This window comes from Physella acuta, unplaced genomic scaffold (genome assembly GCF_028476545.2).
Source record: "Physella acuta isolate Inbredline_101_S28 unplaced genomic scaffold, ASM2847654v3 ptg000616l, whole genome shotgun sequence".
Lineage (NCBI taxonomy): Eukaryota > Metazoa > Mollusca > Gastropoda > Physidae > Physella > Physella acuta.
In genome coordinates this window covers 344,090-416,178 of record NW_026732135.1, presented here as the reverse complement: position 1 = coordinate 416,178, position 72,089 = coordinate 344,090, and the positions used below count along the sequence as shown (strand labels likewise).

The window sequence follows — 72,089 nt, the reverse complement described above, 5'->3', positions numbered from 1 at the left end:
ATATGAAATTTCATCAACCTAACTGTAACGGTACTCAAGTTATCGTGTATACACACAGACACACAGACACACTGACACACAGACACACACACACACAGACATACGGACAAGATTGCAAAATTATGTTTTTCCGTATCAGTGAGGTGTAAAACGTCGAGATTTGTAAAAATCGCGATTTTTTTTTTTGCACGATTACAATACTTTCTCTATACTTCGTATATACGAGAAAGTAAAAATGCAAAAGTGTGATGTTATACAATTTGACCCTCTACCCTTTATGAAACATCGCCACATAATTACAGACCCCCCCCCCCACACACACACACACAATCTCCTACCAGCTAAAAAAAAGCACCTCTCAATCGTTTTCAAAACTGTTCAATCCTCATTCAGGCGTGGGGTACGAATACACAAACACCCTGGGGCAAACTCAACTCACACCCAAACAATCTAAGTTCTAGACTACTCTAACGGTGAAAGGGCTAATGATTTTCCCACGTTTTCTTTAACTTGCTTTCTCTGTTTGTTTGTCTTTCCAATCAAATCTTGCGATCGAAATTTCTGGCACTTCCCAGTTAGCTAGCGCGCTGAAATTTTCAGGGAAGCTTTCTTTTGGATGACCATAGAATATTCAATTGTTATTATTACTAAATTGATCAATTGAAACATTTTATTGAGCATTTTAGACCGCTATATAATCTATATATATAATTCTCCTCTGCGAGCCATTAGAAAAAAAACCAGCGACGCGTAGCTAGCCTCTCTCTTGCCGCGCGCAGTGAAGCGAACGATCCCAAGTCGCGACAGGCTTAGGGGCAGATAATTTAGTTTTAACCGACTTTAAACTTACAGGAGGTAACTATTACTACTGGTGGCCAGTTTGGGGGAGCCTATATGGTCGAGTGGTTGGGCACACGATTGCTATGGGGCTATCCCACTCGGCGCGGGTTCAAATCTATGTGTTCTAGTCAGTAATGTATTCACACAACGTGTTTTTTACGAGTTGTCTTTTTACGAGACTTTAATGCTATACAACTTTTACGAGATTTTAATGCAAACAAACAGACAAAGACTAAAAAGTAGAAAATAATAAACATTAAAAAAGTTTAAAAAAACCCACGTTTTCTGATTGAACTAAAAAGTAGAAAATAAATGCTATACATCACAATAATGCAAGCGATCACTCTACTATAAGCGATCAAAAACGTGGGGCGCCGTGATTTTCTTACAGTTTCTAATACTGTTGACTCTCTACAAGCTCCCTAATAAAAGTCAATAGTATTATCTAATCAATAGTAATATAACTTTTACTTCGGCGCCCCACGTTTTCGATCGCTTATAGTAGAGTGATCGCGTGCATTATTGTGATGTATAGCATTTATTTTCTACTTTTTAGTTCATTCAGAAAACGTGGGTTTTTTTAAACTTTTTTAATGATTATTATTAGGACAAATGATATTACGACAAAAGATCTCAGGAGAAAATATCTCAAGAAAAATTGTATCATTGACAAATAATCTCAGACAAAATATATCAGACAAAATATATCAGACAAAATATCTTACAGCTAAATACTTTGAGATAATTTGTGCTGAGCTTTTGTCCTGAAATCGTTTGTGATGGAACCTTTGTATCCTATTCTAACCCAAAGTACAAATGACCCGTAAAGTCAATTAAGGACGACTCAAAGTCAAATGTCTATTATGGTCTGTGAAAACAGTTTTCTCATCCATCTTTTCTGGGAAAATGTGGACTTAAAAATATTATACGATCGTTTTTTTCAACCACAACTCTCTTTTTTTTTCCTGATTCATATGTTTACATTTTGAAAAGCTGAAGGACTTCAGAAGAAACAAAAACATTTCATGGCTATACGGCGAAAAATGTCTTTAATCATCATTGTAAACATAAAGGTCAAAACTTAAAAGTTAATTTAAAAAAAAAAACAATTATGTTTCAGAGAGTAAAAGTAAAGTACTTGAACAAAATACTAGCAAATAAAAATAGATCAAATGGAGACTTGTCTTAGGTAAATGAGAATAAAAGTGTCTATTAAAATCACAGTCTGAGAAAAAGATGAACTCTTCGTAACATAACTAATTAACAGTCTAAATTAAAACGTTAATTGCTGTCTTTGTATTCATTTATCACTCTCACAAAATTGTCATGTGCAAAGGCTGCTCGGAGAGTATCCAATTTAAATATATATATATATTTTGATACAATATGTTCTCAATAGTTCATTACAACTTGAAAATAAATGTCCAATTAGGTATGTGCTGAAGCTAATAATCAAACGTATGAATTTGAAACAACATCAATTATTACAAAACCATATTTTAAAAAGTCTGTTACAGAGCGTTGCATAATTTTTTGTTTTATCAACAGGAAATGTAAATCTTTTTGGGAATAAGAGTGTCCGTTCTAACGTCTGCTTCCAAAATGTCAAGTCTACTGATCGTGTCAATTATTTTGTTGACATTAATGAGGTTGTCGAGTATAATATTAAATACAACAAACGTATGCTTCCAACATATCAAGTCTACAGATCGTGTAAACTATAATGTACACATCAATGAGGTTGTCGAGTATAATGTTAAATACCACGCATAAGCGATACTGAAGTGAAAACATTGTGTGTTGTAGCGAACAGGGTAATTAAATATTGATTTAAATCAACACACACCAAAACGCATTTGTTATTAATTTATACAAAGATTATGTGATAAGATAAATATATAAAGACCAGTAGATGCAAAACAATGACTCTCAATACTGGACTGGAGTTGCTAGGCATTTCTGAAATTGAAAAAAAATATAACGTGATTTTATTTTTTAAATTTTTTTTTTCTGGTAATTGCCTTTTAAAAATTGTAATTATAACAATAAACGTACAATATAAACTGTTTTTTTTAAATATGGTAAACCTATACATTTGGTAATATTCAAAACAGCTTAATTAGAAAAAAATGAAATATTCAATTAATTTAAAATATCTTTAGTTAAACACTTTTTCTAAACATCACTCAAAAAGCATAAAATTAAAAAAAAAATGTTAACCTAAAATTTTCGGTACATACATATAATCTAAGGTTATTTTACGGTTGATATCATAGTTATAGTTATAGTTAAGCTTACTTTACTCATAAGTGTTTTTTTTCGTGATAGATAAATTTAAACCAGGAAAATAGGGAAATCCTTGTCTCTGTTATATGTACTCAGTGGGTAGCGAGGTCGGGTGTCACCCGGTGCGGCATTTAATGGTGCACCCCCCTCCTCAAACTTCCGATTTGCACCCCCCCCGTCAAACTTTCGATTTGCACAACCCCCCCCCCCTCCCCCCTCGAACTTTCGATTTGCACCTCTTAAAAGACTATTTAACACTCGAGTTAATTACTTAATTAAGTGGAATTATCATTTTTCTGTATATATTTTTTGCCTTGGTGTCACCTCCCTAAATGGTGTCACCCGGTGCGGTCCGCAGCCCCGCCCCCCCCCCTCTCGCTACGGCCCCGTATGTACTACTTGTAATACATAGCCCATGCACCAGCATCTGACTTAAACATCAGAAGATGAACTTTGAACACCTGTGCATTACCTGTCTTGTAAGTGACGGTGTCTTCACACCCCTCTCTGGCACCATATCTGTTGGAAGCTGTGACTCTCAGGTTGTACACCTGCCCAGGTGCCAAATCCTGCACCGTAAAACCCAGTCCGCCACTCGTCAACTCTACTGCAGCGATCTCGGGTAGGGTTCTGATATCAACCTCTTTCAATATTGTAACTTGGAACCGTTGCTCCGATCCGCCGTCGTATCCTGGTTGCCATGACAACAGGACGAAGGTTTGATTGACATAAGATGCTTTGAGGTGAGTAACACAGCATGGCGGCCCTTTTGAGAAGCAATGCATATAATTGATATCATTTTACGATCACCGAAAAAATGTGCAAACAGAAGAATGCCCCAATACAAACTCATTAGACTAAAACAATGTTATTTGTTTGATTTTTCGAAGACATTTTTTATTACGCTACATTGCGCATGTGTTTATATTTTGCAAACATCTTCAAACGATCGATTTAAAAAAGAAATACTCCTTTGCGCATATTGTGTGCAGTGTTTCTTCCAGACTTTTTTCCTCCGGGGGGTGGGGGGCACTTGACATTTTCGAGGGAAGGGGGGGGGGGGAGAGAGAAAGACTGAAATTTCCAAGGGGGGGGGGCACTGTTAAAAGTATATATTTTCTATATAAATTCAATTTCGTTCGGGGGTGGGGGGTTCTTCGGGGAGGGGGGGGGCGCGAAGAGATGCCTGGAGGAAACTCTGAATGTGTGCATAGTTTCAGGTTGCGCAAATCTCAGTTGCGCTTTTTCGAGTCACTGATTGTACTTACACACACAGAAAATGAAAAGCTTCTTGTTCATGAATATATGATTAGGATAATTTTCAAATACTAATGTCAAAAGAAGTTTGAAGTTTGAATATGAGATTACGCCATTTCTTGTCATTTAAAAAGAATGCAAACTGTTATGAATAAAATTAAATCCATGGTTATCCTCGACAGCAATTTTCTTTCAAACATATGTACACACTATGTTATAACAAAAAAACTTTTCCCTAATTAAATTTTAAAAAAAAATATTGATTCTGAATAATAATTATAAGTATCTCTAATTTGTATATAAAATTTAAATCCATAGATTGTATACAAATGAATACGCAAATCTGAAGATTTGTGCTAATACATACAAAGCTAGACTATATTTACCTATGGGCTGAATTAAATACGTAAAATTTAGATAAGAGCCTTGATCTTTTTCATCGCCCACCAAAAATTCAGCAAGTAATTCCCCATACATAGACATCTTCATATTCCTCACATAAACAACAATGTAGAAAAACGTGACGTTTGAAAGTTGACTGGAGTTCCATCTCACACATACGTTGTCGCCACATCCTTGTGTGGAGGAGGCGATCTGGTCAGACACCTCACGAAGATCGGTGTGGTTGGATACCACATCAACATCGGTGTGGTTGGAGTTCACACGAAGGGCGGTGTGGTTAAGGGCCACATTGAGGTCAGTGTGGTTAAGACGGCCAGAAAAAACTACACACAAATGGGCACTAGCGTTGTGGTCAGCTTGGGCTGAGATCAATCTCGTAGGTTGAACGTACCCACAAACATTTGGTAGATCTATAGATAAAAGAGATGGGGAAAAATCAGAATGTGAAATACTTATTTCATAAACATAAACATCAAAACTCGATCTACCAATGTAAACGGAAAAAAAGAAAGAAAAGTATTCTTTCAGTAACTTCAAGATATACGATTATGCGATAGAGAGCTGAGAGCTGGACTCGAGTTCGAACCCGAGTTCAAGTCAGTAGACCGTCCCTGAGTCCACCCAACTCTGATGGGTACCTAACTCACGTTAGGGTAAGGAAAGGCGGCTGGGCATAGTGCTGACCACACTATCTCTTCATATGCCGAGGTCACAGAAACAAGTGAACTCTACTTCACTTGCCCAATAGACCGTCAGGTTTGAAAGGGAAATTTACTTTTAACAAAACACATCATTTGAAAAACTCTTCTAGTCGGTACTGTATCAAACTGAATTCTCTTTCAACTAGCTCATATTGGTACACATATACATAGCTGGACTCTGCAAAGATTGCTTTCTTTCGTATTATCTACACATAATTTAAAGCACACTTACATTGTATCAATTGTTATCATCAAAGACTAATAAACTGATGCTTTATAATAACAATATGTGCATATACTTTAGATTTGCCTTATCTCAAACTAAAGGCTAAAAGACTTGATATTTAAGATGATATCATTATGAACGCAAAGTTAAGCGTAGTATATGACAAGAATATAACCAGTAAATAATATTAAGTTAAGTTTGTACTACGGGGTATTATATTTTAAGTACTATTCGAATACATATGGGAAAACAACGTTTTCAAACGTTATATACGAAATCTACATTTAAATGTATGATATTTTGAAATTTTGAAATCAACTTATTCAATATGACATACTCTCCATGATTTTAAGCTGAATGTTAAACAGCAGCGCCATCGTTTCTGCTTCATCAGCGTTTAACTGTACTAAGTATGACGCGACGTCTTCGGTTTTGACTTCCGGTACCGTGAAGACCATGTGATAGTAGAGTCCGTCCCTGGTGTAGTTGACCTTTGTCCTGAGGTGGTTTCTGTACCCCGGGGTGTCGTGCAGGTAGAAGGCTCGGTGGTTGATGCGGTGGGTGTTGGTTAGGGCGGGGTAGGCCATCACGCAGATGGAGGTGCGGATTGGGGTTGATGTGTCGCGGATGTAGGTGGTGATGGTGTGTGACTGGTCGTCACATAGCACCGGGGGACCTGTTGGGTAGTTACAGTAATAATTTACATGTCAGGGCTATCAATAATGTATACAGTAATACATGTTATACTAAATGTTATTTGCTATCACTACTAAATCAATTTTTAATGTAAAACATAATTTTTGATGGTGAAAGATAAGGCAACATTAGGAATAGGCCAAAGAAATGAGAAATGTAGAACGCCTAGCTATTGGTCAAGTTAATGAAGCAGATAGGAATAATAAACAATAAAAAAAACTGACCAATTAGAAGTGATATGATGGGTTACGTGTCAAAACCAGCTGGTCATTCAAAAAAGTTTAAACTCAAAATTGTTGATAAGCTAAACCGTTTTGAAAATATTTTTAGATATGTTAAACAAAAGCAATCGTCCCAAAAAAGTTACTTAAAAATTATTTTACTTACAATTTGCAATAGTCAAATTCAGGTATGTAACTTGTGAAGAGTTACTTGTGTTGGGTGTCTTACAGTAATATTTCCCCATATCCTGACACGAGGCGTTCTTTATATCATATAGCAGTTTATCCGCTCGTACGGTAAAGTTCAAATTTTTCTTGCCGCGGTGTTTAAACATCTGTATTTGGTTGACGGCATGGTCCGTTGATTCACACACGATTTGCAAATTGTTGCCGGGGTAGTGAATGTCCACAAAGGTCGAGGTATATATGATGAGACCTCGGAAACAGACATGTGATACGTATAATATCAATAAATCAACAGTATATATACATATATATATATATATATATATATATATATATATATATATATATATATATATATATATATATATATACATGTATATATATATATACATGTATATATATATATATATATATATATATATATATATATATATATATATATATATATATATATTTATTTATTTATAAAAGGGTATTTGTATATGTGTATGTGTTAGTCTGTTACGCATTACTACACATTTCAAGCGATCGCCATGAAACTTTGGGAAGTTAGAATACTCCAGCTGATAAAACACTTAATATCGGCCCCCAAAGGCCCCCAAGGGCTCACAAGGGCCGCCGAGGGCTCCGTAACATAGATAAGGAATATATTTTAATTTTGAATAATCGCGGGAGTTAAACATGTTTAAAATATGAAAATAAAATTAACTTAGTTGTCTCCGCTTTTTCTACTAAAAACACTCAAAAACAAAAATTATAATTTTGAATTTAACTAAAAATTTTCCTGCAAAAAAATAATAAATCAGGAAGGCAACTAAGATATAAGAAATACAGCTCCAAAATTGTTTACATAAATAATGTTCTTTTAGAAAAGAAAATCATAAATCACACTTCTAAAATAAAAGAACTTTGAAACCCATATGTACATTGTCTTCAGTTTTCAAACGACGCAATCTGTGTCTACTTAAGATCAAATACGATTTTTAAGATCGCGCATCTAAAAATGCACCATTAACGAACACACTACATTAGTTACCTACGCGTTTATAAAACGTCTGGTAAGATTTGTTGACGTTTTATAGGAACATCCTATAGAGTTTATTCACTTTTTCAAAATTATCCAATCAGAAAGTGTCACCATGCTTCTAAGCATACATCTTTAGTCATGATAAATGTATTTCAACACAAACGTACATTTAATTTTATTACAAGCTTTATTTTAACTCACTTCCTCTGTCTGTCATCAGTCGTCCGTCTAGATCGAAACGCCTGAGCAAAATTACTGGCACTTCTAACTGACAGATACGGTTCGTAGTCGGCACGTGGGTCAAGACTTGTAGACAATGCAACAAAATCGTGGGTCATTTTAGTATCTATTGGATACCTTTACTAATGTTTAGGAAGAGACCCTTGCTTTTCTTTATAGTTATTTAAATAGTAGTCTATAATTTATTTTCTACTTTTTGGTGCATTATTACATAAAAGCTTGTTATTAAAACATCTTTTATGAAATTTGAACAAGCTTTTATTTAACTCACTTCCTCTGTCTGTCGTCAGTCTAGAAACCCGACCTCGCTTCGCCGCTGAATAGCGAGTTGTATAATTAGATTTAATTATTATTTAATCTCTTTTAAATTGCTTCTTAAAACGTTCATATATTTGAAGACGAATAAAATAATGCCACACGGCACAGAGGTTTTAAATTGGCTAAAATAAATTTAAATCAAGTAATATTTTTTTTTTTTTTTGTTTTTTGTTTTGTTTTTTTTTTTTCAGTGTTTACAATCATTTTTATTTGACACCCCAAACCTCTTCAAATGCATTACAAACTTTTGAACATGTGATGGCAGCAGAAAGAGGATAATTACTGCTAGAAAATGAATGTTTTCTCAGTGTAGTCAGGTTTCACACTGCCATGGGCCATGGCTCCTATAACAAAAACAGCAGGCCCATCCTTGGGTACGTAATCTCTCACATCTACAATCTCTTCAGCACTGTATGACATGGCATATTTTGGACAGCCAGTGGGGAGGTGGTCACTGACTGGGTTTTTGATCACCTTTAAGAGTTTCTGCGGGCCATCACTTGCCCTGATACTTAGCTTGTCCAACAGCTGAACCATGAGCCCACAAAATCTGTCAAATGTGCGAGGTATGCGAGTTTGAGGGTTGATTTCTATAAGTACATTCTTCTCAGTTTAAACCTGTAAAAGATTAGCCCTGTTGAGAGGTAAATCCATTAGCATAAGGAGACAATGGTGTGTGATGTCAGGCCGACATGTTGAAACATCTTTTTTTATGCGTTTTCCAACATTTTTGTGTTTATCGCAACATAAAAGTTCATACTTCTGTCCTACCTTGACTGTTTCCAGAGATGCTTGATCAAGTATTACAATTAACCGTTTTTCCTGAGAATCTTTCAATACACTTTTAATAATTTTTGGCTTTTGAACGAAAGTCTCGTCTTCACCATGCTCTTCCATTTTTAGATAGAATAAAATATTTTAAAATTGATATCTACATCAGCGAAAAAACTTAACCAATCACAACTCAGTCAGATTGACACACTTATAACTAAGCCTTTTGTGATCGTATACAGTGTTTTCAAATTTGTTTTTAAATCATGTAAATTGTATTGTATTGAAACTTTTAAAATCTAAAATTTTAAAATTTAGATAAAAGTGAATAGTGTGAAAAAAATGTGGAATATAAAGTTCGTTTTCTATTCTACAAGTTAGAATCAGTTCAAGTGGTTTGTTGAATATTGCGTGAGTTACCCCCCATGTGTGAAGCTTGTAGCGAGGTTTTCCGGACAAAACTGTCACTAAATATCTAACCCAGCTATGGACGTAGCGATAGGGGGGTGGGGCGGGGATGTGTGGACCGCACCGGGTGACACCATTTAAAGGGTGGCACCAAGGCAAACAAAATATATACAGAAAAATGATATTTCCACGTAAAATTTACTTTAGTGAAAAGCTGGGTTCAATGGCGTAGCAAGATCGGGCATCCCGGTGCGGCACTTAATGGTCCCCCCCCCGTATATATATATATATATATATATATATATATATATATATATATATATATATATATATATATATATATATATATATATACATATACTAGGCATACTAACTAACTTCGCTTTAGTTTTAAAAAAGCTTTTGAGATGTTGGATGATTAATTAACTAATGATTGGCTGTTATGTGGAGTGCTTAGGGCCTAAGCTTAAATAGTCTGAGCAATTTTAAGTTATGCAACAATAGGTGGAGTATTCGTAAACTTATTACTTGCTTAGTTATTAGCAAAGGCTTCCTTAAAAGTATAAATCAAATATTATATTATATTCACTGTTGGAATTAACTTTTACATTTCATTACAATACATAACTTAATTTATAAAAAAAATGTTTATTTAAGCAAACGCTATACTTCGTGTTGTTGTTTTTTTTTCTTTAACATAGTAAAAATATTAGTTTGAAATTATTACTTTAAAAGCTACCTACTCTGTACACTACCAAATAACGTAGTCTTTGTTTACTTTTTCACAAACAATTGTTTTGTAAGAAAGTACGGTACCTGGACAAATCTAACGACTTTAAAGGAGTTTATCCGACGGGAATAATGTTTTTTTTGTTACTCTCCAGGGTTGGTCTACGACCTCGCGAAATATCAAAGGTGGTCAAAAAAAGTTCATATAAGGCGCCGATCAGTCGTAGTCAGTTTCGACCCTCTCTTCGTGGACTTTGCGGCCAACCACAATATATATATATATATATATATATATATATATATATATATATATATATATATATATATATATATATATATATTTATAAATATATATATATATATATATATATATATATATATATATATATATATATATATATATATATATATGAAGATGTTGTTTTTAGAATTTGTTATATATATATAAAGCGATCACATACATAAAAATATGATATAAACATATATATGTAGTATAGACGACGACAATATATAATCTATTTAACTATGATATTTATATATATAAAACCTCTGAAGTACTTACCACGCTCCTTAATGTGAACTTTAAGAGCGATTTGTGATTCATTCGAGTGGGCAATAATGCTGTGACGAGTGAAATCCGTCTTCGTGACGTTCTTCATATGGAAATGCAACGAGTATCTGTCTGAGGAATTTCCCGCTTCCACGGTGACGTATTTCCGTTTAGTGACGTCATTAATGTCTACAGCCAGGCTGTCAATGAAGACTTTTGGAAGCAGGTTAAATGGAGCCGTCAGGCAGAAGCTGGAAACTGAACTTTGACCCACAGACATGTAGAGACTTTTCTCTACTGAATCACCTGGACATGACTTTAGCGCTTCTTACAAAAAGTAATACATTTACATGAATTATATATATATATATATATATATATATATATATATATATATATATATATATATATATATATATATATATATATATATATATATATATATATATATATATATATATATATATATATATATATATATACATATATATATATATATACATATATATATATATACATATATATATATATACATATATATATATATATACATATATATATATACATATATATATATATATATATATATATATATATATATATATATATATATATATATATATATATATATATATATATATTTATATATATATATAACTAGTTAACGGGTAGTTATAGTTTTAGACTAAAGGATAATTACAAGTTGAAAAATACAAATGTTTTAAATACCAACAACTCACCAACAGAAGAGGTCAAAATAAATATAATTCCGATGTATTTGTCGTATGAGTTGCACCAACAACGTTTATCTCCCATTTTAATGAATCCTCCCCTCTCCCTATTTCACACTAGTTAACACCCTTGAAACTCAGCTATAGTCGTGTGTAGTCGTAAAATATCATTGAACATCAAAAACACATGTATCTCACAACATCCACAGTGTGCAACAAAGTGGACACATTTTCTTAAGTGCTTGCTTAATTAATTAGGTCAACACACACTTGACTAAGATTTACTAAAAGTAGTTATACAATTAGATGTGTGACACGTGTGTTAGTTTCTTGTGATTAACTTCCTTCTTTAATCTATCTCAGTATACATTATAAGTCAATAATTTATGTCTATTTCTGAATGAGTCATTATGTAGGCTATGTTTGTATGTATGCATGTATGTATTTGCATGTAGGCTATCTATGGTTGCATGTCTTAATATATGTAATTATATCTAATATGTTATTATATCTAATATGTATCTATATCTAATATGTATCTATATCTAATATGTATCTATATTTATATGCAAGAATATCCATATATTCATGTGTGAATATGTATAAACACACATGTGAGTGTATGTGTTTGTCCTCTATACCTACATATGAATTGTTGTATGTCTATAATCGAGTTACATTTGCCTTTAAAATCTGATGGCTATTTTATCCCTAGGATGTGTGTAGATAGTGGTTCAGATACATGGCTAACATCTGGCTCTTATCAACGTACCGCCCAGAAGCTGCTCATCCATGCCCAAAAATCAGCTGATCTTTTAGACTATTAAGCCATTTTATTTTATTTTAAATCATGTACATCCGATAGCAGAGGGGGTGTATCAACTGTTCCGTCATGCACGCATGATTAAAGAAAGATTTCCAAACTCACCTTCATAATATGCACAGTCCAATACTACATTGGATGAAAAAAAAATATCCTGATATTTACAGTATAAGTAGACAGGTACACAAGTCGGGTTTCTTTCAGACATTTTTCAGGTGAGTGTGTTTGTTGAGATGGGGGGGGGGGGTACTTTTCAATTGGTCCAGAGCGGTGTTGGTAAGATGAACCATGCTTGACACTCTGCCCCCCCCCCCCCCCGATGAGATGCCTGTAAGAAACTTTACACACAAGTATGTTCGTATACATACACACAGTCTGCCGAAATTACAAACAGGAACAGACTCATTGTGTATGTAGGTATATTTATAAATTATTAAGTCATTTTAAACACAAATTGTTTTTGGATTGCGAATCAAGTGATATCTCCAAAAAAGGTTGAGTTAATCAATGAAAAAAATTACTTGACTTTTAAACCAATCCAAATTAAGTATTTAAACAACGTTAAATATTAGTCATATTATGTCTGCGAGTCGTATTTAAACGGTCTAAAAAACTGACGTTCACAAGTACAATGCACATTGATGTGTCCGTAAAAGGGGGCGGGAGGGGGGTTAGTTAATTCATGACGTAATGGTGTCCATATCTGAGTCAATTTGGTTAAGGGTTGGTCTGGGAAATGACTACTTGATCGTTGATTCAGTCGAGAGCACATCGTAGGTGTAGGCACATTTGATTCCGTTAGCAGCAACCTGTAGATTCACATTGTATTCATTCAGCACAATTAAGCAGAGGCGTAGCGAGGGCGGGGGGCGGGGGGACATATGTCTCCGGGCGCCGACCCTAGGGGGGGGGGGGGGCGCCAAATTGAAAGTTTGAGGGGGGAGGTGCAAATGAAAAGTTCGAGGGGGGGTGCAAATCGAAAGTTTGAGAGGGGGGATGCAATTGAAAAGTTCGAGGGGATGGTGCAAATCGAAAGTTTGAGGGAGGGGTGAAAATGAAAAGTTCGAGGGCGGGGGGTGCAAATCGAAAGTTTGTTCCCGGGCGCCGGGAAGGGTCGCTACGCCTCTGCATTAAAGTGTATTAAACTCATTTGATTTAGTCACCATCAACCTGAAAACTTAATCATATTTGATTCTGACTTCATCAACTTGTAAACGTATTCAATTCCAAATTGTAACATATTTAATACATTTAACAAATATATACATTAAAGGGTTTGAATAGTTAGATTTTTTTTTGTTAAAAAATATTTTTAGAAATAATTTTTTATTTTCTGATTTTGTTTTTAATAGTTGAAGTAATAAACTATTGTTGAGTCAAGCATGCACGAAAGGTTTCTAGTATTTTGTATCATACATTGGAGGTAAAACTTGAGTGTAGTCGCAAAACGTACCAATGTGACAAATTTGTAATAGATTTTGTATGTCGGGGAGAAGGGGGGGGGGGGTTCGCCCAGTGAAACTTACCACATAGCAACGCCTCAGTTACTCTCTCAACATTTTTAGATGTCCACAGGTAGCTTAACAAGAGCGATGTAAGAATACAGCGAGAAATAGGGTGGGGGGTTCACAGCATGCAACACACCACCCCGCGTCACAGCAGTACTCACCAAACATTTTAAGCATTCCACAACAGATACAGAAGATGACAAAGACCAGTGAAACTTACCACATAGCAACGCCTCAGTTACTCTCTCAACATTTTTAGATGTCCACAGGTAGCTTAACAAGAGCGATGTAAGAATACAGCGAGAAATAGGGGGGGGGGGGGGTTTACAGCATGCAACACACCACCCAGCGAGGCCGCGGTACTCACCAAACATTTTGAGCATTCCACAACAGATACAGAAGATGACAAAAACCACCACGAGGACGATAGAGAAGACCATCCAACTGTCTCCAAGGTCGATTTCAATGGTTAGTTGTACGTGGCCTAGTAAGGAGAGATAGAGATCTACACACTAATTGTCTTAGGTTAATTGCACGTGGCCTAATGGGGAGAGATAATCTACACAATAATTGTCTTAGGTTAATTGCATGTGAGAGATAAAGATCTACACACTAATTGTCTTAGGTTAATTACATGTGAGAGATAGAGATCTACACACTAATTGTCTTAGGTTAATTGCATGTGAGAGATAGAGATTACACACTAATTGTCTTAGGTTAATTGCATGGGTCCTAATGGAGAGAGATCTACACACTAATTGTCTTAGGTTAATTGCATGTGAGAGATCGGAAATCGGACCGGTAATTGGAATGCACGACATCCCTAGTCCAGAAGACCACCCCGTTATGATGTAAACCTGACTTTCGTGAAGCAAACGAAAATCGGTTGGGAATAGCAAAGTAAAAGTAAACAGTCATCTTGAGACATTTGGCAGATGAAGTAGAGTTCATGTTTATTCACATTGACATATTAAGTGAAGGTATGGTCAGAATTTTGCACAGCCGCCTTTACTTCCCTTAAATAGAGTTAGGTACCCATTAGAGCTGGGGGAACTCAGTGAGGGTATACTGACTTGAACTCGGATTCGAACTCGAGACTTTCTGGTTAACAACCTAGCGCTGTACCGCTTAGGTCACGTGATCGTATCGCTGGGCATTGTGCCAGTGGCGTAGGCAGGGGGTAGGGGGGGGGGGGGTTATAACCCCCTATAGACCCCTCGGTATATATATATAAGGTATAAGGGGAGGGGGTGCAAATCGAAAGTTTGAGGGGGGGGGGTTGCAAATCGAAAGTTTGTCCCCGGGTAAAAATTGGAACCCCCTCCTAGAGACGATCCTGGCTACGCCACTGCATTGTCCTAACCTTCATATACCGAGCTCAAGAAACAGGTAAACTCTACTTTTTGGATCACTTAGTCTGAAATGGGTTGCTCTACTTCACCATCGAATCAGCTCACCAAGTGTGAGGTTCTGGACGGCAGATCCAATGACGATAGACTTCGGCTCGTGAGATTCCTCATCGTGATTGACACTAATATCAGGGTGCACCTTGACGTAGAAGCAGGCGGTGCCGTGCTCGATGTTCCGGAACGGGTACCACGTCTCGCAGGTGGTGCGGTAGAGAGTCGGGTTGGTGTGGGTGATGGTGGAGTTGTATACCACGTCATCGACCCGTGTGTACTCGGACTGTGTGAGTAGAAGAAAAAACAACTGATGGATGAATGTTCTAGAACATGATGAGTGGTGTTTAGGCTTTAGAGGCGTAGTCAATGGCGGTCAGGGATAAATGGTGTCTAACATGATGAGTGGTGTTTGGGGATTAGAGGCGTTGTCAATGGAGGTCCAGGATGAATGGTGTCTAACATGATGAGTGGTGTTTGGGGATTAGAGGCGTTGTCAATAGTGGTCCAGGATGAATGGTGTCTGACATGATGAGTGGTGTTTGGGTTTGGGCATTAGAAGCGTTGTCAATGGAGGTCAGGGATGAATGGTGTCTGACCTGATGAGTGGTGTTTGGGCATTAGAGGCGTTGTCAATGGAGGTCCGGGGTAAAAGGTGTCTGACATGATGAGTGGTGTTTGGGCATTAGAGGCGTTGTCAATGGAGGTCCAGGATGAATGGTGTCTGACATGATGAGTGGTGTTTGGGGATTAGAGGCGTTGTCAATAGTGGTCCAGGATGAATGGTGTCTAACATGATGAGTGGTGTTTGGGGATTAGAGGCGTTGTTCAATGGAGGTCAGGGATAAATGGTGTCTAACATGATGAGTGGTGTTTGGAGATTAGAGGCGTTGTCAATGGAGGTCCAGGATGAATGGTGTCTGACTTGATGAGTGGTGTTTGGGGATTAAAGGCGTTGTCAATGGTGGTCCAGGATGAATGGTGTCTAACATGATGAGTGGTGTTTGGGGATTAGAGGCGTTGTCAATGAAGGTCCGGAATAAATGGTGTCTAACATGATGAATGGTGGTTGGGGATGAATGGTAACGGAGGATGGTGCTGTGTCTAACCAACCGGAAACCATTGTCACGAAAGTTATACCTTTTTTAAGGCTTTTATTTAGTTTGCTCGGTATGTTAGTGTGTGTGTGTGTGTGTGCGCGCGTGTGTGTGCATTTATGCGCGCGTGTGTATGTGTGTGTGTGTATGCGTGCGTGTGTGTGTGCGTGTGAGTATGTGTGTAGCTCCAGCAAATATTGGAATATAAATTTAATTAACTCCCACTCCCCATTTATCTATTGAGCTGAAATTATTTACAGTTGTAGATTTGGATAAAAACAAAACAAAAGTTAACATTATTATAATGACAATATTTTCTTTGGAACCTGCGCAGTTGTTTGCGACACTTAAATGCATGCTTAAACAATACCTTCAAAATAAACTGACTCTACCTCGCAATACCCAACTGTGATGGTAGTGGGACAGCAACTGTGTGACAATTGTTATATATAGCTGGTAAGTTAGTTTGATAAAGAGGTGACTCTATCGCGTGACACCCGCCTAAGATGCTACCTTGTGTTACTCACCTGTGATGCTAGTTTAATAAACAAGTTATTATCACGTGATACCCACCTTAGGTAAAGAAATAACTGATACAAAGTATATTAACTCGTGTTACCTATATGTGATATATACACAAATCTACCTTGTGTTACCCACCTAAGATGCTAGTTTAATAAAGAATTTTATTTTCTTTATATAAAGAATTTTATTTTCTTTTATATTGATACGTACCTGAGATATATACATAACTCTTTCTTGAGTTACTCATCTAAGATGCTAGTTTAATTTTTAAAAAGTGATTATCACGTGATACCTACCCGAGATAAATAAGCAACTCTACCTTGAGACGCCCACCTGAGATGCTGGTTTGATAAAGAAGTTATAATCACGTGATACCCACCTTAGATAAAGAAATAACTGATAATGAGTATATTATCACGTGGTACCTACCTGAGATTTATAAATACATCTACCTTGTGTTACTCAGATGAGATGCTAGTTTAATAAAAAAAAAAGTGATTGTCACGTGGTACCTACCTGAGATGTGAGTTTAATGAGGGAGCTATTGTCACGTGGTACCCACCTGAGATGTGAGTTTAATGAGGAGGCTATTGTCACGTGGTACCTACCTGAGATGTGAGTTTAATGAGGGAGCTATTGTCACGTGGTACCCACCTAAGATGTGAGTTTAATGAGGGAGCTATTGTCACGTGGTACCCACCTGAGATGTGAGTTTAATGAGGAAGCTATTGTCACGTGGTACCCACCTGAGATGTGAGTTTAATGAGGGAGCTATTGTCACGTGGTACCTACCTGAGATGTGAGTTTAATGAGGGAGCTATTGTCACGTGGTACCTACCTGAGATGTGAGTTTAATGAGGAAGCTATTGTCACGTGGTACCTACCTGAGATGTGAGTTTAATGAGGGAGCTATTGTCACGTGGTACCCACCTGAGATGTGAGTTTAATGAGGGAGCTATTGTCACGTGGTACATACCTGAGAAGTGAGTTTAATGAGGAAGCTATTGTCACGTGGTACCCACCTGAGATGTGAGTTTAATGAGGGAGCTATTGTCACGTGGTACCCACCTGAGATGCTAGTTTAATGAAGAAGTGACACACGGCGGGCGGGTACACGTTGGTGACCTCACACCTGGCATCCACTAAGCCGGTCTTGTCCGGGTTCATGGTCACATTGGAAATACACGTGGGCATTCGTTGGGGTAATACTGGGGGATAAAAATATACGTAGGCACATGTATGGTACACGTTTGCACATGTTTGGGTAATACTGGGAGATAAAAGTATACGTAGGCACATGTTTTGGGTAATACTGGGAGACAAAAGTATACGTATGCACTTGTTCGGTACACGTGGGGACATGTTTGGGTAATACTGGGAGATAAAAGTACATTTAGGCACATGTTTGGGTAATTCTTGGAGAAAAAATTATACGTTGACACATGTTTTGTAAATTTGGCACGTGTTTGGGTAAAATTGAGATATAAAATTAATCGTTGGCACATGTTTGTTACTTGTTGGCACATGTTTGGATCATACTGAGAGATACAATTATATGTTGACACACGTAGGCACATGTTTTATACACGTTGGCACATATTAGGGTAATATTGAGAGATAAAATTAATCGTTGGCACATGTTTGTTACTTGTTGGCACATGTTTGGTACACATTGGCAGGTGTTTTGTACACGTTGGTACATGTCTGATACACGTTGGCACATGTTTGGGTAATACTAAGAGATATAATTTGCATGTAGGCATAATATCTTGGTATGAATTTAGGAGATACAATTACCTATAGGCATACTTTGGTGTGATACTAAAATATATTATTATACGTCAGAATGTTTTGTGTTTTAGTTAGTGACTGACATATCCCATTCTGTAATATGTATTGAGTCTAGGCTGATACGTTAAGTTATTGTTTTGTTTTGTTTTCTTTGTTATCTTGATATCTGAAATTGATATGATAATATTTGAAATAATTTTGCTCATAGAGTGTACTAACGTTTAGTTATTGTTAATTTGAAAATTATGTTCTTTGCAAAAAAGTTTTAATGTGCGGCTATTTTCCAAAACATATGATAACACATTATTAAATATTGGATAATTAGTGTATTAGAATGATGGAATAAAAGATATACTACTCAATCTCGAGTGTGTTAAAATAGGCGTAGCAATAATATAGAAACGAAATAGGGTATGTCAACATTTAAAGCAGACCTATGAATCAAATTGTTAAGGAGAAACTATTTAGGAAATGTTTTTTTCACCAATTTTAAATTATGCGTTATCTCCCTTTACATTTTAAATTATTGTCATTATAGAAAAGCAATCGACTTCTCTATTTTTCATCACGTTAATTGTAATTGTATCAAGTACGAATTAGCCTCATCAACATGAATAAAGCTAGGATTATTTCCCTCCACCTCTCCCCATCAACTTATCATACACATGTATAAAGCATCGAGTTATACTCTACCATCCAAATATAAACATGCATCGATAATGGTTTATCCTCCACCAACCTACCATAAATATGTATTTGGATTATCGTCCACCAACCTACCCTAAACCTGTACTTGGTTTATCCTCCCCCAACCTACCATAAACCTCCACCAACCTACCATAAACCTCTTTTTTAATTACCCTCCCCCAACTTACCATAAACCTGTATTTTAATTACCCTCCCCAACCTACCATAAACCTCCACCAACCTACCATAAACCTGTATTTGAATCCTCCTCCCCAACTTACCATAAACCTGTATTTTAATTACCCTCCCCAACCTACCATAAACCTCCACCAACCTACCATAAACCTGTATTCGAATAATCCTCTCCCAACCTACCATAAACCTGTATTTGAATCATCCTCCCCCAACCTACCATAAACCTCGCCCAACCTACCATAAACCTCTTTTTTAATTACCCTCTCCCAACCTACCATAAACCTGTATTTGAATCATCCTCCCCCAACCTATCATAAACCTCCCCCAACCTACCATAAACCTCCAGCTTACACGTGAACAGCGTCTCTCCATCCGGCTGATCCTTGACACAGCTGAACAAAGTCTCGTGTGACTGGTTCCCCTTCCTGCTCACCCTGGGTATGACCAGCGTACTCATCCCGTTCGTCCTGTCCACACCGTACGTCGAGGTGGACGTGCACGTGGAGTTTCGACAGTGACCGACGATGACGTCACCTTGCTTCCAGAAAATATCCGTGGCGCTGCTGTTGCCGTCTAGGCAGGTGAAGTAGGCAATCTTGCCTTCCTCAGCAGGCTTGCAGGTCAGGTGGGCTTTTGCCGTTTGAAAAACAGTATAATTTAATGTTAAATAATACGTTATAAATCGGCAACACATCTTGATATTATTGAACTTTACAATTACTTTACTGAATACACGATAAGCTTAGTGATGTGATAGGACATTTTACTACATGATATTTAAAAAGTTGATTTTATTATTTTCAGTGGCGTAGCGAGGTCGTGTGTCACCCGGTGCGGCACTTAATGGTGTCACCCCCCCCCCCCCCACAGGCGTAACGACCCTTCCCGGGGACAAACTTTCAATTTTCGATTTGCACCTCACCCCTCTCAAACTTTCGATTTGCAACCCCCCCCCCCCCACTCAAACTTTCGATTTGTACCTCTTAAAGCACTATTTAACACTCGAATTAATCACTTAATTAAGTGGAATTATCATTTTTCTCTATATATTTTGCTATTTTTTTGCCTTTATGTCACCCCCCTAAATGGTGTCACCCGGTGCGATCCGCAACCTCCCCCTATCTACGCCTCTGAGACCACCTTATCCACTAGCATGTCCATGTCATTGTAACATACTTTCTACTTCAACTAGCTACCTATTGTGTCTTGGGCCCAAACGGGAAAAATATGAGTATAATATAACCAAAACAAGCAGGTATGAGACAAACGCGAATGCAACTCACCGACAGAGAGAAAACTCATCACAATTCCGAATAGGAACAAGATCATAGGTGGCGATGATACAAGTAAACTTTGTTATGTCTTGATTATACTCAGACTATATTCCAGCTTGGTGCAAAATGAATTTTTTTAACTCACGTATTCCAGCATGGTGCACAATGTTTTTTTGTTTTTTAAACTCACATTTTATGTGGCTTACAATCTCACACGAACAATACTATTTTAAAATATATATCATGTTAAAAAATTATAAGCTTATACTGTTTCTTTTACGCGTAAACTAATATAAGTCTGGGTATATATATATATATATATAAGTCTGGGTATATATATATATTTACTTTTGATACATGTAATGATTTGTGTAATGACTAAGATATAGGTTAGTGTAGTTGTAAATTGGCTCATACGCTTACATGTATATGTATATGTTATGATTTCTAACGACATAATGTAGAATATTAAGTAATGTTGACGACTAAATATAATACAAGAACATAATGCTAGTTGCGAATATAAAAAGAAAATGTAGACTCGTTACAGTACAGTTACTAGATCTAGATCTAGTTCCTATGCAGATTTCAAGAAGCTATGTATTACATATTAAATCATAGCTATGTTGATCTACTCTAGTTTAAACTTAGCTTAACTACCAAGTATTGATACGTTGGTGCACACAAGAAAATACTAACATAATTCCGTCAGCTAAAGTTTAGCGACCCTAAAATAGATTTCCAGTTGCGAATTAGATTTAATCAATCGACGCTCTTACTAAGTTAAATACAGCCTTTGAAATGAATTTTTGGACTTCCTTGAAAAAAAATAATAGTATGGCGCTATGTGGTGCAAACCAAATTTGCGATTACACTTGATATGAACGCGCACGAATAAGTGCGATACAGATATTTCGCTATTGTTTACACTATATTTTTCAGTCACAAACGTTTAGACCAACTGAAATGAAATAAGATCATTTGTGGTAATTACATTAGTCTTCCTCTTTTATTAATAAAATTATTGTGTTAAATAAACATTTTTAAAATAATTAACTTTAGTAAATGTAACCTCCAAATAACGAATACGAACTTTAATTTAATTACTTTAATTAAAATTTCCGAACTTAAAAACACATCTTACGTGTAAATTTACTGATAATGTTTTTGCTGGTAAGATGAATTTTTCTTTGTGGTGAACACATTTTATTTTCTTATATTTTTAAGTGATTTATTTTTTATATTAGGCATACTGAAGAAGTACTTTACATTTTTTTTTATTTCTAGGTTATCAACAACTTGAGCATCGCTTCAATTTGTTGGATGGTCATTTGAAATAACTGTTTGATAAGTACTGTTTCAATTTGGTAGACGGCACTTGATACATAAGTATGTAATCCCATACGTACCTCGATTATTAACAACTTTTGAGCCATTTACACAAACTGAAACTGTTACTTTATTTCCGATATCGTAAAAACATTTAGAATTTCATAATTCTACAGCTTGTTATTATAAAGAAACTCTTCTGTAAAATTATAGTCTTTTTGTTTTCTCCACACAAAACAAACAAACAAACAAACAACGAATGGTATAGTCATAAACTTACCTAGTATTATTATAGACAGGTTTAACTTTACCCCAGAGGTGTAGCGACCCTTCCCGAATCCCGAGGACAAACTTTCAATTTGGCGCGCCCCATGTGAGCAAATTTTCCATTTGCACCCCCCTCAAACTTTCGATTTGCACCCCACCCCCCCCCCCTCAAACTATCTATAATGCAAAAATACAGCTAAAATGACATTTTAATTTGTTTTTACAACTCATTTTGGCGCCCCCTAAGGTCGGCGCCTAGGGACATATGGGCCCCCCCCCCCATCGCTCGGCCTCTGCTTTACCTTTTTTGTTAAATAATAGTATGCATACAAGATTATTGGAGATCACGCCCAATGTATTTCTTTTTACTAGCAGTAAAAAAACGGATTTGTTTAAGTAAATGGTTTCTTTTTCAAAGTTACATTTTGTCTTGTTTAGGTTTTTGTATTATAACAAATTTAACAAACAACAAAGAAGCCATGATGGTTCTTGTGACATAATTGAATACTGTTTTTATTAAAATAAATGATACATTTGTTTGTGAAAACTACTACAAAAATTGATAGTCCTGTGCATTAACGACAATTAAAAGAATAAATAAATTAAACATCATTTTAAAAACAATTAAAAAAACACTTTTTAAAACTAAGTTAGTAAAATTAAAATCTACAATGTTTCACAATACAGGGAAAAAATAAAACATATATTTCAAATTAAAATTGTTATGGCACGTACAAAATGTATACACTATTCAATTTGTGCAAAACAATTGCAAAATAACAATAACAAACGATTATATTAGTTCATTGATCAAAGCGAAATTTTAAAATTTCTTTCTTGCGTTCCTTATAATTGATTCCTTAGTGCCAACAGATATCTACTATACTAAGTTTTCCTTTGTATAAAACTAATTAACACGTTTTAAATCGTCATTCAGAAATACAATTTTTATTTTAAATTAATAAATCGCGGTGGTCTTAGTGTGCTTAACACGTAATAAACTGTGTGTTAAAATAAACAAACATAAACACACTCATACACGAACACACACAAACACAAGCACATACACTCACACACACACACACACACACACACATATATATATATATATATATATATATATATATATATATATATATATATATATATATATATATATATATATATATATATATATAGACAAGCAATCATTACATTCATAGTTTAAACAAAATTAGCTGTTCAGTTAAAATTTAACTTTGGAATTTAGCATCTAGATTTTAGTTTATATACATTTGTTAAAAAAGAAAAGAATGGCTTTTATTGTAAAATTTAGCTTTGTAATTCTAAACAAACATTGTAAGATTTATATTTGTTCGACCAAAAAACGCTCTACGACTCAACTTGCTGTTGATCAACCATCTCTATCTCACTATCTGAAATGGAGAGAATAGAGGTAAAAACAACTTCGTTATTATGTTTCTTTAAAATATTTTTTAGTTACAAATCTTCAGGAACAATTGTTACCTTCTGTATACTTAAATTTATCAAATTATATATATATATATATATATATATATATATATATATATATATATATATATATATATATATATATATATATATATATATTAACATATATTAAGAAGAATTGTATTTAACATTTGGACTATATTTTTATTATTAAGATAATAATGTGCACATGTTGTATACTATAATGAATCAAATTAATTATCTATTCTGTTACACATCCATCGTATATTAAGAAGACTTTTATTCTTAACATTTTGCATTTTATTTTTTTTAAATATTTAAAAGTCTACAAATATGTGTCTACATTGGTAAAGTAATAAACGTCACAAATGTTATCCGAGCTGATTGAAGTCACACGGTAAAATAATTTTATGCGACCCTATACTGCTAGATAATGATCAATCCCTTCCTGATATAATAATACAATTAAATTGTATCGCAAATGTCAATATTTATCCTGAAACAAAAGTTCAATTTCTTATAAATTAAATTAATGAAATATTATCTCGTCTATCAATATTTACACCCACTCAAATTTTCAACTTTTCAAATCACAAAACTTACATATTTTCGTGTCCGTTGTTTCTCTGGTGCCAGACTGTGCATTTGTTTTGTACTATTTCGAATACAATACACAGATATTAATTCCAAGACACACTTTAATGTGTTAAAGACTAAATAATCAATAATTACTGACTAAAAACAATGTGCAAGTTTCCTTTAATAAACATACCCTGCCACTGTTAAAGACTAAAGAATTAGCAATGATTTACTAAAAACAATGTGCAAGTTTTCTAAAATAAACATATCCTGCCACTGTTAAAGACTAAAGAATTAGCAATGATTTACTAAAAACAATGTGCAAGTTTCCTATAACGAACATACCCTGCCACTGTTAAGGACTAAAGAATTAGCGATGATTTACTAAAAACAATGTGCAAGTTTCCTATAATAAACATACTCAGCCACTGTTAAAGACTAAAGAATTAGCAATGATTTACTAAAAACAATGTGCAAGTTTCCTATAACGAACATACCCTGCCACTGTTAAGGACTAAAGAATTAGCGATGATTTACTAAAAACAATGTGCAAGTTTCCTATAATAAACATACTCAGCCACTGTTAAAGACTAAAGAATTAGCAATGATTTACTAAAAACCATGTGCAAGTTTCCTATAATAAACATACCCATCCACTGTTAAAGACTAAAGAATTAGCAATGATTTACTAAAAACAATGAGTACTTTTCTTAAATTGAACATACCCCGCCGCTAGAGACATTGCTGTACTTCTGACTGTAATCCATGGATGATGCCGTGATTCGACGATGTAACGACTTGATACCATCTCTTACCTATAAGAGGCGAATTGGATTAATCAAACTATTTCCCATATAGCAGTAAAATGCTAATTATGTTTTGAATTATCTGATTGGTTGTGATTGATATGACTCTATTTTTAAAAGCAAATATCAAAACTTTTTATTTTGTTTTACAATACAAACTATATTACAATACAAACGATTTTACTATACAAACTATTTTACAATTCAAAATATAGGCTAATTTAGACCCATTGTAAAAATGTTATATTTGCATATATTTTTATATTTTATGATTATTTATCGTTGATGTGAATCTATTCCAGTGCAAAATGGGTTTTCAAATACTAGAAAGCAATTATATGTAAAATATAAAGGGGCGTACATGTTGTGTTATGGTTTATATCAAAACCTAAAGAAATTATACTTAAACTTTAAAAAAAAATTAACAATCCTACCTACAGGCTAATGTAAAAATAAAATTATAATGAAAAGGTACACTAAAATAATTACCTGGTACTGTAGCACACATTGGAAGATAAAGATGGACAAGCCCTGAATTAAATAAACATGAAAAATGTTTGAAAATGCATATCACATTGCCAAAAAAACAATTCGATCAAATAATTAAATGACTTATTTTTTTATTTAATTTTTACAATGAGAAATGTACTTTGACATCAAAACACGTAGGCAAAATATAACAGAAAAATGTACATTGTTGAACATAGGTTTAAAATAATTTTCCAGTAATTATAATTCCACTGTTTGTTTTTATATTTCGAAGTATTAACCACACTTCTGGTTTTGTTATGTTTCTCATTTGATTAATCACTCTAGTTTTTATATTATTCTGATGAATTAATCACAGCACCTACCTGTAAGGAGTTGCACAATGCAAACAGGTAATGGAACACGGGGTTATCGCTACTGATGGACACGATGCCAAAAACCCAGGTGACGCCTAGTATGGGGGATAGCACCAGGATTGACCACATCACTGACCTATGAATATGGACAAATAATAAACATTTCTGAAACAGCAAAATGACTGGACATTTGCATAAAAACATAATTAAGTGTGAAAATGATAAATAAGCATGAAGTAACACAATAATAGGACATATTACTGGCATAAAAGTATATTCGAATATATCAAATTGTATTATTTCAAAAAAATCACAATAAGTTGAATCGGGTTTAAGTTTGAGATTACATATGATTATATTTCCCTTAATGAAGTATGTAAACTAAATGCATAAAATAATAACATGCACTGAATTTAATTTAACAAATGAGATATTCAATATTGTTTTGAATGGCTGGTCTATTATTTTGATCACGTAGACTATTTTTACACATGTTTTGTAAATATTATTACAAAATATTGATACGAGTTCAATAAATTTAGTTAAGATCCAGCGATAACGATATCATTTGATTTATCAAATCTATTGTACACTCAATTTAAACATTACTTCGTTCTCTGTTTAAGATCTTTGTCCATCATAACACGAGAACCCTGCATGACTCTCAACACAATGAAAAGGATGATGAAGTTAAACTGGAATATGAAGAAACGTTTTGTTTTACATGGTAAGTGATTAAATTAATGAATACAATCAAAAATAATCTAGACGAAAAAAAACGGATGACGTAGTTAAACTGGAAGTTGAAGAGACATATTTTTAAAAACATTAATTAATTAAATTTAATAAATACAATCACAAATCATTAGGATGAAAAAAAAACCAGATGATGAAGTTAAACTGGAATATGAAGTAACATTTTTTAAAATGGTAATTAATTTAATTAATGAATACAATTAAACATAATTTAGACAAAAAAAACTGGAAGTTCAAAAAACATATTTCTAAAAACATTAATTAATCACATTTAATAAATACAATCACAAATCATTAGGATGAAAAAACCCAGATGATGAATTTCAACTTGAATTTGAAGAACATGTCAACAAAAACGGGATAATTAATTAAACCAACATATAATTATAATTCAGTTAGAAGGAAAATATTAGGATAATTAAACTGAATATTGATAATGCGGGAAACAAAAAAAAAGAATGCAGGTAATGTTAATTAAATTAACATGTAAACGTATATATATTTTAACAACGATTGGTAATGTTAGACTGAAATTAAAAGTGTAACAATGAAAATAAACCAATGAATATAAAGCATGTCATAATTTTGATCAATAGAATAATAAAAAATCAACTGTATAAATTTTAGCATAAAAATAACCAAAGTTATTAAAATTAAATGTAAGCATAAAAATGAGTTTTCCTTTATTTAAAAAAGTATCAGTTTAACAAATGTAACAAAAAAAACAATTACCAGCAAGATTAGCATAACGGGTCCAGCGAAAGCCCAAATAACGCCATTTTCAGGGGACAACCAACAACTGAAAAGAGTAAGTAAAAGCTGATATAGAACTTTATTTCATTGTAGTATCAAATCGTATTAATTTATCTTAATTAATATACGCCTAATTCTAGATAATTCCAAATAAAAGTTTAAAAATAAATTGTTATTTAATATATACTGCTACTCATTATATCATAAACCAATGATTTCACAAGTAATACAGTTTTTAGCCGATTTTTACCGTATTAGGAATCTCAATTCGGATCAATTCAAACGTTAATACGATAATCTTTATCTACTTACGCTCGATCCGTCCCATATCCTACAGTTTGTGTTGATGCAAGGGAGATAACCACAATAATAAGCGGAGCTCCTGAAAAAAAAATATCGTAACAAATTAATTCTATTATTAAATTAATTGTAGTAAATTATGTTCTATTCAGAGACACAGTTATTAGAAATGTTGATCGGCATGCGGAAACTTCGTTGTTTTTTTTAATATATTCAGGTATGTTTTGTTAAAAGGAGAATTAATAAAGCTTGGTGTTTCAGATGTGTAAGAAACTTAAAGTACTAGTACTAAATACTTGAACCGGTCAAAGAGAATCTTCGCTAGTCTGTTTTACAAACTTAAAGACACTGTTACATCTCAGAAACAGTGTAGTATAAATGATTGCTACACAAGAAATAAACTATCCAACAAAATCGCTATTAAAATAAACGAATTACAATACACCACGTCTTGTAAATAGATACATTACCGTACAACAACATTGTGAATAGACAACTTACAGTATTTCACATTTAAGAAATAGACACCTTATAGTTTAACACAGCTAGTAACTAGACAAATCGCTCTACATCACGCCCAGTAAATAGACAACTTACCGTACATTACACCTAGCAACTAAACAACTTACCGTACATTACACCCAGTGAATATAAAACTGACCAAACATCAGACCTGGAACATAAACAACTTACCGTACATTACACCTAGCAACTAGATAACTTACCGTACATTACACCCAGTGAATATAAAACTGAACACACATCAGACCTGGAACATAAACAACTTACCGTACATTACACCCAGTAAATATAAAACTGACCACACATCAGACATGGAACATAAACAACTTACCGTACATTACACCCAGTGAATATAAAACTGACCACACATCAGACATGGAACATAAACAACTTACCGTACATTACACCCAGTGAATATAAAACTGACCACACATCAGACATGGAACATAAACAACTTACCGTACATTACACCCAGTGAATATAAAACTGACCACACATCAGACATGGAACATAAACAACTTACCGTACATTACACCCAGTGAATATAAAACTGACCAAACATCAGACCTGGAACATAAACAACTTACCGTACATTACACCTAGCAACTAGATAACTTACCGTACATTTACCCAGGGAATATATAACTGACCACACATCAGACATGGAACATAAACAACTTACCGTACATTACACCCAGTGAATATAAAACTGACCACACATCAGACCTGGAACATAAACAACTTACCGTACATTTACCCAGGGAATATATAACTGACCACACATCAGACATGGAACATAAACAACTTACCGTACATTACACCCAGTGAATATAAAACTGACCCCACATCAGACCTGGTGTATAAACAACTTACCGTACATCATGGCTATGAGATACTTAAGGATGGAGGTCTGTTTGACTGACGTGACCGACTTAAGTATGAGAAGACCCTGGGCCAACATGATGAAAAACACCGTCTGGAAAATGTAGTGCAGTAACGCAGCTACTATCGTACAACCAACCTGCAACATTGGAATCAGGATTCATATTGTTGTACTATATGTAGTGCAAATTAAGCACTTTTTTTAAAAAAATTAATTTCTGTACAATACGTATTGTGCTGTAATTATCATTTTTCTAGTACTATTATGTCATATATAATTATGTTTCTAATTTTTTTTTTAAATAAGTATCTAATTTAGTTTAACTGGCTATAATATTATTACCCTTGCTAAATGTCTACTTAAAATCGTATATATATATATATATATATATATATATATATATATATATATATATATATATATATATATATATATATATATACATATATAGATACATATTTATATACATACATATATATATATATATATATATATATATATATATATATATATATATATATATATATATATATATATATATATATGTATATAGATATGTATCTATATATGTTTATATATATAAAGAGAGAGAGAGGCACATAGACCTGTAATGCTTGTTGTTGGTGTAAAAATATGTGCATTTCTAATCCTCCATAACAGTAGTACAATCATGTATTATATCTTCGTTTGTTATTAACAATTGTTGTAACCTACCTTGTTTTTTGTTTCGTTGACACCAATCAGGAAAATAATGTACCCAATGGCTAACGTTATACTCAGGTTCAAATGTAGAACCGATCGATCGCTTTTAACGTATCTGGAAATGTTCACGAGATGAACATTATATTTCTAATAATATTCATAAGTTACAAGTGGCATACAGATTGATTGGATATAGATTGAAAAAAATGTAAGAAGTAAAATTATATTTCAAAATATGATTGGTGGTCTTTATGTTTTAATCTTAAATCTTTTAAATGCAACTTTTGCTTTACGATTTATTAAAAATCTTGATCTTTTTAAAAACTATTTTATTTCATTCTTCAACTGGTTATGCGTCATTGAGGCAATTGACTCCAATTTCAGCCTGCTTTTCTTTTTGGATTTGCTTCCATAGCCTTTGTCCAAAAAAGAACAAACTACAAGGCAGCAGTTGTTTAATTTTGGAGTTGTCTCCCCAGAAGAGCGACTGGCCCAGCCAACGAGCCTTATCTGCCCAATGATTCTAACTCTAGACTTTTCAGTTTAGCAACAATGAGCTTTACCGACTCGGCCACCCATTTATTTTCATTAAATTCGGTTATTATGTAACGATCTCATCAATAACATGAAAAATGTTCATGTATACTCTTAGATAATAAACTTTCAAATGATATAAACAAAAACTGACCTCCAGAGTACAAAATACACACACACTGTTGTGCCCAAACAGATGATTGAAATGATGCAGCCCACATAAGATATTCTGCTGATTATTTCATGATGGATGGACTGAAATTATAAATGGTGAGTTTAATATTTTATGTTATACATTTCAAAATAAAAAAATAAAATTTGAATTAAAATTGTGAAGATAGTTCGTTTGGATTCAGACGTATATCAATCTCATATATATATATATATATATATATATATATATATATATATATATATATATATATATATATATATATATATATATATATATATTTAATTCGGTGTCAACCCAAAATATTGTTACAAATGCGGAAAAACTATATGCTCTGTGTCGCTACTGTACATAACACCATACACTTTAATGTTACCTCAAAGTTTTGGCTGTGTTGCTACTGTACATAACACCATATAATGTAATGTTACCTCAAGGTTGTGGCTACTGTACATAACACCATACACTTTAATGTTACCTTAAGGTTGTGGCTACTGTACATAACACCATATACTTTAATGTTACCTCAAGGTTGTGGCTACTGTACATAACACCATACACTTTAATGTTACCTCAACGTTGTGGCTACTGTACATAACACAATACACTTTAATGTTACCTCAAGGTTGTGGCTACTGTACATAACACCATACACTTTAATGTTACCTCAAGGTTTTGGCTGTGTTGCTAATGTACATAACACCATACACTTTAATGTTACCTCAACGTTGTGGCTACTGTACATAACACCATATACTTTAATGTTACCTCAAGGTTGTGGCTACTGTACATAACACCATACACTTTAATGTTACCTCAACGTTGTGGCTACTGTACATAACACAATACACTTTAATGTTACCTCAACGTTGTGGCTACTGTACATAACACCATATACTTTAATGTTACCTCAACGTTGTGGCTTCTGTACATAACACCATACACTTTAATGTTACCTCAAGGTTGTGGCTACTGTACATAACACCATACACTTTAATGTTACCTCAAGGTTGTGTCTGTGTTGCTACTGTACATAACACCATACACTTTAATGTTACCTCAAGGTTGTGGCTACTGTACATAACACCATACACTTTAATGTTACCTCAAGGTTGTGTCTGTGTTGCTACTGTACATAACACCATACACTTTAATGTTACCTCAAGGTTGTGGCTTCAGTACATAACAACATATACTTTAATGTTACCTCAACGTTGTGGCTACATTACATAACACCATACACTTTAATGTTACCTCAAGGTTTTGGCTGTGTTGCTACTGTACATAACACCATACACTTTTGTTACCTCAACGTTGTGGCTACTGTACATAACAACATATACTTTAATGTTACCTCAAGGTTGTGGCTGTGTTGCTACTGTACATAACACCATATAATGTAATGTTACCTCAATGTTTTGGCTACTGTACATAACACCATACACTTTAATGTTACCTCAAGGTTGTGGCTGTGTTGCTACTGTACATAACACCATATAATGTAATGTTACCTCAATGTTTTGGCTACTGTACATAACACCATACACTTTAATGTTACCTCAAGGTTGTGGCTGTGTTGCTACTGTACATAACACCATATAATGTAATGTTACCTCAATGTTTTGGCTACTGTACATAACACCATACACTTTAATGTTACCTCAAGGTTGTGGCTGTGTTGCTACTGTACATAACACCATATAATGTAATGTTACCTCAATGTTTTGGCTACTGTACATAACACCATACACTTTAATGTTACCTCAAGGTTGTGGCTGTGTTGCTACTGTACATAACACCATATAATGTAATGTTACCTCAATGTTTTGGCTACTGTACATAACACCATACACTTTAATATTACCTCAAGGTTGTGGCTACTCATGAGAACGGCGAAGTTAGTCAGATGATCACAGCTACACTTTGTGATATTGCCATCAAACATTGTCCTTATACATCCCTCAGTGGACCACTCGCTGTACAGAAAATATCGTCAATTTAATTATTAAAGAATACTTAGCAACATGTGTTACGTTAAATAAATAGTCATCATCACCAGACTGCATGGGACGGCGTGGTCCAAGCGGTAGCGCACTAGGCCGCTAACCCGTGGTCTCAAATTCGAGTTCATGGCAGAATTATCTCCCTGAGTCCACTCAGCTCTAATGGGTACCTAACCCATGTTAGGGAAAGTGAAGACGGCTGGGCAAAGTGCTGATCATACCTTAACTATATTTACCAAATTCTTTACTTTTTCTTTCTATATCTAAGCTACACTTATTGTTGTTGCATTGCAGTACTACAATTTGTATTTTATTTTTCAAACGTAGTCTACAATTTATTATTTTAATAATATATATATATATTTTTTAAATCTATAGAAATTGAAACCTACTTCCGTGTTGTGTTAAGAAATGAACAAATTGGATCAGTGACGTTTTTCTAAAATGATTGAAAAAAAAGCAAAATATCAATAATTGTAACAGATAATCTATAATTAAAAAATAACGCAAATTAAAAACATGATTTTATTGAATGTTTACCTTGTTTATGTAAAACGTCAATTCTACAGGAGTGCTAAGTTTTGTGTATTCATGACTCAAACTAAAGGAAATGACGTCAGATGAAATGTAGGTCGTCGCCACATTAGACTCGGGACTGAAATTTATTTTGAATACAAATTGTATTTAAACATTCAAACAAATATTATTTGACACGACATAAAAACAATTTAAAAATAAGTAAAAAAACAACATTAACACATTACCGTATTTCGTCGGAAAATTTTGCCTGAAATTTATCCGATACATTTCTGTAGATAATGATAGAATATGTGGCATTTTCTGAAATTGTAAGAAAATAACTATTTAAAAATTTATTAGCTCAGCTAACATTACTTACATAATTTATTTCACCAACCAATCCTTACACAACACACATTTTCATCAAGAAGTGTTTACACTATATTATAATTGTAAATAATGAGCTTTCTTTCCCAATATATTTAGTCAAAATTATTACCATTAAAAGCTGTCTTGTTGAGAAAAATTTTGTTTCCAGTTGTCTCTACCCATTTTTCTTGATTGTTTTGGTTTGAATTTTTGGGAGGAAATTCAATATGGTCTCTAGCTCTATCTATTTTGATAGCTTTAAATCAAATGTTTTGAAACTTTAGCACTAGCATATATATATATATATATATATATATATATATATATATATATATATATATATATATATATATATACATATATATATATATATATATATATATATATATATATATATATATATATATATATATATATGTGTGTGTGTGTGTGTGTGTGTACGAGTGGGCATGCAAATACATTTATTTAAATATGTAATTATACATGTATATATATTATGTTCATATATAAATTATAATATATATATATATATATATATATATATATATATATATATATATATATATATATATATATATATTCGCATAGTATGCACAATTTATCAACATTGAAATAGATAAGTTGAGTATAAATTCAGTTGGAAAAAGTAATTAATAGCCAAATTGAAAGGATGTGTAATTTTGGAAAAAAAAATATCCATATACATACCGACATTTTGTTCGACTATGTATACTTCATCACCCGTCATGTTTCTCATAAACGTATTGGTCACCTCCTCCATTGCGATGATGAGCTTGTTCCCTGTGTCCCCGTGAGTTGTCTCAGTGTTTGTGTCCACCCACTCCCGTTGGTCAGCAGAGATGATCTTGTCGGTGATGTTAGCTACTTTCTGAAGCAGACAAGTTTCATTTATTATAAAAGTGTATATATATATATATATATATATATATATATACATATATATATATATATATATATATATATATATATATATATATATATATATATATATATATATATATATATATATATATATATATATATATATATATATATACTTATATATATATATATATATATATATATATATATATATATATATATATATATACAAACATAATATATATAGATGTATAATTACATATTTAAATAAATATATGTAAATGCACACTCGTACATATATATATATATATATATATATATATATATATATATATATATATATATATATATATATTTATTTATTATATATATATATATATATATATATATATATATATATATATATATATATATATATATATATATATAGTTGTTTTTCAAATATATATAAATATAACAACTGTTTGAAATTCCAGCATACATGGTAAAAAGGCATTTAATTTGTGATAGTTAAAATCTTGCAATTACCTTTAATGTATCTTGGCTTATACTGACTGAGGTATCATCGGTTGCCTTGCCTATTTCGCTCAAAATGTTGACAACAGATTTTATATCTCCCGATATAATTTTTGCTGAAGCGGGTAGCGACTGAGTAACTAAAGTAGTCACATTAGAAATGGTTTCAGTTTTTCGAGAGCTGTCTGTGACGTCCTGTAAGTGTTTTATCTGTGGAAATGAAAACATAAATTACAAGTTAAAATAATATTGATCTAAACCTCATCATTTGTATTTATGTATTTTTATTATGTATTATATATGTATATATATATATATATATATATATATATATATATATATATATATATATATATATATATATATATATATATATATATATAGTATTGAACAATTATTTCATTGTTTATTGATAATTTAAAATTAGCATAAAAATAAAATTATGAGAAAATTCTATCTTTAAGTGATATACCCATCAAAGCTGGTTGGCTCAATTACGTCCTAAAGTTACAACTCCGAACCTAGATCCGAACTCGAGACATTCGGGCTCGAAGCCAAACATTCTACCATTCAACCACACCGTCTAATACAATTTATGGAACACGCTTCTCATCCGTGATAAACATAGTACATACATTTAAAAAAACAAATAACAATTAATATGTAATAGTAAGTGTGAAATGCACAGGCGAGTCATGTTTATAGGCCCTACCTGTTGAATGGCGTTAAAAAGTTGCACGGCCGTACAGTTGCTTAAGTTTATAGGACCCCACTGTCTGTTGGACTGGCAAAGTCTCGTAACGTTACCTGTATAAGATGTAAACATATTCTTAAAGGGACATAACTATAACATTAACTACATTTGCTTTTTAAAATTTGTTGAGTGAAGTCTTTATCTAAAATATATTAGTTAAGTGAAGTTTTCTTTAAAATCTTAAATTTATAAAACTTTCTAAAACGAAATTTGTTTAAAGTTAGTCTGTTTTGAGCTATGGCATTTTTCTAAAAAACGCCATATTTTAAAGGTGCCTAGTAATTAAAATAACTTTCTATAACTATATCTTTTAGAAAAATTTGAAGATTTTCCTAAATATCAGTCGATTGATTAATCTCCGTCTATTTCCACCTCGAAATAAAAGCGTCAATTGCAAATAGATCTAGATCATGGGTCGGCAACCTGCGGCTCGCGAGCCGCATGCGGCTCTATTGGTGTCGAGTTGCGGCTCTTCAGCTCCATGCCCAAATATTAACAATTATTTTAATTTCAAAACTCATAAAAAATATTAGTCTGCAACACTCGGTAATAAACGATATAACAATAGATATAAACAATAAACATTCACTATTATATAAGAATATTTAGTTACTCCCTATCTCAATGTACTTCCTATCCTATTACATTGTCCATTCCGAATTTAAACATCAAACTTCATAGTGGATATCACAAAGAAACTAAACCAGCTAAGTATAAAACTGAAAGGATAACCAAGCATATGTCTTGTTTGAAGAAGTGCTTTGTTTCGAAAAAAAAACGTTTTTGTTGTTGCTTACATGGTGAGCGGTATTTTACTTAATTACGAAAATCTTTTTAAAAATATCGTTATGAAACCAATGCTACTATTCAATCACTTTAGCATTAATAAAAACAAAATGAAGGATGTTTTCACTGAGAGATGTGAGCTATTCAAAACAAATGCAAGTACTCTGACTTACATAGAAGATCCTCTCAAAACAAATGAGATTATTTCATATATTCAAAGCTATTTATTTAAAATTACATATCTATATATATAATTCTCTTCTGGGAGCCGTTAGAAAACAAGCTGCACCTCCTTGCAGTCCCCTCTCTTTCTCTCTATCACTATCACTAACACCCCCAACCCACCCCCACATTATCTGGTGAGCGGTGTTCACTCTAAATGTTTTCAAAGCTAAATGTTTACAAATCGTAGAGCAGTAGAGCCGGGTTTTTATTAGGGGCAAATATTTTAGTTCGATTTTAAACTTACAGGAGGTAACTAAGAAATAACTAAGAGGAGGCTGCTTTCACGGGGGGGGGGGGGGATGTAGGGTCGGGGTTAGGGGAAAGGGGGGGGTAGTGTTTTAAAGCAAATATTTTCAGTGGCAGCATTGGTACTGTCGAATTCACAAATTATGAATTACTGAAAAGTAGAAAATAAAACAACTATATAGCGGCGTATGATACGCTGCGGGTCGGCTCGTATAATATATTTGTTTAGGATTATATATATATATATATATATATATATATATATATATATATATATATATATATATGTATGTATGTATATATATATATATATAATCCTAAACAAATATACTATTGACATAAAAATGATAGTGGCTCTTTAAAAAATGTGTATTGTTGAAAATTGTAACTTTTGGCTCTTTAGACTCCAAAGGTTGCCGACCCCTGATCTAGATCTTCTATGTGCATTCAAACGATACTATGAACTTGATAGTTAAAACTTGCTTCAAGACTTAGAACTTTTGAACTTAGACTTTATTTTTATTTCGGCCACGCTGTCTCCATTATTTTCTTTTTAAAGAAAACAGTAAGCGACCGATATGTATAGTGTTTGTTTCTCTTTTAGTCTTTTAATTGAAACATTGCTGACTTTAGATTATAAAAACAATCTATTATTTAAAAATAAACCTTCTAGCAGGGCCGGCGCTACCTATAAGGCAAACTGGGAGGTCGCACTGGAAGCTATTAAAAAAAAAGGGGGGGGGGGGATTGTGTAATCTAATTTATTAAAAGGTACCTATAAATTAATAACTTGGATTATAATATATACAAAAAAATTGTAATATTCAAAACCGTGGATATTTATTTCGGTGCCTATGATAATCTATTAAATTAGGCGTTATTAAAAATGACCCCCCCACCTCCCTAATTTGGAAAGGTAGGATCGCTTTTTACCAGTCACTTTGTCTTTTTGTTTTGGTGTCATGCAATTGACGTAGAAAACAATTTCATAAGTCAGTAATGCCAAGTGCCAATCAACATTGTTAATTTCGACTGAATATAATTTAGTAATGAGCTTTTTTATATTATTATCTACAATTTATGGCGCCCCCGTTGGGTCGGCAACTGTGGCGGCTGCTGGACCCGCCCTCCCCTAGCCACGCCTCTGTGGGGGTAGGAGGGGGGACTTTTTATTGTTATCCCAGTGTGTTAGAGAACCTGTCGCCGGCACTGCTTTCTAGATTTGCAAGCGTTAGATAAAATTGTTATTCTTTCATGTGTTACTATTTTTTTCAAGTTCATAAAATAATGTACTGATTATTAATGTGTAATGTTTGTATGTTTATTCATTATGTATTGGTATAAACGTGACATTAATGTAATTAATGTCATTTTAAAATGTAATCAAATTATGTATTGGATCGTTGAAAGAACGACATTGTATTGTTTAAAGTTATTTTCAGATGTTTTTCCTATGATATGATAACGTTTGGAATTAATGACTATGTATGTATACAATTATCTATAATTTTGAATCAGAGTTTTGTTTAGGGTCATGGTATGCAGAACTGTAATAACACAGCCCTATCAGAAACAAATCATCAAAATAACATGTCTTGTCGTAAAGCTTAATTTATACTTGCAGAACTAATGTAATTATAAATATTGTCATTTAAAAATAATAGCGTTAATTCCGGGTTGTCGAACAGTAACAATTAAAAACAAGTTAATTAAAAAAGTCTAGTGACATTTATGCGCAATTTCCTTATGTTATCTAAAAATAGCTCTGACGTATAATGTTGGGGTGCGTTCAAGCTAGAAGAACGATCGGTTTGTAGGTGTTTATGTAATTTTAAAATTTGTGACCGAACGAGAGGATATTTTTGAAAACTTTCTTCGGCAATATTGTTCTAAATTATGGCAGGAATCTATTGGTACATGTTTCAAGTCGCTAAGTGGTCTGGTTGCCGAGATATGGGCCAAAAACTGATTTTTTTCGAGGTTTTTTGGCTTTTCCGGGAAATACATGAAAGAAACCTGGAATTCTTATGGCCTATGCTCATTCTCGTAACTTGCTTAACATAATTGCTTTTGGAACTAGTCATCGATATTGCTTCGTTGAGGAGGAGATACGACTTAAAGCCCGGACACACATTCATCCATACATTCATTCATTCATCCATCCATTCCCAGAAATGACGAGTTAATAAACGCAATTCTCCAGAATGGAAATTGCGCTAAAAATGTAAATGAAAAAAAAAACAGATTAGAGAACCTCAGTGGCGTAGCAACCCTTCCCGGCGCCCGGGGCTACATTTTCAATTTTGGCATCCCCTCGGGAACAACCTTTCAATTTTCAATTATTTGCACCCCGCCATCATACTTTCAATTTTGCACCCCCCCCCCCCTTCCTCAAACTTTCAACGTGTTTTTTTTCCAACCCATTTTGGAGCCCCCTAAGGTCGGCGCCCGGGGACATATGTAGCCCCCCCCCCCCCCCATCGCTACGCGTCTGGAGAGCCTAACATATACAAGTGCTCACATCAAGTTGTCATAAGGACATACGTTTTTAATCATTTACAAACACGTGTCCAACACGAGGAGACGCCACTTAGCTTTAAACTTCCGCAATTAATGTTTTACTTACTTAACGTTTTTTATACGGAATTTACTTTCCTTATTAATTTAGCAATTAGCATATTCCTACTTTACTATTTATTATTTTTTATACGTGATTTACTTTCAATATATATCTGAAACAATGTGCAAATTAATATTTTAAATACTTTACATTTTTAAATGTGATTTACTTTCTCCATTAAATCAACATTTTGCACATTAAAACTTTTCTATTAATTTGTATACGTGATTTAGTTTCCCTATTTATGTAGCAATGTGCATATACATACTTTATTTGCTTTACATTATCAATGACTGATTGATTTTCCACAATTAATTTAACAATGTAAAAAAAAAATATTTCAATACCCAATTTTATTTTTAAAATATAGTACAGAAAAATATATTATTTTCTTTTTTAGAAAATCGATAAGGAAATATTTGAATTGATTATACCTTTGTGAAATTCAAACAACATAACTAATATTTTGTTATCCACTATACAATAAAATATATTATTCGTTAATTAAAATTTGATAACAACACTTGCCGTGTTATAAAGCAGATTATTATTTTTTGATGAAAATAAACTATTGAAACATTTAGTGTAGTAATTACCTTCCTTTTGTGTAGTAGTACTTGTTCTTGTTGTCGTCGGGGTTAGTGTTGTCGAGGATGTTGCTGTTGTAGTACTACGGGCTGTTGTTGGTAATGTTATATTAGGTAGCTCTATTTCCTTAATAGTTTGGGGTGTTGCAACAGTTGTAGTAGTGGTCGTTGTTTCAGATGCTGAAATTAAAAGGCAGGTGCATGTCAAAAATACGTATGAAGAAAAAAAAAAAAAAAAATATATATATATATATATATATATATATATATATATATATATATATATATATATATATATATATATATATATATATATATATATATATATATAACATTTACATTTACATTTTTATCAACATAATGTAATAATTTAAAATAGTTACAAAATTAAAACAAAGCAACGAAATTGTATTGTAGTATCTTTATTTTAAAATATGGTAGTAAGATTCACATGTAATTATTTTTTTGTATGTCATGAATGAAAAATTGCAAGCAAAAAAAATATTCCGATATTGAATTGAAACTGTAAGCCTGCTTTCGTCCTAAAACTGAAATGATAAATTTTAAAAAAATGTAAAAAATTTCATATATATATATATATATATATATATATATATATATATATATATATATATATATATATATATATATATATATATATATATATATATATATATATATATATATATAGATATATATGTGTAGGCTTTGAACAAGTATATGCATTTAAGCAGTATTTGTGTATTTAACTATAATGTATAAAGTAAATAATGTATTTATATTTAATTTATTCATATACATATATATATTATATAAATATATATATATATATATATATATATATATATATATATATATATATATATATTTATATGTGTGATAGAAATAATACCTAGGTACATATTATGATTAAAACATAAAATTGAATAAACTGATCAGCGACATATCCTAGTTTAAGGACACACTTCAAACAATAGGCTATCTACATACGTTTAACCAACGTAAAATTTATAATACACGAAGATCCAGTATACCTAGAAAAAAAATATAGCAACACATTAATAGTTTTGTGGTTCTTGAACTTCAATACTCGCGGCTGTTTTTTTTTTTTTTAAATAAAAATAAATAAAATGTTGCATTATTTTTAGTTTTAAGTCTAATTTTATGATAACTACTAGTTTTAAAATATCTGACCTATAAACAATTTCTTATGTAATATTAAAAGTTAAGTATTTCCTAAAATGTGAAGAGTATTCGAAGTTTTCAAATTATTTGCTTATATAATTTTAATAATCGTTAGTACTATTTCCTTATCATTATATCATTCTACTTTAATGATTTTTCCTTAATAGCATTTGCATACTTACGTATACATTTACAAAATTAACATATTGACAGTACTTATAAAAATTGAATCATTAATGTATATTTATTTAACTGTAATAACAATAATCATATTTCACATTAACTTACATTTTTCTAATGTATCATCTTTTTATCACAGTATATAAATATGCCAAGACCCGTTGGCTTTTATCAAGCTTGAATACTGCTAGTAACCATGACAGATGGTAAAAAGGAAGTGAATTGTAAATTCCTACTCACACATGTTTCATCTAGTAGACCAGTCGTTGTACTCACCCCATAATGCATTGCAACAAATGTGAAGTGAATGGCGCGCGGGATGAGCTGGGCGGGCGGTAAATGACGGTCTTCGGCCTTGAACTTGAACTTATATTTTGGATAAGCAAGCGCGTGCACAATAAAGGAAGTAAAATCCCAGTGAATTTTACCACGTGCCTAAAGCCTGATAGTTTATTCAATACGGGCAGGCTTAACATACGCCGCTATTTAGTTGTTTTATTTTCTAGTAATCAGTGATTCATACTTTGTGAATTCAACACTACCAATACTGCGACTGAAAATATTTTACTTCAAATCACTATCAGTAGCTCGTGAATGGCGTTTATCCTCACCCTCCATTCCCTTCCCCCCCAAACACCCCCCCTCCCCATCCGCACCCGCGATAGCAGCCGTCCGAGGCGACAGTTTGCAGTCGACAGTGATATGATCAAGCAGAATTTCTGACCTCCTTTAGTTACAAATCATTTAAAAACTAATTATCTGCTCCTATTAGCCGTCGCTAATTCGACCCGGGTCTACGGTTGTAAACATTCGGCGTGAACCACTGCTCACCAGATTGTTGGGGGTGGGGGTGAGTACGATACGGTCTGTTGCGCATGCCTAGAGAGCTAGGGAGGGGGCGGGAGGAGGGCTAGATAGTTGGCTTACGTGCGTGGTGGTGTCCACGTAGAGAATTATATAAACGAGCCGACCCGAGGCGTATCTATTTAGTAACTATTTAGTTGTTTTATTTTCTACTTTTCAGTAGTTCATAATTTGTGCATTCGACAGTACAAGTGCTGCCACAGAAAATATCTGCTTTAAAACACTATCAGTAGGTCGTTAAGAACGATACTACCCCCACCCTCCTTTCCCCCAACCCCTACCCTACACCCCCCCACCCCCCGTGAAAGCAGCCTCCTCCTAGTTACCTCCCCTAAGTTTAAAATCGTTTCAAACTAAATTATCTGCCCCTAATAGCCGTCACTAAACCCGGCTCTACGATTGTAAACATTTAGCGTGAACCACAGCTCATCAGACCATGTGAGGGTGGGGTTGGTAGGGAGCGCGCTTACTGCTTGTTTTTTAGCGTCTCCAAGATGAGAATTATATATATAGATAGAAGATAGATGGTTCATTGAGGTTCGATCAGCGATTTTTAGTTTAGGCCAATAAAAGTTGTATAAAATGGAAGCTGACAAAATAGAACCTACAGCAAACTAAATCGAAAACTCATTTACAAGGATTGAATAAATTCTTTTTAGTCTAATACGTTAAGACAATGTAACTTTAACAACTCGATTTGAACACACTTTCACCAACATTATTAAGTGATCTTTTTTAAGGTTCCGGGTTGTCAATAAACTATGTTAAATGTTCGCATAAAATCATGCTGAAGCTTCTAAGTGGCCTTGACATACGACTCATAGTCAAGTGCTCAAATGCGCAGTTTGAAATTGTTGAATAGATTCTATTGTTGGAAATCACAATACATGTTTTGTCGTGATATAAACACTTGAGAGTTTTTAAACTTCCTCAATGATTATTTTGTAAGGCTTGCAAGTAAAGCAACATGTTTTCAAGAACATTTAGTTGAGTGGTGTATGCTAACATTACCATTTTCACATGAAGAGATGTTCTAACATTCATAATTTTAACAAATTTTTAGCACTGCCATTTTGTTTATTAGAAAACAAAATATCGTAATCCTACTTTAGTCTGGTTACCAAACTTTGTTTTGGTGTTTTTTTAAATTTCCTAATGTAGCCTCGCTTTCTGTCACATAATATTCGTAGCCTGCACGTGGTTGTTCTTTTCGCTGTAACATTACAATCAGAGGCGTAGCGACCCTTCCCGGCGTCCGGGGACAAACTTTTCCTCAAACTTGCACCCCCCTCAACCTTTCAATTTATTTTTCCAACCCATTTAGGCGCCCCCTAAGGTCGGCGCCCGGGGACATATGTCGCCACCCCCCCCCCCTCGCTACGCTACTGATTACAATCATGGTCTACACATTATTGTTGTTCTCTTCAGTGTGGCGTAGCCAGGAATTGGTCATGGTAGGGGTTCAAACATTTTTCCATATGTAAGCAATCCTATATATATATATATACATATATATATATATATATATATATATATATATATATATATATATATATATATATATATATATATATATATATATATATATATATATATATATATATATATATATATATATATATTTATATGGCTCCATGGGATTGGTTATAACCCCCTTAACCCCCCCTGCCTACGCCACTGGTTCTATTCGCTCTCACATTACCATTTCACTTGAAACTTCGTAACTAGCGTCTTATCCGTCAGCTGTGTTTACGCTATTCAACAGATATTAACGACTTCATAACCGAATCGATTAGTTGTTTTAATAAGCAAATGTAAAGTACGAAACTAAAATATCGATGCGGCAAATTAACCTTGTACAGTTGCTATTCAATGTGGTAATGCTAACAGAGTTTTTTTCAGGCATCTCTTCGGGGGGGGGGGTGCTAAGACCCCCCCCCCCCCTCTAAGAAAATCTACCGCCCTCCCGAACGAGATGGATTGTATACAGTAAACATACACTTTTACTAGTGTACGCCCCCCCCCCCCCCTGAAAAATGTTGACCCCCCCTCGAAAATTTCAAGAGCTCCCCCCTGGAAGAAACACTGAATGCTAAGTGTAAATCTGGTACGTGCACCTTTGACAACAGGTTCTTTAACCATAAAGGTTTTTACTAAATATGGTTTGATCGTAAATATCTTTATGTATTCTGCTTGATATGTCCCCGGGCACCGACCTTAGGGGGCGCTAAAATGGGTTGAAAGGTTGAGGGGGGGTGCAAATCGAAAGTTTGAGGGGGGGTTGCAAATGGAAATCTCAAGGGGGGGGGGGTGCAAATCGAAATCTCGAAAAGTTTGTCCCCGGGCGCCGGGAAGGGTCGCTACACCTCTGCTGGACATAGTTCTAACTAAACCATCCCTTCAATTCTACTTCATTTGTCTCGTCCGTTTTGAAAACGGAACTTTACCTTTATACAGAGTATAACCCAGTAAAGTGCAGGGGTCGGCAACCTGCGGCTCGCTCTTTTGATGTCAAGATGCGGCTCTTCAGCTCCATGCACACATTAATAATTATTTTTATGCATTTTTAAAACTTCTAAAAATATTAGTCTGCAACACTCTGTATTGAACGATATAATAATTTGTTTTTTTTAATTAATTTAAAGTTTTAAATTCTAGCAGAGCTTACTAAACTATTTTAATATATTTTTATATGAATAAATATTATTTCATATTTTAAGCTATTTATTTTAAATGTTATATATATATATATATATATATATATATATATATATATATATATATATATATATATATATATATATATATATATATATCATAAAAATTATATAAAAAATGTTAGTGGCTCTTTAAAAACTGTGAAACTTTGTAAATTGTAACTTTTGGCTCTTCCGTCTCATAAGGTTGCCGACCCCTGGTGTAGTTTATTAATATCACGTTTACTTACTTTTCATATTGCTCTACAACCAAATAGAAACATTAACAAAGTACTAGGAATCACTAATTAGAATTTAACTATAATAAGGTTAATTAACGCCATATTAAATTACCTTCACTTCGTTTTGTTGTAATAGGGGAAGTCCTTTCTATTGTAGTCGGTGTTGTAATTGGTGTTGCAGTCGGTGTTGTAGTCGGTGTTGTAGTCGGTGTTGTAGTCGGTGTTGTAGTCGGTGTTGTAGTCGGTATTGTAGTCGGTGTTGTAGTCGGTGTTGTAGTCGGTGTTGTAGTCGGTGTTGTAGTCGGTGTTGTAGTCGGTGTTGTAGTCGGTGTTGTAGTCGGTGTTGTAGTCGGTGTTGTAGTCGGTGTTGTAGAGATCGACTCTTGCTCTTGTGTACCTAGACCAAAAAACAATTGTGTTGTTAGTCTTGATAAATACGTGCAAATGACACTTATAGGTGAAACATATACATTATGTTCTGCTAGATATTCTAATGCATATTAAATTGGCGATTCTATTATTAATTGATGTTTTTTTTTAATAATTTCAAATAATTTAATATACTTTTTAGATGTTGCAAGAATAAACTTTTGTCAATTTACTAGAACTGCATCGATAATACATTAAAATAATTAATCATATTTGCCAGCATGGATACATATCCAAAATACTTTGCTCTAATAATTAACTGAATTGAATAGTAACGTCATCTAAGTGAACGATGTAAGATGCAACTATGTAACCAAAGCTTAATAGGACAAGGAGGGACAATAACTGACACTAATTCTTACCTGGGCACTATTTTTCATTAACATGAAGAAGCATACAACGATGTAAGAACAGTGATTCTTCAACAAGCAACATAATGTGTAGGCTATGGAAACGTTTACGGGTGTATAAAAACTAATGCATTCGACTTATAGGCTTATAACATTGTAAGGTGAGTTAACAAAGTCATTGAAAGATTAATGTGTATATGCTAGCCCAACACCGAAACTAAGAACTATGAAAACAAAAACACACTATGTTAAAAATATACAATTTTTAAAGAAAATATTAGGTTGTCAATAGAACAAGACAGATTCTTACAAAAAAGCATAATGAAACCTTAAATCGTTACCAACTGACGGTACTTATAAGAAAAAGACAGTTCTTAAAATAGACTTGCAACATATAACAGTTGTCATATGAGATTGTCAGACTAATTAGGTCTGTATCAAGTAGCTAAAAAATTCCCAAGGGGACTGGTTCCAATGTAAACAATACAAAAACTAACCACTGAGTTTATATGTAAATCTTTACTTTTCCATAAATACTCTCTAGTTTCATATTTATAGTGTTTATGTGTGTTTATGTTATGTATGATTATAAATTCCTTAAAAAGTTATTTGAAAAATAAAAGTAAAATTTACACAATATAGACATATTAAATCTGTCATCAAATAAAGATTGCAGATCTTTATACTCGTACTGCAGCACGGATATTGGTGACAGAAAGTCCAAGAACTTCCTTTCAAGAATTACAACATCATCTTCCTTGGTAGCATCATCATCGTTTGTATCGTACACAACATCATCGGTGATTGAGCATACATTAGCATTTTTCGAACTGATTACAATTAGAGAATTAACGATTTCCGGCCTGTCCCCATTCTCTTCAGCGAACGCATCTTCGTCATCGTTTCCTCTAATAATGTCCCGATATTGTTGTAGACGTGTTGCGTCCAATGTCTCAAAGAATGACTTTTTCGATGAGTACGTGTTCAAGTGTACGAATATTCTGTTGCATGTTTTTAATCCAACTCTAACTTTATCGTTGTCTATGTTTGTTCTGTTCAAGACAAATTTGATGAATTCTTTAATGATGTGGAACTTTTCTTCAGTAAGGATATTAAGGTCGAGACTAAAGACAACGTCTAGTTGTACATCCGGGCAAGCTAGGTGGGATCAAGGTTGACAAACATTACTACATTAAAATATACTTAGTACACATAATTACTAGACAATGTATAAAATAACATTCAGATCAAACACACAAACTCACACTCACACGCATATATATATATATATATATATATATATATATATATATATATATATATATATATATATATATATATATATATGCGTATGTGTGTGTGTGTGTTTGTAGCGAAAGTGAGATACATGTTTAGATAAACAGATATTTTTGGTTAACAAAGTTTCATATAACAAAATTATGTATTGCAGGAATCACATCTCCTTAATTCGACAACATAACTAAGTAGTCAGTTTATTTTTAATCAATTATTACATTTAGTATGCTTATATATATATATATATAAATATATATATATATATATATATATATATATATATATATATATATATATATATAAAGCTTGTAAACGGTAGATAGACTTTTAGTTGATGTGTATGCTCCAGACCTATCATAAGGCATCTACTGTTTTATACCGTTGCATAATACATTATCTACATTTTTTTCGATAAACATTTGGCTTAGTGTTATAAACCATTTTAACACATGACCATATTCTGCTACAGACACCTTAGCTAAGGACAAGGCATCTCTTTATTACACATTATTATTGTAGCTAGTCAACAGTTAAACAAAAAGTTAAAAAAAAAACTCTTCACGTTAAGGCTGAGGCAGGAATGAGTACTTGTATCAAAAGAAACTCAACTCAACCACTTGAGAGTTGGCCTCAATCGCGCGTTGTTAAGCAAGAAAAAACCTTACGCTTTAGCTGTGTATGTAGGTTAATTATTAAACTAAAGCATAATAGCCATGCTTAACGAAAGCGTCGACTCGGGAGTTATGCAAAAGATGAAACATAAGAGAAATACTACCTTGTGATTTCGTATTGCTCGTTACCGTGGAAACTGTAGTGTTAGCAATATCTACGAAAAAGATGATTATATGGGAAATACATCAATAAACATTTATATATATATATATATATATATATATATATATATATATATATATATATATATATATACAGTGTATATTTACACTCACTCACAGTGTTTATTTATCCGGGTTTTCTAGGCTTTATTTTTATAGCAAAAGAAAACTGAACACATTAAATTACTTTTACTTTTTTTTAAATTTTGTTTCGTTTCAAAAGCAAAATAAAATATACAAGTAATTGACAATATTTATATCCAATTAAAATTATAAATTATAATTTATTTATTCAGAATTTACTACTATTTATGTTATTAGGTAAACTCGACATCATTATTTGCATACTTTACTGGACAGACGTATGTGAAAAGAGAAGGTTTCTAATGAGATAGTAATATCTGTAGTTACGAAAACTGCTTTGTTGTCTTTATAAAAGCATTTGCAATGAAAAGTTGTTGCCAAGTTTTGTAAACATCCTGGTACACATTTTTGTTGGTGAAATAATAAAATGTAGATAAAAATATTTCAACTAACACATGATATTTAAATTTTAGAGATTTATTTAGCAGTATTAAAACATGACTTACACTGAACATCTTTTTCACACACGACGTGTTTTTTCACTTTGATCTTAGTTCTGCAGTTGAAGTTTTGCGCCTTATTCTGTGAGTAGTCGGTATACCCACACGAGTAGGACGAATTTCGCTGCAGGATCCACCAAACATGTTTAACGGTAACATTTTGTAGCAGACCTGTTTGAACATCGACATAAGGTTGGTTCAACATGTAAATATATTGTATTGATTGGATGTAACGGTTGTATCGATTGAGCATTGATAATACAAAGCACTCAATAGCTTGTTTCTTTCGGGAGATGGAGTGAAATTTGAAAACCACAAGGGCGGTGAAATACTGTTACATATCTTTGGGGGGAGGTGTAAACAGTCACTACCGAATCTAAAACTTTCGGGAAAATTTGTCTAGCCGTCTAATATGCTCAATAAAACGGGACAAGCTAGGGAATTGAGTGAAGCCCATAGGGAAAGCAAAAGAGAGGTCGTCCAAGACAGACCTTGAGGGCCTTCTTGAAGAACTGAAGACAAAGGGGTGTCTTAGGAGATTGCATAATCTGGGAGACCGGACAAAATGAAACGGTATTGGGGTCAGCGTGGTCGAGTCGGTAAACCGAAAAGTCTCGAGTTCGAACCCTTGGGCAGATGAGGCTCGTTAGCTGGGGACAGCTACTCTTCTATGAGAGACAACTCCAAAATCAAACAAGTTCTGCCTTTTAGTTTGTTCTTGGTTAGACAAGGGCTTTGGAAGCAAATCCAAAAAGAAAAGCAGGCTGAAATCGGAGTCAATGGCCTCAATGACGCATAACCAGTTGACACGTATCCTTAATTGTGATGGAGGCGTGGTCTAGTCGGCAACAGCTCATGGTTGATAAATTAATTAAAGTACCGAGTTCAAACCCTCTGGCTGATAACAATCGATCCCTCTCAACACTAAAAATTAAGAACGAAGAAAAAGAAGAAGAAGGAAGGGTATTGTTAAAACCCTATTTTTCACAAGGAGTAAACAGGATTAGTCATTTTTTTTTGCATATATGTTGAGTACCTGTTAAGCACTGTACAGTGGAATTGGCCTGTTCTTTCCTGATCACTTTCGCGTTTAACTTTTCGCATGTGTCGCCAGCTTCTGTTGCACTGTCGGTGGTATTTGGTTGGAGTTGAATACACTGACCTGTTTCCGTTATGTACCAACCTTGGTCACATGCTAAACTACTCTTGCAAACTGCTGATTGACACGGTTCATTGAACATTTAAATCATATTTTGTCGTAATGAATTAAAATTGTAAATAATATGTTAGATGATATTGGCAATACATTTGTTCCTTTCACACAAAAATAACTTTTCTTAAAATGAGGGAATACTGTTAACCAATTTGTATACAAACTATTATTATAGAAATGGAATATTTACGTTTAGAAACAATATGAAAAATGTTTTTAGAAATCTTATTATCATATACGAACACCCGTAATTTTGCATAAGGGTGTTAAGATATTGAAAGAAATGACCATAATAAAACAATAAAATAACTAAAATGTACCTTCAGTGCTCTGGTTAGCGGCAACTGTAAATTATGAAATGAATTACAGATTTAATTTTTTTTTTAAAAATAGAATTTTACTAATAACAGACTAATACTGAATGTGATGACGCAAAGTTGCGTCGGAGAGGTCAGGTAGATAGCAGAAACAGGCTATAGATCGTTGGGCGGAGACCAATGGACGTACAGGAGCTGACCAGTCACGTGGGATGGTCAGCTGACCACGGAGGCGTCGGCAGTAGTTTGATTAGAGGCAGAAGGTGTTAGGAAGCGGTCAGAGACGGTTGAGAAATGTAGTTAGTTAGGAGTTGATAGGAAGCTAGCAAAAAGAGGAGAAGGTGTTATGGCGTATTAGGGAGCAGACGTAGTTGTGTAGAGAACAGTTAGATAGTGTTAAGATTGGTCATGGGAGTGCGTAGTTAGTAGTAGTACATTGAACAGCTAGATAGAAGTAGTAGTAAACAGTATACAGTAAAGAATATATTAGTTAGGTTAGGTAGGAAGATGATTATATAAAATGTTATAACGAACATTGTATTTTTGAACTTGAACCTATGTGTTTGAATATTTCTGTCATCTCAATACATCATCCCAACTTTCACATCTAGGTGTTACTGTTTTCCTTACTCTCACACTTAAGTATTATACTAGACACCTCCGAATTTTTACTGTATATTTTGCAGTTGGTGTCGAACCCTTCCAGGCAGGGGCGTAGCGAGGGGTGGAGCGGGGGTGCGGACCGCACCGGGTGACACCATTTAGGGGGATGACACCAAGGCAAAAAATAACAAAATATATAGAGAAAAACTTGAGGGGAGAGGGGTTTGCAGATCGAAAGTTTGAGGGGGGGGGGGGTGCAAATCGAAAACTTGAAAGTTTGTCGCCGGGAAGGGTCGCTACGCCTCTGGGGGGTGACACCATTAAGTGCCACACCGGGTGACACCCGACCTCGCTACGCCACTGCCTCCAGGTAATAGTTTTCAAATGTCAACATTTAATACTAATGATGTTTATTGATAGTCGGTTGTAAATACAGCTGGGTGCACCGTTGTTTTTTACTTTCTCGTATATACAAAGTATAAAGAAAGTCTTGTAATCGTGCAAAAAAAAATCGAGATTTTTACAAATCTCGACGTTTTACACCTCGCTGATACGGAAAAACATAATTTTGCAATCTTGTCTCTCCCTTGTTGTGATCGTCATTATGTACTTAAAATGCTTTTTTTTTTAACTGTAACTCTAATTAACCATTCATTAAACTGGCAAAAATATATGTATTATATATGTCTTTTAACGATTTTTCTTGGTGTCACCCGCTAAATGGTGTCACCCGGTGAGGTATGCACCTCCGCCCTGCCTCGTGATGCCTCTGCAGATACGGATATATATGTAATGTGCAATGTATACAACTTACTACATTAAGTACAAACGTATCTTATTAAAAATTGACACCTATTATTTTGAATTTTAAAATTGTGCTATGAATAGTTGTTTTCTTTTCTTCTATGTATTGTAGTGTGTAGTATCACATGTTATGATGTTTAATTCGGACAAAATTCCATCTTACCAATGTATAACAGAACACATATTAAAAGCACTACAGGTTGATATAAAATATCCATATCACATCTTTAGAAAACGTGTGACTCATAAACATACGGATATGTTTTCAGCCCCTAGGCCTACACACCAAGACCATTGTGAAATGTTGACACAATGCAATTGCTAGGTGACAAGTGAGGGCAAAGGTCATGCCTATTGTTGTCAGTACGGACTGAAAGCGCTCACTTAACGTGCCAGGGCTGACGCATCCGTTAACTGATAACGCACTGGGCGCTATTGTATACGTTCTCATTGTATACAACATCGTATGCACGTATATAATATATATATATATATATATATATATATATATATATATATATATATATATATGTATATATATATATATATACATATATATATATATATTCACACACACACATATATATATATATATATATATATATATATATATATATATATATATATATATATATATATATATATATATGTATATATATATATATATATATATATATATATATATATATATATATATATATATATATATATATATATGTTCTAGGAGTCACGGCCAGGCCCCGCACTGGCCTCTGTGTAAAATCTATCTGTATAGGACAGTGACCAGTTTACCAGCTTGTACCCAGGATGTGTCCTGATTTCAGAAATAATTTATTTTTTTTCAATTGAATTTCTTTATGCAAATATGGACACATATCCCTAAACGTAACACTAACTAAACTTAAACCTAGAAAACACAAACGCAGACATAACGAAAACACAATCACTTCTTAGTTAAACTCGCTGCGGTGCAATACTACATATAAGTTAAAACATATATTATTCACTAATTAGTACATCAAAACAAAACAATATAATAAAATTTGTATTGGTAGTTAACTACCAAACGGCTGGTTTACCAACAACGTAAAACTATAAACTACGAAAAATTCAACCAAGAGTAGACTGAAATGCAAAATAGGAAAATGAGGAAAATATACTAAAACGGTTTCGCTTCGCGATTTTGTTCAATAGATCACTCGTTTTATATTTTTTCCTTCGTTTCACGACAACTTACAGTATGTTTGTTTTAACTACATATTGACGATTTTAAAGCAAAATAAATGATCACTATGTTTTGTTTTTGCAGTCATATACAGAGTATAAAGTAAATGTGCACACAAATTAAATACATTTTTGATAGTTTTCTCAGTTTTACAAATCCATACTTCATGGTTTTAAAGGGAACTTTACTTCATGGTATACGCAATACATAAAGTGTATTGTAATCTTGAACAAATCTAAATCGAGCTCTTGACAAATTTTGACATTGTACAAGTTTCTGGCGCTGGAAAAACTGTTTTGCAAACATGTCCGTCTGTGTGTGTGTGTGTGTGTTTCTGTGTGTCTGTGTCTTTAAACAAGATAACTTGAGTACCGTTGCAGTTATGTTGACCAAATTTGATATACAAATATGATATCAAATTTGAAGTTTTTCTATCATGTTTTTCTATCACGCTTTTCTTTATATTTATTTAAATAGTAGTGTATAATAAATTTTCTACTTTTTAGTGCATTATTACATAAAAGCTTGTTATTAAAACGTTTTTTTAAATTATTTTTGTTTAGTACTTTACATGTTTTATTTTCAATAGTATTACAATACTAAAAACCATTGCACGCATATTGAACGTGATGACGCGCTATTGATCGTGATGACGCGTGTGATGTATTGGATAGAACTGCCTACTAATTTGTTCCAACTTTTAATTAATTTATAAAAAAAATTAATCAGGAGACAAATTAAGTCAAATTGCATGTCATGATGCATTGTCTTCATGTATTGACCCATCTACCAACTACGAAATGTATCTGTCAAGTAGAAGTGCCTGCAATGTCGCTCCAGTTTTTCGATCTAGACTGACGACAGACTGACGAAAGAGGAAGTGAGTTAAATAAAACCTTGTAAAAATAAACATTTATTACATTACTAGCCGTCCTGGCCAGGCCCTGCTCTGGCTTCTGTGAAAAACCTTTCTGTTAAAGACCATTACCTGTGTGTTTAGTAATCATCATAAACCCGGCACTGCCCACCCAAACAACAACCAACCAAAACCAAAACAACAAAACGCAAACATAACGCTAACACAATTACAAATACAAACGAAAACAAAAACCTAACAACAAACCCGACCACAAACACGAATACAAACACAAAGAAAAAACAAACAAAAAAGCAAACAAAAACCTAACAACAAACCCAACCACGACCACAAACACCAATACGAACACAAAAAAAAAAACAACGGAAAAGCAAACGAAAACAAACCAAATCCAAACGCAAAACCAACCACAAACACAAGTACAAACACTAAACCCAAAGAAAAAAAAACACAAACGAAAACGAAAAAAGAACGAACAAGAACAAACAAAATCAAAACGCAACCACTAACGCAAACCCAACCTAAACACAAAGAAAACACAAACGCGAACATAAACGCAAAGTGCTCACAGTCTAGCCCGGGGCAGAATCGCCTGTTTCAGCTTAATAAATGACTATAGTACCCCAACTTATTCATAATCTTTTGCACTCACTCAAACGAACGTAGGTGCCAAACCAAACCAAATGAACAATTATAATACCCCAAGCTTAACCGTAAAATACCTACAACATTTGCACTTGATCAATCCCCGCTAATTATGTAATTATTTTTTTCCCAACGCCAAAACAAAGTAATAAAAAGTAAATTCTTTTCCACTAATGCAATGATTTGTAAAGGGAAGTAATTGTGTTTTCCTAAGTAAGTGCTAAAGGACTAAATATAAATAATTTTCAGACATAATTAGAATTTTTGTAAAAGATGATAGTTTTTTAAAATTGTTTTTAATGAACATGCCGACAATTATTACTATCAGTTTGAAAAATGAAAATTATTTCCCAACACTTTCAATAGTAATTTTTTACTCATAAATTTAGACTATGAGCACGATAATAATCTAACACTTAAATCCATCGAAGTATGTCCACGACAAACAAACTTATTACATGTTACATACAGAATTGAGCTTTATACATTAGATATGCAATTTTTCAACATTTTAACAATGTCCAGTAACCGGAAGCGTTACTAGAGTGTAATCTATTTCCCCGGTCACAAAAAAACTTGAGAACTGCTTTTGGGTTACTTAGTCTAAAGGTTAATTATAAGTAAAATATCTTATACCCGGATTACTTGTAATTTTTGAGTGTCTTATCCCGAAGTGGTACTAATCTCAATTTATGTTGTTTTACTCTAATTTCTATTATACTATTCTGGTCTTAAAAAATACTTAATACCAAATAACTTGAATACTGATAGACGAGTAGCTAGACGAAATTTCACACTTAAATATATGAACTTATTCGCTCTTTCCTTTGAAATTTTGAGTAGTTTGTTAACATCGGAAGTAGTACTTAACACTACTTCAGATTTCTCAAAAACGGTATTTAATGTTTATTTTAGAAAGTAATAACTTTTCCGTTCTATTATACTCGCACTGTGTTCATTAAGTGAGCTTTTTTTCTGCGCGATTGTCTTATGTTTAAAATAAAAATCAGTATTTAAAACAAAATGTATTAAACTTTGTTTATAGCCCCCAATAACTGTTATTTGAGAGTATTTGATACCGGTTAGTGGAGATCACTCCCGCTTTATTAATATAAATTAAGTTGATCTCTAATTCAGAGGCGTAGCGATGAGGGGGGGGGGGGGGGGGCAGGGGGTACATATGTTCCCGGGCGCCGACCTTTGGGGGCGTCAAAATAGGTTGTAAAAACAAATTAAAATGTCATTTTAGCTGCATTTTTGCATTATAAATAATTTGAGGGGGGTGTAAATCGAAAGTTTGAGGAGGGGGGGTGCAAATCGAAAGTTTGCTCCCGAGGGGAGCGCCAATTTGAAAGTTTGTCCCTGGGCGCCAGGAAGGGTCGCTACGCCTCTGCCCTAATTTCTCAGCTAAACAATGTTATTAGGGAGTAGAATAAGAATTGTTTAGGACATAACTTAGCCTCGCAGATCGACAGCTCTGGTATGTACCTGACACCGTCAGGCGGATATTCAATTGTATTTGAGCCTGTCATTACCGTAGGTCGTTTATAGATACAAGCAATACTATGGGCAATATCGACTCTATCGAGCAAGAGTTGTCATCAAGTTTTCAAGCGGCTACCTGATAACAGGTAGAACTTTGATTTGGGGATGTATAGGGATTAAAGCGTTTCACTTGAATTGACAAACTATTATTGAATAAGATAATCGGTTACTTAACCGAGCCAGGCATCCCATCCGGCGCCCTAAATATATGGCAAATGATTAAAGCGTAAAGTTTTTAACTAAAAACTCGAGTACTTCAGTGTCGAGAGGTAGCACAGACCCACTAAAAGCTAAAATGCTTTACATTTAACTTAAAATGTATCCGGTAATGGGAAAATATTCAGAAATCGAAATGAACACTGATATTGATTTGGTAATAACCTATATCTTATACGGGACATTTTAAAATGTATCATTTAACCTATTTATTTAAAACTTCTAAACAAAAAATAAAAGTGGAGGAGAAGATTTCGGACCTATCAGTTAGATTTTTCTATGTTTTCATTACCACAAAACTTTTCTTTAGTCCTTAGGGTTTTTTGGGTACTTGATAATGTGATGGATCCAGGGATGTTGTATAGACACTGGTTCAAAATATAAACTCAAGTCTATCTTGACAGCATTCGCAAGCTCTAATGATTTGTCACTTCTTTGAATGTTAATCTTCAAGCTAAATATGCCATTGTTTATTACATACATACATACCTTCTGTTAATGACAGTGGGTTGGGTATTGAAGTTATAGTTGACGAGACATGTAGCACAATTGTTGGGGTCGTGGAGGAATATGACTGTGTTTCTTCGTGTGATTTTATCACTGAGCTTTTAGTAGCAGAGGTGGTTTTTTCAGGATTAGGGGAGAATTCCATTGATGTTGTTGGTTTTGTTACTGATTTCTTCACTGTTTCAATTAAATGAGAAAAATAAATATCTGTAGAGTTAGAGATCATTAAATTGTACACACGATTAAACTTTTTTTAAAAATTATTAAAATACAATGCTCTTTAGATCTAGCTATCCTTTGGGAATATGAACATTAGTGTATGTTTCTTTACATTGGTATATAAAAGGAATATGCTCAGCTGCCTTTAATTTACTTAAAGTGAGATACCCATCAGAGCTGGATGGACTAAGGGACGTTTCAATAAGTTGTATCCGGAAACAAAATTGAGATTTTTCGGCTAAGCAGTCTAGCGCTCTACCGCTAAGCCACGCCGTCCCAACAAATACACATGCATCTTTTCAGACCATTTGTATAAATATGTCAGTGTAAACCAGGTGTCTCCAAACTTTTCAGCCCGAGGGTCACATTAATTATCAAATATAAGTTCGGGGGCCAGAGTGTGTTCCAGGTATTTTTCCGGGTATCTGAGCACCCCTCCCCCCGAAGAACGTCTCCCCCACCCCCAACGAAATACAATTAGTATAGAAATATATACAACTTTTAAGTACCCCCCACCCAAAGGAGAAAAAAAGTCTGAAAGAAACACTGTCGAGGGCCGCCAACACACTCGAGGTCCAAGTTTGCTCTCAAATTATTCTTCACGTATTTCATTGTTGAAAATTATTTATTCACACAGGTATGTTGTTAAAAATTTGAAAGGTCCTTAGATGCAAACGTTTTAATATTAAGAAAGTCTTCCTTGGTCAAAAACTTATAAAAACCCACCCGCCCTTCTTTGCACTTGTTTCTAAGGAGGTGATTTGCTTGCAATTTACAACCTCCAGCTGCAGTTCATCTGGGCAACTGGCCACACATGCTTGAAATGGGTTTCGAAACAGTCTCACTTCTTCTGCCTTTGAATCCAAGTTCGAAAACTGCCGCTAAAACGTTGATGATCTCGCATGCAAATGACGTGGGGTACTCAGCTGTTGTTTCGCCATGAAGACCTTGCACTGCTGAAAGTGAAGTTTTTGGCCTGTACTTGTTCCAAAAACATGATAAGTTTATACGTGAAGGCCTTTAGGTGGCTGTATAGATCAAACACTAGATTTCCTTCTCTTGTAGGTATAGGTTCCGAAAATTAAAATGACTGGTTATGTCTTCAGCAAAGGCCAATTTTTATACCCACTCTTCATCAGACATTATTGGCTATAGTTTGGCACACAAAGCTTGCTGGTGAATCATACAGTACAGGAACATTGGTTGTAGAATGTTTTTCTCCTTCGCTTGTCCATTATAGCCTTTCTTTATGCCACTCATGTACTTTCGACCATCCAAAGTTAGGTAACTGAAGTTAGTCCAGTCAAAGTTAAAATCAGCAAATTAATGCTTTTTTTAACTTATTGATTATATCCTCTCTGGTATATGCACCCAAAGCTACTTTTTCAAACTACTTTGAATTTTCGGGGCAAAATTACTCAGCCATCTCCTACACAAAAAAATTTCCGTGGTCAGAAAGATCTCCGCGGGCCGGATGAAAGGACCTCACAGGCCGCATCCGGCCCGAGGGCCGTAGTTTGCAGACCCCTGGTGTAAACACCTCTATTGATACGGTTTTTACTCATCATACAAGTTTGTAGCTGTTCTCCGGTTGTCCATCATGCGAATTGTTTTAGCCTAATATTACAAACTTTGTTAAAGCAGTAAATAAAAGAGTATGACGAATTTTCGTTTGTTATTTCTCAACCTGGTTATCTTTAAACACGCACTCTTAATCATCGGTTTTCAGCTTTTGACAAGCGCGTGTTTAGAACTTTTAATTTTAGCGGTGTTGTTTGTTTTGTTTTTAAGCATGTAAAGATAACACATTGAACTTCAAGGGTAGCCTACATTTTGAGTGTGTGTGTGTGTGCGTGTGTGTTTGTGGGTGGGGCAACGAGTTTTAAATGGGTTTAGTGGTTTTTTAAAAGATTTACTGCTTTTTACTTCAGTGTTTTTCTTACCAACATAATGCTATTTGTTAGAACAAAATTATACTTGAGCAATAAATAAGATATACATAGTATTTTCTGCAAATTTTTTTTTTAGTAAAAAATTTCTAAGCCAGCATGATAATGTTAACTTGTAAATCAGCATTTTAACAAAAGTATGTGTATATCAAAGGCTCAACTATTCAAGAAAATACAGCAACAAAACTAGCTTACCGTACAATATACTTTTTTGTAACATGTGACCTACTTAGGTCGAGTCATTTTTATTTTGACATTGTATAATTCCTTATATGGAATGATGGTGTAACACCTGGGGTTTTTCCACTGACTTATTAAGGTGTTGGAGACATAGAAATTTTCCATTAAAATCTGATTGAATGATTCTGATCAGATGATTATCCCAACCAATGGCGACATGAGTTGAGGATAACCTCCCCTGTCACAGAAGTCTTTAATTGCACTGCACACTCGCAACACGAGGCAGTTTATCTTGACCTGGCAGTCTACGAGGCAGTTTTATCTTGATCAGGCAGCCGTCCATAATATCCGGCTATAGACTCTGACCATTTGAACGTGAGAGTACTTAAGACCTGTGTGTGCCTTGCTTTCTTCAGTTGATTTAGTCTTCTAGTTTAATATTACTTGTCGCTAAGTAAGTCTTGAAGCTACAGCAGTGTTGTGTGGCCTGTAGCTGTTCTTTAGACAGTGTAGAAATCTGTGATAGTGTTTTTTCCTACATTGTGTAAGTTGGGTTTTGATATTTTATACATTAAATATTTTATTTAGTTCAACCTTGTGTTCTGCCACTTCTGAGTTCGCTGATTAAAAGGTCGTATGTAGATTGGATGAGTGTTAATTACAATAGTATCACTAGCTTCCCTAGACATTAAATCCGAGCCCTAGTGTGTCGTTGTGTTAAGTGTTCATCCACTTAGGCCGTAAGGCATTTGCATATGACCCCGAAAAAAGAATCCGGGGACGTTCTCCTTCTATTTGGCTGATAGATAGGTTAACGTTACAAAGTGGGAGCTCGCCGAGATTTAATCTGTCGTTCCAGTTGTTGGTTATATCAGTTGAATACTAAGGTTAGTTGGATTTAGTTGTTTTTATATCCAGTAGCGCAGTGTTCTTACAACGCGCGCTCAGGCTAGAGTATCTAGGTCAAATAAGCAGACGTGTCACGTCCTACATTTAGAGGTCAAGTACACGGCCCAACGCTGTGTATTAATTTAAAGGATCTAGGCTTGTTGTGATTTGAAAGTTGGTGTTATGGAGTCTTTTTTGGCTAATCCTACCTTTGAAGGTGTAGAAAAGTTGAGTAGAAAAGTTTTGGTTAGTGTTGTTAAGGAATTGAAATCGGATTATTCTGTTACGCAGAAGTCAGAGGTGTTGAGAGATAAAATTGTTGTTCATTTCATTAATGAAGGAGTATTTGATGAAAGTTTGTTGGCTGGTGTGTTGCTCCGCGAGGAGAAAACTCTAGAGAAGGTAGAATTAGAAGCTAGAATTGCTTTAGAGAAGGAGAAAGTTGCTCTAGAGAGACAGGAGTTAGAGGCTAAAATTGCTTTAGATAAGAGGAGGTTGGAATTAGAGTTTGGTCAAGTTAGTGATGTCACTTCTCTGGTAGATCCAAAAAAGTTGTCGGTAGGACAAGTGATTGCCAAATTTGGGAAATTAGTTCCTAAATTTGATGAAACAGATTTGGTCGTTTTCTTTAACTCGTTTGAGAGTTTAGCGAAGACTTGTGAATGGCCCGAAACCTCCATTACTGCTTTATTGAGTTCTGTCCTTACTGGGAAAGCTGCAAAAACATTCCAGGCACTCTCTCACGACGTTCAAAATAACTATAGTTTGGTCAAGACTGCCATTTTAAAGGCCTACGCACTGACGCCCGAGGCCTATCGGACAAAATTCCGAACACTCCGCAAGTTACCCACACAATCATATGTGGAATTTCTCTTTGAAAAGGAGAAAATATTCTCAAGGTGGCTACACTCTGAAGAAGTTTCTGAGTTTGAGAAACTCAGGTCACTTATCCTAAGGGAAGAATTCCTATCGTCCCTGCCTGAAGAGATACGACTACACATACTGGATAACAAGATAACTGACATCCAGAAGGCTGCTGAGTCGGCTGACACATATATGTTGGTGCATAAGAAACCACCAGTGTCAGGAAACCGCCTCAACCCCGTGCTTCCCCTTTTTGGCAGCAATCATCCTGTTGGCCAACATTTGAAGGCATCACAGTCCAGAGAGAAACCAAGATCAACTCTCAATCGTCGAGCGGTATGCCAGTTCTGCAAAAGGCCTGGTCACCATGTCAAGGACTGTTACAAACGTCTTCAGAATAACAGGGAGGTGGTACGTACTTCCGCGCACTATGCTCTATCCCCTCAAGCAGCCAGTTCAACTATGAACTCTAGAATTCAAAAGGACTCTAACCCTAAGTGTCCGCAAGAAGGTAGTCAAGTCTCCACACATTATGTGCAGTCACATTTTGACTGTTCTCGCCACCATCCAGTTTCTTCCGAGTCTACCGATCTCGAGGGATCGAGAAAAGTTGACTTTTCATCTTTTATTGCTGAAGCCATCATTAGCAAACCAGGTGACCCGTTGTCTCAGAAGAATATCACCGTCCTAAGAGACACAGGAGCGTCACAATCACTCCTTTTGAAAAGTTCAATGGACATTACACCAGAGACGAACACCGGAAGGATTTCCATTATCCAGGGAGTAGGGACGAAATCTACTGTCGTCCCTCTACACAAGTTTGCCCTGAAACATCATCTCGTCGAAGGTGAGGTCATTTTAGGTGTGATAGATAGTATTCCTGTCCCAGGAGTACACCTACTTCTAGGGAATGACCTTGCGGGAAGCAAAGTATACCCCTGTACGGTTTCAGACCCTTTGTCAACAGTTCCAGATAATGATAATGAACTGTATCCTGCATGTGCGGTGACAAGAAGCCAGACCAAACAATTGGCTGACACAACGTCTGAACCACACCCGCCATCATCGTCAAGAAATTCGACTCCCAAACTGGAGTCTATGCTTCCAGAAAACACAAGCCTGGGCTTACCCCTGAGAATATCTCAGGAAGACATCATTAAAGCTCAACAAGTCGACGCGGAACTCAAAGCAACGATCGAAAAATCTCTATCATCTGACGATGGAGAATATTTCTCCGAGAACGGCCTCTTCTTTCGTCGCGCTATACCAGTGATTGCCTCACCAGCCGAACCATGGTTGGGTAAAAACCAGCTGTGGGTCCCTCCACCTTATCGGCATGAAATACTTAAGCTGGCACATGACCATCCAATGTCAGCGCACCCAGGTGTCACTAAAACGACGGCGAAGATCAAAGAACTGTTCTTTTGGCCCAAAATGAGAAAAGATGTGTCGCGTTACTGTAGAAGTTGCACGAACTGTCAGTTGGCCGGAAAGCCAAACCAGACAATTCCTAAGGCCCCTTTGAGTCCGATTCCTGTATTAGAAGAACCTTTTTCTAAAATCGTCATGGACTGTGTAGGTCCCTTGCCTAAAACCAAGGCGGGCAACGAGTACCTACTTACCTTTATGTGTTCAAGTACCCGTTTTCCCGAGGCGATTCCCTTACGGAACATTAAGGCAAAGACTGTAGTCAGAGCCATGACCCGGTTCTTCACTACCTTTGGATTACCTAGAATCGTGCAAACAGATCAAGGCAGCAACTTCACCAGTCACCATTTTCAGGAAGCGCTAGCCAAGCTAGGCGTTACCCACATCACCAGCTCAGCCTACCACCCTCAGTCTCAAGGCGTACTTGAGAGGTTCCACCAAACCCTCAAAACCATGCTAAGGACATTCGCTAACAGTAACACCCAATGGGATGAGTCTGTTCCTTGGATTATTTTCGCCGCGAGGGACTGTGTCCAGGACTCTTTAGGCTACTCGCCTTTTCAACTTGTGTTTGGACATTCTGTCCGTGGCCCCCTGAAGCTGATACACGAACGCTGGACAGGTACCAGTGATCATCCAGTGGAAAACTTCGACGATTTTCACGTTCGACTGAAAGCCGTGTGCGAAATGGCTCACAAGAACTTAAGAAAGGCCCAAGTGAGAATGAAAGGACTGTATGATAAGAGTTCTTGTAAACGAACATTCAATCCAGGCGACAAAGTTCTTGTGTTAGTGCCGAATCTGAACAATGCGTTATCCTTGAGATATTGTGGACCCTTTACTGTGCATTCAAAATTAAGTGATTTGAACTATGTTGTCAATACGCCCGACAGAAGAAAGAAACAGACAGTGTATCATGTCAACTCACTGAAAAAGTATTATGATAATTGTAACAATTTTCAATCCACAGCTAAAATTACTTTACCTTTATGTTCAAATGTTTCTGATGATGTGATACATGATAAATTGAAACCCCCAAAATTGGTAAATTCTTCCTTTTTAGATAATTTGAATGTCCACCTTATGCATTTGTCCACAGAGGAAAGCCATAGGTTGTCTCAGTTATTTGAGACATTTCCCTCTATCTTTGGGGATGTCCCCAAAGAAGCGAAGGTTCCACCACATGATGTAGACGTTGGTGACGCAAAACCCATTAAACAACACCCCTATAGAGTTAACCCGGAAAAAGCTGCTTTGATAAAAGATGAAATTGATTATATGCTCAAGAATGATATCATTGAGCCCAGTTTCAGCAACTGGAGTTCCCCATGTCTCCTAGTACCGAAAGACGGTGGATCTTTCAGGTTTGTGACCGACTTTAGGAAGGTGAATGCGCTCACCAAAGCTGATTCCTATCCATTACCTCGGATAGAAGACGTTATTGATAAAGTTGGTCAGGCTAAAATAATTTCCAAAATTGATTTACTTTCAGGATACTGGCAAATCCCCTTATCTGACCGTGCAAAAGAAATATCTGCTTTTGAAACCCCTAATGGTTTTTATAGATACAAACGCATGCCCTTTGGTATGCGAAATGCTGGTCAAACTTTCCAGAGAGTCATTAACTCTGTCATTGCTGACATAGACCAATGTGAGGCCTACATAGATGATATAGTTGTATTTTCTAATACTTTTGAAGAACATATTGTTCAGTTGACTAACCTTTTTAGAAAATTGTCTGAAGTTAATTTTACTGTAAACTTACATAAAAGTGATTTCTGTAAAGCTTCAATTACCTATTTGGGTTATCAAGTGGGAACGAACCAAGTTCGGCCCATTGAAGCTAAAGTAGATGCTATTGTAAGGTTACCACCTCCCAAAAATTGTAAAGAGATCAAAAAGTTCCTTGGGATGGCTGGTTACTATAGGCGGTTCTGTCAAAACTTTTCAGCTATTGCTGAACCTCTTACTGCATTATTGAAAAAGGGTGTCGAATTAGAATGGTCCAATAAATGTCAAGAAGCTTTTTTAACCATTAAGTCATTTTTATCAAATGCTCCTGTTATGGCTGCACCAAATTTTTTTTTTTTTGACGAGACATGTAGCACAATTGTTGGGGTCGTGGAGGAATATGACTGTGTTTCTTCGTGTGATTTTATCACTGAGCTTTTAGTAGCAGAGGTGGTTTTTTCAGGATTAGGGGAGAATTCCATTGATGTTGTTGGTTTTGTTACTGATTTCTTCACTGTTTCAATTAAATGAGAAAAATAAATATCTGTAGAGTTAGAGATCATTAAATTGTACACACGATTAAACTTTTTTTAAAAATTATTAAAATACAATGCTCTTTAGATCTAGCTATCCTTTGGGAATATGAACATTAGTGTATGTTTCTTTACATTGGTATATAAAAGGAATATGCTCAGCTGCCTTTAATTTACTTAAAGTGAGATACCCATCAGAGCTGGATGGACTAAGGGACGTTTCAATAAGTTGTATCCGGAAACAAAATTGAGATTTTTCGGCTAAGCAGTCTAGCGCTCTACCGCTAAGCCACGCCGTCCCAACAAATACACATGCATCTTTTCAGACCATTTGTATAAATATGTCAGTGTAAACCAGGTGTCTCCAAACTTTTCAGCCCGAGGGTCACATTAATTATCAAATATAAGTTCGGGGGCCAGAGTGTGTTCCAGGTATTTTTCCGGGTATCTGAGCACCCCTCCCCCCGAAGAACGTCTCCCCCACCCCCAACGAAATACAATTAGTATAGAAATATATACAACTTTTAAGTACCCCCCACCCAAAGGAGAAAAAAAGTCTGAAAGAAACACTGTCGAGGGCCGCCAACACACTCGAGGTCCAAGTTTGCTCTCAAATTATTCTTCACGTATTTCATTGTTGAAAATTATTTATTCACACAGGTATGTTGTTAAAAATTTGAAAGGTCCTTAGATGCAAACGTTTTAATATTAAGAAAGTCTTCCTTGGTCAAAAACTTATAAAAACCCACCCGCCCTTCTTTGCACTTGTTTCTAAGGAGGTGATTTGCTTGCAATTTACAACCTCCAGCTGCAGTTCATCTGGGCAACTGGCCACACATGCTTGAAATGGGTTTCGAAACAGTCTCACTTCTTCTGCCTTTGAATCCAAGTTCGAAAACTGCCGCTAAAACGTTGATGATCTCGCATGCAAATGACGTGGGGTACTCAGCTGTTGTTTCGCCATGAAGACCTTGCACTGCTGAAAGTGAAGTTTTTGGCCTGTACTTGTTCCAAAAACATGATAAGTTTATACGTGAAGGCCTTTAGGTGGCTGTATAGATCAAACACTAGATTTCCTTCTCTTGTAGGTATAGGTTCCGAAAATTAAAATGACTGGTTATGTCTTCAGCAAAGGCCAATTTTTATACCCACTCTTCATCAGACATTATTGGCTATAGTTTGGCACACAAAGCTTGCTGGTGAATCATACAGTACAGGAACATTGGTTGTAGAATGTTTTTCTCCTTCGCTTGTCCATTATAGCCTTTCTTTATGCCACTCATGTACTTTCGACCATCCAAAGTTAGGTAACTGAAGTTAGTCCAGTCAAAGTTAAAATCAGCAAATTAATGCTTTTTTTAACTTATTGATTATATCCTCTCTGGTATATGCACCCAAAGCTACTTTTTCAAACTACTTTGAATTTTCGGGGCAAAATTACTCAGCCATCTCCTACACAAAAAAATTTCCGTGGTCAGAAAGATCTCCGCGGGCCGGATGAAAGGACCTCACAGGCCGCATCCGGCCCGAGGGCCGTAGTTTGCAGACCCCTGGTGTAAACACCTCTATTGATACGGTTTTTACTCATCATACAAGTTTGTAGCTGTTCTCCGGTTGTCCATCATGCGAATTGTTTTAGCCTAATATTACAAACTTTGTTAAAGCAGTAAATAAAAGAGTATGACGAATTTTCGTTTGTTATTTCTCAACCTGGTTATCTTTAAACACGCACTCTTAATCATCGGTTTTCAGCTTTTGACAAGCGCGTGTTTAGAACTTTTAATTTTAGCGGTGTTGTTTGTTTTGTTTTTAAGCATGTAAAGATAACACATTGAACTTCAAGGGTAGCCTACATTTTGAGTGTGTGTGTGTGTGCGTGTGTGTTTGTGGGTGGGGCAACGAGTTTTAAATGGGTTTAGTGGTTTTTTAAAAGATTTACTGCTTTTTACTTCAGTGTTTTTCTTACCAACATAATGCTATTTGTTAGAACAAAATTATACTTGAGCAATAAATAAGATATACATAGTATTTTCTGCAAATTTTTTTTTTTAGTAAAAAATTTCTAAGCCAGCATGATAATGTTAACTTGTAAATCAGCATTTTAACAAAAGTATGTGTATATCAAAGGCTCAACTATTCAAGAAAATACAGCAACAAAACTAGCTTACCGTACAATATACTTTTTTGTAACATGTGACCTACTTAGGTCGAGTCATTTTTATTTTGACATTGTATAATTCCTTATATGGAATGATGGTGTAACACCTGGGGTTTTTCCACTGACTTATTAAGGTGTTGGAGACATAGAAATTTTCCATTAAAATCTGATTGAATGATTCTGATCAGATGATTATCCCAACCAATGGCGACATGAGTTGAGGATAACCTCCCCTGTCACAGAAGTCTTTAATTGCACTGCACACTCGCAACACGAGGCAGTTTATCTTGACCTGGCAGTCTACGAGGCAGTTTTATCTTGATCAGGCAGCCGTCCATAATATCCAGCTATAGACTCTGACCATTTGAACGTGAGAGTACTTAAGACCTGTGTGTGCCTTGCTTTCTTCAGTTGATTTAGTCTTCTAGTTTAATATTACTTGTCGCTAAGTAAGTCTTGAAGCTACAGCAGTGTTGTGTGGCCTGTAGCTGTTCTTTAGACAGTGTAGAAATCTGTGATAGTGTTTTTTCCTACATTGTGTAAGTTGGGTTTTGATATTTTATACATTAAATATTTTATTTAGTTCAACCTTGTGTTCTGCCACTTCTGAGTTCGCTGATTAAAAGGTCGTATGTAGATTGGATGAGTGTTAATTACAATAGTATCACTAGCTTCCCTAGACATTAAATCCGAGCCCTAGTGTGTCGTTGTGTTAAGTGTTCATCCACTTAGGCCGTAAGGCATTTGCATATGACCCCGAAAAAAGAATCCGGGGACGTTCTCCTTCTATTTGGCTGATAGATAGGTTAACGTTACAAAGTGGGAGCTCGCCGAGATTTAATCTGTCGTTCCAGTTGTTGGTTATATCAGTTGAATACTAAGGTTAGTTGGATTTAGTTGTTTTTATATCCAGTAGCGCAGTGTTCTTACAACGCGCGCTCAGGCTAGAGTATCTAGGTCAAATAAGCAGACGTGTCACGTCCTACATTTAGAGGTCAAGTACACGGCCCAACGCTGTGTATTAATTTAAAGGATCTAGGCTTGTTGTGATTTGAAAGTTGGTGTTATGGAGTCTTTTTTGGCTAATCCTACCTTTGAAGGTGTAGAAAAGTTGAGTAGAAAAGTTTTGGTTAGTGTTGTTAAGGAATTGAAATCGGATTATTCTGTTACGCAGAAGTCAGAGGTGTTGAGAGATAAAATTGTTGTTCATTTCATTAATGAAGGAGTATTTGATGAAAGTTTGTTGGCTGGTGTGTTGCTCCGCGAGGAGAAAACTCTAGAGAAGGTAGAATTAGAAGCTAGAATTGCTTTAGAGAAGGAGAAAGTTGCTCTAGAGAGACAGGAGTTAGAGGCTAAAATTGCTTTAGATAAGAGGAGGTTGGAATTAGAGTTTGGTCAAGTTAGTGATGTCACTTCTCTGGTAGATCCAAAAAAGTTGTCGGTAGGACAAGTGATTGCCAAATTTGGGAAATTAGTTCCTAAATTTGATGAAACAGATTTGGTCGTTTTCTTTAACTCGTTTGAGAGTTTAGCGAAGACTTGTGAATGGCCCGAAACCTCCATTACTGCTTTATTGAGTTCTGTCCTTACTGGGAAAGCTGCAAAAACATTCCAGGCACTCTCTCACGACGTTCAAAATAACTATAGTTTGGTCAAGACTGCCATTTTAAAGGCCTACGCACTGACGCCCGAGGCCTATCGGACAAAATTCCGAACACTCCGCAAGTTACCCACACAATCATATGTGGAATTTCTCTTTGAAAAGGAGAAAATATTCTCAAGGTGGCTACACTCTGAAGAAGTTTCTGAGTTTGAGAAACTCAGGTCACTTATCCTAAGGGAAGAATTCCTATCGTCCCTGCCTGAAGAGATACGACTACACATACTGGATAACAAGATAACTGACATCCAGAAGGCTGCTGAGTCGGCTGACACATATATGTTGGTGCATAAGAAACCACCAGTGTCAGGAAACCGCCTCAACCCCGTGCTTCCCCTTTTTGGCAGCAATCATCCTGTTGGCCAACATTTGAAGGCATCACAGTCCAGAGAGAAACCAAGATCAACTCTCAATCGTCGAGCGGTATGCCAGTTCTGCAAAAGGCCTGGTCACCATGTCAAGGACTGTTACAAACGTCTTCAGAATAACAGGGAGGTGGTACGTACTTCCGCGCACTATGCTCTATCCCCTCAAGCAGCCAGTTCAACTATGAACTCTAGAATTCAAAAGGACTCTAACCCTAAGTGTCCGCAAGAAGGTAGTCAAGTCTCCACACATTATGTGCAGTCACATTTTGACTGTTCTCGCCACCATCCAGTTTCTTCCGAGTCTACCGATCTCGAGGGATCGAGAAAAGTTGACTTTTCATCTTTTATTGCTGAAGCCATCATTAGCAAACCAGGTGACCCGTTGTCTCAGAAGAATATCACCGTCCTAAGAGACACAGGAGCGTCACAATCACTCCTTTTGAAAAGTTCAATGGACATTACACCAGAGACGAACACCGGAAGGATTTCCATTATCCAGGGAGTAGGGACGAAATCTACTGTCGTCCCTCTACACAAGTTTGCCCTGAAACATCATCTCGTCGAAGGTGAGGTCATTTTAGGTGTGATAGATAGTATTCCTGTCCCAGGAGTACACCTACTTCTAGGGAATGACCTTGCGGGAAGCAAAGTATACCCCTGTACGGTTTCAGACCCTTTGTCAACAGTTCCAGATAATGATAATGAACTGTATCCTGCATGTGCGGTGACAAGAAGCCAGACCAAACAATTGGCTGACACAACGTCTGAACCACACCCGCCATCATCGTCAAGAAATTCGACTCCCAAACTGGAGTCTATGCTTCCAGAAAACACAAGCCTGGGCTTACCCCTGAGAATATCTCAGGAAGACATCATTAAAGCTCAACAAGTCGACGCGGAACTCAAAGCAACGATCGAAAAATCTCTATCATCTGACGATGGAGAATATTTCTCCGAGAACGGCCTCTTCTTTCGTCGCGCTATACCAGTGATTGCCTCACCAGCCGAACCATGGTTGGGTAAAAACCAGCTGTGGGTCCCTCCACCTTATCGGCATGAAATACTTAAGCTGGCACATGACCATCCAATGTCAGCGCACCCAGGTGTCACTAAAACGACGGCGAAGATCAAAGAACTGTTCTTTTGGCCCAAAATGAGAAAAGATGTGTCGCGTTACTGTAGAAGTTGCACGAACTGTCAGTTGGCCGGAAAGCCAAACCAGACAATTCCTAAGGCCCCTTTGAGTCCGATTCCTGTATTAGAAGAACCTTTTTCTAAAATCGTCATGGACTGTGTAGGTCCCTTGCCTAAAACCAAGGCGGGCAACGAGTACCTACTTACCTTTATGTGTTCAAGTACCCGTTTTCCCGAGGCGATTCCCTTACGGAACATTAAGGCAAAGACTGTAGTCAGAGCCATGACCCGGTTCTTCACTACCTTTGGATTACCTAGAATCGTGCAAACAGATCAAGGCAGCAACTTCACCAGTCACCATTTTCAGGAAGCGCTAGCCAAGCTAGGCGTTACCCACATCACCAGCTCAGCCTACCACCCTCAGTCTCAAGGCGTACTTGAGAGGTTCCACCAAACCCTCAAAACCATGCTAAGGACATTCGCTAACAGTAACACCCAATGGGATGAGTCTGTTCCTTGGATTATTTTCGCCGCGAGGGACTGTGTCCAGGACTCTTTAGGCTACTCGCCTTTTCAACTTGTGTTTGGACATTCTGTCCGTGGCCCCCTGAAGCTGATACACGAACGCTGGACAGGTACCAGTGATCATCCAGTGGAAAACTTCGACGATTTTCACGTTCGACTGAAAGCCGTGTGCGAAATGGCTCACAAGAACTTAAGAAAGGCCCAAGTGAGAATGAAAGGACTGTATGATAAGAGTTCTTGTAAACGAACATTCAATCCAGGCGACAAAGTTCTTGTGTTAGTGCCGAATCTGAACAATGCGTTATCCTTGAGATATTGTGGACCCTTTACTGTGCATTCAAAATTAAGTGATTTGAACTATGTTGTCAATACGCCCGACAGAAGAAAGAAACAGACAGTGTATCATGTCAACTCACTGAAAAAGTATTATGATAATTGTAACAATTTTCAATCCACAGCTAAAATTACTTTACCTTTATGTTCAAATGTTTCTGATGATGTGATACATGATAAATTGAAACCCCCAAAATTGGTAAATTCTTCCTTTTTAGATAATTTGAATGTCCACCTTATGCATTTGTCCACAGAGGAAAGCCATAGGTTGTCTCAGTTATTTGAGACATTTCCCTCTATCTTTGGGGATGTCCCCAAAGAAGCGAAGGTTCCACCACATGATGTAGACGTTGGTGACGCAAAACCCATTAAACAACACCCCTATAGAGTTAACCCGGAAAAAGCTGCTTTGATAAAAGATGAAATTGATTATATGCTCAAGAATGATATCATTGAGCCCAGTTTCAGCAACTGGAGTTCCCCATGTCTCCTAGTACCGAAAGACGGTGGATCTTTCAGGTTTGTGACCGACTTTAGGAAGGTGAATGCGCTCACCAAAGCTGATTCCTATCCATTACCTCGGATAGAAGACGTTATTGATAAAGTTGGTCAGGCTAAAATAATTTCCAAAATTGATTTACTTTCAGGATACTGGCAAATCCCCTTATCTGACCGTGCAAAAGAAATATCTGCTTTTGAAACCCCTAATGGTTTTTATAGATACAAACGCATGCCCTTTGGTATGCGAAATGCTGGTCAAACTTTCCAGAGAGTCATTAACTCTGTCATTGCTGACATAGACCAATGTGAGGCCTACATAGATGATATAGTTGTATTTTCTAATACTTTTGAAGAACATATTGTTCAGTTGACTAACCTTTTTAGAAAATTGTCTGAAGTTAATTTTACTGTAAACTTACATAAAAGTGATTTCTGTAAAGCTTCAATTACCTATTTGGGTTATCAAGTGGGAACGAACCAAGTTCGGCCCATTGAAGCTAAAGTAGATGCTATTGTAAGGTTACCACCTCCCAAAAATTGTAAAGAGATCAAAAAGTTCCTTGGGATGGCTGGTTACTATAGGCGGTTCTGTCAAAACTTTTCAGCTATTGCTGAACCTCTTACTGCATTATTGAAAAAGGGTGTCGAATTAGAATGGTCCAATAAATGTCAAGAAGCTTTTTTAACCAT

General features: G+C 35.0%; 2 protein-coding genes, 2 long non-coding RNA genes and 1 pseudogene across 5 annotated transcripts; all 5 read right to left on the bottom strand.

Annotated features, from left to right (window-relative positions):
- Positions 1-8,599: 8,599 nt before the first annotated feature.
- Positions 8,600-9,297, bottom strand: LOC131947942 (ribosomal RNA small subunit methyltransferase NEP1-like; annotated as a pseudogene).
- A 3,533-nt stretch (positions 9,298-12,830) lies between these two features.
- LOC131947940 (uncharacterized) lies at positions 12,831-21,094 on the bottom strand. Its single transcript, XM_059309353.1, has 6 exons — positions 20,899-21,094; positions 19,949-20,245; positions 18,011-18,150; positions 15,378-15,606; positions 14,288-14,404; positions 12,831-13,221 (listed from the first exon to the last, which is right to left on the bottom strand). The coding sequence occupies exons 1-6, from the start codon at positions 20,942-20,944 to the stop codon at positions 13,211-13,213; spliced, it is 840 nt and encodes a 279-aa protein (XP_059165336.1). The 5' UTR covers positions 20,945-21,094; the 3' UTR covers positions 12,831-13,210.
- Positions 21,095-23,646: 2,552 nt separating this feature from the next.
- Positions 23,647-24,752, bottom strand: LOC131947944 (uncharacterized). Its single transcript, XR_009387940.1, has 2 exons — positions 24,562-24,752; positions 23,647-23,900 (listed from the first exon to the last, which is right to left on the bottom strand). It is a non-coding gene; the product is annotated as an uncharacterized LOC131947944 (long non-coding RNA).
- Positions 24,753-25,225: 473 nt separating this feature from the next.
- LOC131947939 (adhesion G protein-coupled receptor L2) lies at positions 25,226-52,170 on the bottom strand. 2 transcript variants are annotated; one of them, XM_059309351.1, is made up of 25 exons: positions 52,077-52,170; positions 50,510-50,533; positions 50,013-50,192; positions 48,983-49,147; positions 48,335-48,385; positions 46,897-47,421; positions 45,597-45,881; positions 40,327-40,497; positions 35,812-35,906; positions 35,112-35,309; positions 34,410-34,590; positions 33,832-33,957; positions 33,578-33,653; positions 33,354-33,468; positions 33,206-33,252; positions 32,675-32,786; positions 30,793-30,893; positions 30,117-30,219; positions 29,393-29,540; positions 28,010-28,079; positions 27,677-27,743; positions 26,798-26,883; positions 26,198-26,324; positions 25,833-25,874; positions 25,226-25,352 (listed from the first exon to the last, which is right to left on the bottom strand). In XM_059309351.1, exons 1-25 carry the CDS (start codon positions 52,129-52,131, stop codon positions 25,248-25,250), a joined length of 3,255 nt encoding a protein of 1,084 aa, XP_059165334.1. In that variant the 5' UTR covers positions 52,132-52,170; the 3' UTR covers positions 25,226-25,247. The 2 variants fall into 2 exon arrangements, with proteins under 2 accessions (XP_059165334.1, XP_059165335.1); XM_059309352.1 differs by having other exon boundaries at positions 50,013-50,189.
- LOC131947945 (uncharacterized) lies at positions 40,732-42,003 on the bottom strand. The gene is made up of 3 exons (XR_009387941.1): positions 41,791-42,003; positions 41,210-41,351; positions 40,732-40,865 (listed from the first exon to the last, which is right to left on the bottom strand). It is a non-coding gene; the product is annotated as an uncharacterized LOC131947945 (long non-coding RNA).
- Positions 52,171-72,089: the final 19,919 nt, after the last annotated feature.

Coding starts and splice junctions, on each gene's coding strand:
- LOC131947940 (XM_059309353.1), bottom strand. CDS start 20,944: ATGATCTTGTTCCTATTCGGAATTGTGATGAGTTTTCTCTCTGTCG. Junction 15,607..18,010: donor TCATTAAACTAGCATCTCAG/GTGGGTACCACG, acceptor CTACTCACACAG/TCCGAGTACACACGGGTCGA. Junction 14,405..15,377: donor CGTCCAGAACCTCACACTTG/GTGAGCTGATTC, acceptor TCTCCTTACTAG/GCCACGTACAACTAACCATT.
- LOC131947939 (XM_059309351.1), bottom strand. CDS start 52,131: ATGGATATTTTATATCAACCTGTAGTGCTTTTAATATGTGTTCTGTTA. Junction 33,253..33,353: donor TGACGTTTTACATAAACAAG/GTAAACATTCAA, acceptor CAATCATTTTAG/AAAAACGTCACTGATCCAAT. Junction 30,894..32,674: donor TGAGTAGCCACAACCTTGAG/GTAATATTAAAG, acceptor TTATAATTTCAG/TCCATCCATCATGAAATAAT.